The 72,089-nt window shown below is 46.8% G+C and overlaps 1 protein-coding gene across 1 annotated transcript; it reads right to left on the bottom strand.

Annotated features, from left to right (window-relative positions):
- Window positions 1–35,714: 35,714 nt before the first annotated feature.
- On the bottom strand, window positions 35,715–41,222 carry LOC109734830 (probable lysophospholipase BODYGUARD 1). The gene is made up of 3 exons (XM_020294011.4): window positions 39,958–41,222; window positions 39,390–39,595; window positions 35,715–36,567 (listed from the first exon to the last, which is right to left on the bottom strand). The coding sequence occupies exons 1-3, from the start codon at window positions 40,945–40,947 to the stop codon at window positions 36,240–36,242; spliced, it is 1,524 nt and encodes a 507-aa protein (XP_020149600.1). The 5' UTR covers window positions 40,948–41,222; the 3' UTR covers window positions 35,715–36,239.
- Window positions 41,223–72,089: the final 30,867 nt, after the last annotated feature.

Below are 72,089 nucleotides of genomic sequence, written 5' to 3'. Positions count from 1 at the left end.
CATGTCGTCCTGCGCCTCACTGCTGCGGCTCCACTGTCGCAACAGTCCACCGCACCGGAGCTGTTCCCGCTACACCGTCGTTCGCCGCCTCGGATCTGCTTCCCCGCCGCCGACAGACGGCCACCGCACCACACTCAACAACTTGGCCATGGGTTCGTCCAAGGCTGCACCGTCCTCCACAACTTCTGGTCTCCGGCGAACAACAAGAAGATCGTCGGAAAAACAGAAGGAGGACACAGCACTGCCTGCAGAAAGAGGTACTCCTCTTCCCTTATTCTTGCAAATCTTACGTCTCCGCTCACACCGTATTCATCCCACGAAAGAAACTAGTTGAGCGCTTCTTACTGCATCTTCTTCGTGATACTAAATGCACAAGGTTTCCTCCCTTTTACTATTTCACCATTGCTAGAGGTCAGTAGCCTGCCTGGATTTCAATTCAGGGTCAGTCGAACCGCAATTAAAAGAAGCAGCACCCGCTTAGGCGCGCGGAGCAACTAGTCTGCCTGTTCCCCGGGGAAGCGGCGCATCGGTGTCTATCATAGGGGTGTGGGGCGCAGGAGCTGCTTGCGCCCGATCTGGAGGTCGGCGGGGCTTGAATGGATGGCCGGGGGGACGGTACCAAGCACAGCGGTGCGGTGAGATTGAGGGGAGGGAACAGGCAGGGGAGGAATACTGGGCCGGTGGTCGCTGGCGTTTCAAGGAAGATCATCAACACTGACTGGTTGGAGGTAGATGAAGGCGATCTGCCCGTTCTTTGTACATCGGACGGTGCGGAAAAAATGGACTGACCTATTTTCTTTCAGTCGATTGTTATTTTCATAGAATCCTGTAGTAATTTAGTGTGCCATGCATGTTGTAGAGCTATCATATGTCTCCCGTCATTTATTTCTCACTGACCTGCTATCTGCTACCTTTACACTGTACTAATTGTGCACACACTTCACCCATACTCACACTATTGGTTTTTTTATGCATGGGTATTTCAGACTCTGACGCAGTGTTGATGAATGCAGAAAAGAAAAGACAGAAGTCGCTCCAGTGTAATTCGAAGATAAGCACTAAGCGTTTCAGCGCTCTAATGGGTGCAGTGTCAGCAGTTGGAGACAGTAAACGTAGCTCTGCAGTTGATGATCTCAATTCCCACACACAACCATCCCAGGTGCTTGCTTTAACTTCGCGCTGTCAAATGTGGTTGCATGTTGCATATGGTGTCTAGCTTGTATTGCTTCCAATTTGGTTAAATTGCATCTGCTTACTTTACACATTATACCTTTGATAATGACATGCCTTCCTGTTTTTTATACATACTACATATGTCTATTAACCATGTTCGTACATCAAACTAATGCTCTTTTGTATCCATCGTCAATCACTTATGATGAGACAGTCACCCGAGTGGGTTACTGTGAGACGCCCTACTCATTTAAAGAGTGCAGTGTCATCCTCCCCACATGATTCTCAAGAAACAGCAAGGCTAAATGAAGCTAGTCAACGTAGCTCTTTAGTTGATCGCCGCAATTCCCCCACACCACCATCGCAGGTGCTTGCTCTTACTTGGTAGTGCGATATGTGGTTGCATGTTGCATATGGTGTCTACCTTGTAATGCTTCTAATTAGGGTAAATTGCATTTGCTTAGTTAACACATTATACCTGTGAATATGACATGCCTTCCTGTTTTTGGTACATACTACGTCTTTCTATTAACCATATTCTTACATCAAACTACTCTTCTTGTGTATCCCTCATCAATGCTCCTAATTTGTTAAATTGCATCTCCTTAGCTTACACATTATACATGTGAATATGACACGCCTTCCTGTTTTTGGTACATACTACATCTGCCTATCACACCATGTTCTTACATCAAACTACTGTTCTTGTGTATCCTGCATCTATCGCTTATGATGAGACAGTCATGCGCATGGGTTAATATGAGACGCAATACTCTTATAAAGAATGCAATTTCATCCTCTCCACATGATTCTCAAGAAACAGCAAGCCTAAATGAAGATATTGAACGTAGATCTCTACCTGAAGACCGCACTTCCCCTACACCACCATCACAGGTGCTTGCTCTAACATCGCAGTGTGATATGTGGTTGCATGTTGCATACGGTGTCTAGCTTGTAATGCTTCTAATTAGGGTAAATTGCATCTGCTTAGTTTACACACTATACCTATGAATATGACATGCCTTCCTATTTTTGGTACACACAACATCTATGTGTTAACCTTGTTCTTACATGAAACTACCTCTCTTCTGTATCCTGCATCAATCACTTACGATGAGTCACCTTTATTCGTTGCATATTGCATATTATTTCTAGCTTGTTGCCATGTATTGCTTCTAATTTGGTCAAATACATTTGTTAGGGCACCCTTTTAATTTGGCAGAGTGATATTGGTTTCATCTTTCATATGGTTTCTAGCTTGCATCGATTCTAACAAGTTCAAGCACCTTGTGCTTAGTTTACACTTTATACATCATACATGTCAATATGTCACGCCGTCCTATTTTTCATACATATTCCATCCTCCTATCATGCGGCTGCCTTACATGAAAGTAGTGTTCGTCAGTATCATCCATCAATGAGTTCTGAAGAGCAAATTTTATTCCTTTTTCTTGTGGGTTTGACTTGACAAGGCAAAATCAAGAAAGAGGAAGGAAAAGAGTAAGGAAGGTGATGATGGTGGTCTCTGCAGCAACGTAAATGGAGCATCTGTACCGATTCTCCTTGTACTGATAGTGCATTACAAGGTCCAAGTCTCCGCTCCCCTACTCCAACATCCAAGGTGCTTGCTCTAACTTGGCAGTGTGATATCTGGTTGCATGTTGCATATGGTGTCTAGCTCGTATTGCTCCTAATTAGTGTAAACTGCATCTTCTTAGCTTACACATGATACATGTGAATATGACACGCTTTCCTGTTTTTGGTACATGCTATATCTGTCTATCACACAATGTTCTTACATGAAACTACTCTTCTTGTGTATCCTGCATCAGTCACTTATGATGGGACACCTTTAAGTTGGTAGTGTGATATTGGTTTGCGTCTTGAATATGATTTCTAGCATGTATTGCTTCTAGTTTGATGAACTCCACCTATGACGACACAGTTTTAACTTGGCAGAGTGATATTGATTGCACCTTCCATATGGTGTCTTGTAGTGTTTCTAATTTGTTGAAGTGCCTTCGGCTTAGTTACCACATCATAGGTGTGAATATGTCAAGCCGTCCATTTTTTCGTACATATTCCATCCTAGTATCATGACTTTGCCTTAGAGTAGTGTTCGTCAGTATCATGCATGAATGAGTTCTGAAGAGCGAATGATATTCCTTTTTTTGTCGGTATGACCTCACAATGCAAAATCAATAAAGCTAAAGGAAATTGGCAAGGCATTGGATGATGGTGGTCCTTCCGAGCAACTGAAACGGAGGTTCTCTACAGACTCTACTCCGCCATCCTCCCAACAAGATTCGCAAGACAACGCAAGGCTAGACAGTCAACGTAGCTGTGTAGATGATGAGCACATCTCCCCTACTCCACCATAACAGGTGCTTGCTCTAACTTGGCACTATTATATGTGGCTGCATGTTGCGTATGATGTCTAGCTTGTATTGCTTCTAATTTTGTTGAATTGCATCTGCTTACTTTACACATAATGCCTGTGAATATGACATGTGTTCCTGTTTCTACATCAGACTACTATTCTTGCATATCCCGCATCAGTCACTTATGATAAGGAACCTTTAAGTCGCCACTGTGATATTGGTTGTGTCTTGCATATGATTTCTAGCATGTACTGCTTCTAATTTGTTGAAATGCCATACAGTTTGAACTTGGCAGAGTGATATTGGTTGCATCTTTCATATGGTGTCTAGCTTGAAGTGCTTCTAATTTGTTGAAATGCCTTCTGCTTAGTTACCACATCATAGGTGTGAATATGTCACACCATCCTGTTTTTCATACATATTCCATCCTCGCATCATGTGTTTGTCTTTCATCCGAGTAGTGTTCGTTAGTATCATGCATGAATGAGTTCTGAAGAGAGAATTTTATTCCATTTTCTTATCGGTTTGACTTCACAATGCAAAATCATTACAGCTGAAGGAAATTAGTCCGGCAGTGGATGATGGTGGTCCTTCGGAGCAACTCAAACAGGGGGTCTCTACAGATTCTACTCCGCCATCCTCCCAACAAGATTTGCAAGACAACACAAGGCTGGATAGTCAACGTAGCTGTGTAGATGATGAGCACATCTCCCCTACTCCACCATCACAGGTGCTTGCTCTAACTTGACACTATTATATGTGGTTGCATGTTGCGTATGATGTCTAGCTTGTATTGCTTCTAACTTTAATTGCATCTGCTTACTTTACACATAATGCCTGTGAATATGACACATGTTCCTGTTTCTAGAACATACGTGTACATGATGAGCACATCTCCCCTACTCCACCATCACAGGTGCTTGCTCTTACTTGGAACTGTTATATGTGGTTGCGTTTTCCGTATGATGTCTAGTTTGTATTGCTTCTGATTATGTTGAATTGCATCTGCGTAGCTTACAACTTATACCTACAACGATCACTTACCCATAAGACACATTTAACTTGGGACTGTGATGTAGGTTGCATCTTGCATTGTCTTCTAGCTTGTACTGCTTCTAATTTCTTGAAATGGCACTTACGACGAGACACTTTTTACCTGATAGAGTGATATTGGTTGCATGTTCATATGGTGCCTAGCTTTCATTTCTTCTAATTTTTTTTAAATGCCTTCCGCTTACTGTTTTTTCATACATATTCCATCCTCCTATCGTACGTGTGAATATGAAACGCTGTCTTTTTGTATATATTCCATCCTCCTATCCTGCGCTTGCCTTACATCAAAGTAGTGTTCGTCTGTATCATGCATCAACCAGTTATGCAGAGCTAATTTTATTCATCTTCTTGTGGTTTTTACTTCATAAGGCAATATCAGAAAATAGGAAGGAAAAGAGTAAGTTAGGGGATGTTGGTGGTCCTCCGCACCGACGCAAACAGAGACTCTCTAGATTTGCCACTCCTACTGCTATGAAGTTGAAGTCCCAAGTCTACATGATGAGTTCATCTCCCGTACTCCACCATCGCAGGTGCTTGCTCTAAGTTGATAGTGTGATAATTGGTTTCATGGTTGCATATGTTGTCCAGCCTGTATTTCTTCTATTTTGATTAAATTGCACCTGCTGAGTTTATACGTTATACATGTGCATATGACATGGCTTTCTGTGTCTAGAATACAATACATCTATCTATCATACCATGTTCTTACATCAAAGTACTGCTGTTGTGTATCCCGCATCAGTCACTCATGATTGGACGCTTTTAACATGGCAGTTTGATAGTGGTTGCATCTTGCATTGATTTCTACGTTGTACTGCTTCTAATTTTTCGAATTGCCACTTATGACAAGACACTTTAAACTTGGCATAAGAATCTTTCATATGGTGTCTAGCTTGCATTACTTCTATTTTCTTGAAAATCCTTCTGCTTAGTTTGCACATCGTAGCTGTGAATATGTCATGCCGTCCTGTTTTTCTTACATATTCCATCCTCATACGGTTGTATTACATCAAAGTATTGCTTGTCTGTATCATACATCAATGAGTTCTGAAGAGTGATTTTATTCTTTTGTGTTGTGGGTAAAGCTTGACATGGCAAATTCAAAAAAGAGCAAGGAAAATAATATAGTAGGGAGTGCTGTTACTCGTTGGGTGAAACGGAAAAGGTTCTGCCGTTGAGATTCTGCTGGTACTTATAGTGCAGTAGAAGGTCCAAGTCCACCGGCTAAATCTACAAACACAGTATCACCTGCTCCACCAGCTGCAGCATCCGCTTCAATTGTACCAGCATCTCAACCAGTTACTCGTTCGTTTGCTCCGGAACTGGCCAGTTCCCAAGATGCCTTCACACCTAACACTACTTCCGAAGCACTGCTGACACAACAGGACTTGGCAAGATTAGATGAACCTCATGAGCATCAACACCAAGACGGTACCTGACCGAGTCAAGTTGCAGTTGCATGCTCCTTTATATGTACTCTCACAGTTTGATGTACACTGACACTTTCCATATTCGTTGTTGAACTAGCACCACGGCGCAAGCGGAAACAGACATCAGGGATAATGCTTGACAGATTAACAAAATCTAAAGGAGGAAGAATGGAGATCCATTTTGAGGCAGGTTTAAAAAGGCCACGTGATGCTACAGAGTCAGCCAAGTTAGTATCAGAGGCAGCCGTTGCCATTAGGTGTCATGCACGTATCCTCCCAACGTGGATCCAGTACAGGAATGAGAAAGACAATACCCAGTTTAACACCTTCCTTGACTATTTATCCGTAAGTAATGTTATTCATCGCAATTAGTAATATTGTCTTGCTCTGTCCCATAATTTCTAGCTTCCTCCTAATAAGACTCACATTCTTTTTTCAACAGATGAGGATCAAGTTGGATCCGAAAGATGATGCAACTAAACAAGCATGCACTCATGTTTTCAGTCTGCTCTGCGACAGTATCGGTACCACCTTAGAAAATCTCACTTTGAAGGCAAGGCTAACAATGAAATCGCCCAAACATCTCCAGTGGAATATATTACAGATGAAGACTGGACAGCCCTCGTTAAACACTGGTCTGATCCAAAGTATCAGGTAGGCTATATGTATTTGATCAGACCACATATTGAACTTGTATTTATGTATGTGCCTTACAAGTGTATCTTCTTCTAGGCTAACTGTTTGAAGAACAAAACCAACCGTTCTAAAGTGAAATTCCAACAGACAACAGGATCTCGTAGCTATATTCCACACTGCGAGGCTCTTGTAAATAGCTGCTACTTCCTTCTTCTTTTTTGTGCCATATTATCATATCTATATTGACTTGTTCCAAATACAGAGGAAAGCCCATGCGGACCAAAAAGAACCTGAACCGAATGCAGTGCAAATCTTCAAGGATTGCCACACCAGCAAGTTGAAGGGCATGAGCACACCAGTTCAAGCCGCTGTTGTAAGTCCTTACTCCTCCTGCCTTGAACTGATTGGTACTGTGACGTGTTCATTTAACTACTTGGTTTGCAGCCAATGTCAGTTACTCTGTTCACTTTTATACACAGTTGTCTTAACGTATCATTTCACCTTACATGGTTTAAAAGAGATGAAGGATATTATTTTGGTCTTGATCTGTAATCTAGTTGTTATGTTCACGTGCGCACACAATGATAAAATAGCCTGTTTGTTTTATATCTGTTTGCCCATGATATGAATGATGTCATACTATGTTCATCCTACTTTAAACCATGTCTCTTTATCCTTAGATGTCAACGAATGTGAGGAAATAGACAATACAGTAGGCATGCCACATGGACATATGTTCCGAAAGTGATTTTATTATGTAGTTGGCACTACAATACATGCTAATGTATTACAGTAGTTCACCAAAATAAGTTATGTATAAATGTTTAACCTACTTGTTTGTTTTTGTCTCATTGGTAACTTATCTGGTACACTAATCTACAAGTTCAAACTTTTAGGAAGCTATGGAACAAATGATTGAACAGCCACAACCACCTGAAGGTGACGAGGCTACTACAGGCACAATGTCACCTCTTGCTGCAGTGCGTCAGTATCTCTCCACTAATAGTGCAAAAAGCACCTTCCTGCGTAATTCTGGGTTGGTTGTCAAGGTAACCTCGTCCAAATCGCCTACTGAACAAAATCTTCCTGCTAGACAGAGTGATATATATGTGCTCCAGACACAAGTCCAATCCCTAATGGACGTTGTTTTGCAAACAAGAATAGTGGTTGAGAAATGTCGTCAAGATATGAATGGTTTTGAAACCAGACTATCAGACATTCGTTTCGTTGTTCAAGAGCAATGGTGGAAAAAAGGTGGAGATCGTGCTGCTCCATCAGATTCTACAGCCTGAAACATTAGCACTCAGGTCAAATGATCTGTGCTTCTATACATCTGATGGTGCTTTTATCTGGAAGGACTGTAAACTTTATGCCAACAGGCCTTTTGTTGTATGGTTGGAATTTATTTTGTTGTGATACAACATTTATGATGCTGCCACAGGCTACAGTAATTACGACGCTATTTTTCTATAGTGTAGGTTTATCTTAGTAATGTATTCGGCCGAAAGCTTCGTAGGAGCCCAACATGCCAACATTCGTCGGGCCCATTCCAATCGGGCTAAAAACGATTACGGGCCGAAATTGGCATGTAGCCCACTAAAAATATCTGGGCCTAAATCAGCATAAGCTTTCATATTTTTCTGGTCGGCCTGTGCCCATAGTGGGCCTTTAACAGGCCTAAACATAATTTGGGCCCTCAGTAAAAATAGGCCGTTTACAGGTGTAAATATCTCGAGCCCATAAAAAACATGGGCCTTTAATAGAGCGAAAGTGAGATTGGGCCCTGATTGTGCCAAACAACCCACTGGACTCAGCAGGCCGAAATGGTGGCCCATTTGCAATGCGGATCTTTGACGGCCTGAAATTCGGACGTGCCGTAAATGCGCCGACCTAATACACGGGCCTTTAACAGGCCGGAACTTCGGTCGGGCTAGATTATCGTCATATTTATATGGGCCATTAATGGGCCCGATATGACGTTGGGCCACATATGGCCCATGGTTTACGTCCGGCGTTAACAGGCCGAAAATGACAACAGGCCGAAAGTGGCCCAAATCTATAGTGGGCCTCTAACAGGCTGAATGTCAGACATGGCCGAATATGACCCAAATCCTTCACGGTCGTTTATGGGCCGAAAGTTTTGATGGCCTGTAAATGGGCCCAAATGAAGCCGGACCTTTAACAGGCCGGAAATACACCGGGTCGTAATTCGGCCCAATTACTTAGCGGACTGTTAACGGGCCAGAAGTGACCATGGGCCGCGTTGATGACAAGTTTAGGATAGGCCGTTGACGGGCCGATTTGACAGAGAATGTTGGGCCTTTAGCTGGGCCGGCCCATTATGGTCTGCAGAATCTTGTGGGCCTTTAGCTGGGCTGGCCCATTGTGGTCCGCAAAATCTTGTGGGTCTTTAGCTGGGCCGGCCCATTATGGTCTGCAAAATCGTGTGGGCCTTTAGCTGGGCCGGCCCATTATGGTCCGCTAAATTTTGTGGGCCTTTAGCTGGGCCAGCCCATTATGGTCCGCTAAATCTTATGGGCCTTCGGTTGGGCCGGCCCATTTAAACTTTGTGGGCCACTTTTGGGCCGGTCCACATGTCAACATATCATAGGCCCATCTCGACCGTTGGATGAGTGACACCTGTGCCAACGCGGAGCTGACGCGTGGATCCGTCAGCCAATGAGAATTTTACACATGGAAAATCGGCATTGGTCGTGGCTGTTAACGGGTTATCGGATCCAAAATCCGACCCGATAGCTTAACGGCGTTCCGTTACGGTGGATGCCACGTGTCGGTCACCCTTGACGAAAGCCCTTCTGTGACGCGCGATTTATTGTCATGGAAGGGGACACTTCCGTGATGATAATTTTGGTAATGTCATGCAACACTTCTACGACAGCACAGGTATGACTATCTTGATTCTGTCATAAAATCGTCATGGATGTACATGCATGACAGAAAACGCGACCTACTGTGACAAACACGTATCATCACGGAAGTGTATTTTTTTGTAGTGGCGCCTGTTGCCATTTGCTATGCGGACTGCAGTGGAGTAATCGATCAACCAGTCTTCCGGCTTCACCGAGCCGTTATATTTTGGCATGTCTCTTGGGAGTGAGAACCCTTTGGGGAAGGGCTCGTCGCGGATGCGGGGGCCGAAACAGGGCGGGCCGACATCATCTTCTTCTTCTAGCGCCAGGGATCGCGCCAGGCGGTTGATCCGGGGGGGTCATCATTCTCGCCGACACCTTCGCGGCGGCCCAGTCGGCCGCCGAGCGTCGGATGCGTGACAGGCGGCGGGGTGGGATATCTCTCCCCGCGAGGCGGAGGAGGAGGCGGATTGCCTCGTCGCTCCACGGCTCGGGGGCGGCCTTCTGCATTGTGCCCGATGGTGAGGTGAGTCCGGCTGCGGCTAACAGTCGGCTCCTTGTCTTTTCTCGCGTGGGCGCCGTCCGACGTCGGCGTCCGGGATGTCGCGCCGTGCTCTTGGCGTGGGGGTGGACTCTCAGCGTGGGCGCTAGCTTCATGCCACTCTGCGGCCACGTCGATCAGCTGCTGGATGCGTCTGGTCATGTAGTGGAGCTCGTCGCCCTCCAGCCCATTCAGCTCGTCTACGGCCGCCTGGGCGGCACGCAGGTTCTCGAGTGGCGTGGCGTAGACTCGGCGGTCAACACCCAGCATGCTGGCGATGGCCGCGCCGCGCTTCTTGACGACACCGATCCGGCTGGGTCCGCCAACTGGCGGCATGCCAAAGGCTGCGCGATCAACCTCGCGCTGGTGAGCCTCGGTCAGGCGTCTCATGGATGCTATCTTCTGGCCGTCCACGATGAGGGCGAGGCGGCGTGCCTCCAGCGTTTCGGCGTCGGCGTCGGCCGGGATGGGGGCGGACAGATCGTGCAGCGCCGTCTGTAGGGTGTCGTGGGCGTTTTCGCCAGAGGCGGCACCGTGGCTGATGACCAGCACCTCAGTGATGGTGCTGCTGCCGCTGTCGGCTCGAGGAAGAGGGTCATCGATGACCACCACGTTGGTGGGGAAGGCGTCAAGCGATGCCGTGTCGGAGTCGACAAGCATTGGGTCGGTGGAGCCGACCGACTCCAAATCCATAGCAGGCTCACTGGAGACGTGGAGTTGGTCGAGGAGGCTGACGAGGCGGTTCTCGGGGCAATCTGTGCCCGCGTCAGACGTAGGCTCGTCGGAGAGGTGTTCCTCGCCGAGAAGATTGGCGAGGCAGCTCGCTGCACAGGCGTCGTCGACGCCATGCAGCACGTCGGGGCAAGCGCCATCGGGCGTGCCGGGCTGGCTACGCGCGCTGGGGAGGAAAAGGGTTCCCGTCCAGAGTAGGTCTCCGGACGACGGTGCACCTGGCCCCACGGTGGGCGCCAAATGTCGGGTGGTAGGTGCGACATATGCCAACGGGTGGCTTATCATTGTGGGAGCCAGTAAGACATCGCCGGTGCCTGGAAACGAGATAAGGCGAAGACATGCACGCCGGCGAACTTACCCAGGTTTGGGGCTCTCCTTGGAGATAACACCCCTAGTCCTGCTCTGTGGGGTCTCCGCATGATCACTAGATCAACACAAGTGGCTACAAGAGGCTCCTTGAGCTGTTTGGCTAGGGGAGAAGAAGGGCAAGGCTAGCTGTCCCCTTCTCTCTATGTGGTGTCTAAAACTCTAAGAGATCAACCCTTTGCATGGGTGCCCTGGGGGGTTTCTATAGGCCTACCCCCCAGGGGTACAATGGTAATCCGACTGGACGCGGGTCCAGGCCGTCAGTGTCTGCAATCACCAGCTTCTCCGCCGGCCGCTGGGGCCCGCCGACTGGTGGGTCCCGCCGGCTGCCAGCCTCTTGGCCGACAGGCCGGCCCCACCACCTAGGTGTCTTGCGGTGGCTGGTTACTGTGGCCTCGCTCTTGATGACGATGGCTTTGTCGAGGTAAGCATGGCTACAGTGCCGCCGCCCGGCGGGCTTTCACTGTAGCCTTACCCCGTCCGTTCGGCTTAATGGTTCACGAACTTCGAGGGAGGGGGTAAGCCGACTGTTGGGGGCCGGCTACCGCCCAGGCCGACTTGGGGAGGCTCGGCCGCCTTCTGGTATCTCTCTGGCTGGAGGGGCCCGCCGCCTGCGGGCCGTACTGACAGCACGTCGTGGATGGCGTCGTGGTCAACGTGGCGACAGTGCCGCGCCGGACGGGGGATGGCCGCCCCGTACGGCGTACTGTGGCCATGCTTGCTTCGGGATTCGGGGGTGGCAGGCTTCACTATAGCCATGCCCCGTCTCATCACCGTTAGGTGGGTGCAGACTTTGAGGGTGCGATCTTGGCCGCCAGCTAGGAGCCGGCCTTCTGGTGGCCGGCTGCTAGGAGTCGGCCCTCTTCGCGAGAGCTTTCAAAGCCTTGCCGCCTTCCAGTAGCCGGCCGGTGGGACAGCAGGCCAGGAGAAGGCGGCCCTGTGCCTTGGATGTTAGAGGGCTCGACCGGCCCGATATTTTTTGAAGAGCCAGGGGAGCCAGTTAGGCTACCCGTGGTCATTTACTCTGACAGTTAGTCGTGTGCGGCGCCCCCTTCAACAGTTTACGCCTCCAGTCATATTCACATAGTGCTTAGGCGAAGCCCTGCACGGATCACTTCACCATCACCATCACCACGCCGTCGTGTTGACGGAACACTCCCTCGGCACTTTGCTGCATCAAGAGTTCGAGGGACGTCATCGAGCTGAACATGTGCAGAACTCGGAGGTGCCATACGTTTGGTGCTTGATCGGTCGGAACGAGAAGAAGTTCGACTACATCAACCACGTTGTCAAAACATTTCCGCTTTCAGTCTACGAGGGTACGTGGACACACTCTCCCCCTCTCGTTGCTATGCATCTCCTAGATAGATCTTGCGTGAGCGTAGGATATTTTTTGAAATCCCATGCTACGTACGTTTCCCAACACTTTCCACCTAAGTCAACCAAAAAGAAAGATGATGAAGAATTTGAATGCTTTGCTGAAATGCCGAGGCCAGTCTTTTTGCGTACTCGCTTGACTTATATCTTAAAAATTCCTCCTTATGCAAAGTACATGAAAGACATCATCACCAATAAGAGAAAAATACAGGAAGCTGAAATCTCCACCATGCTTGCTAATTATACTTTTAAGGGTGGAGTACCTAAAAAACTTGGAGCTCTGAGAATACCAACTATACCTTGCTCCATCAAAAGAAATTATGTGAAAACTGCTTTATGTTATTTAGGAGCTGGTGTTAGTGTTATGCCTTTCTCTTTATATAAAAGACTTGATTTGAATAAACTCACACCTACTGAAATATCTTTGCCAATGGCTGATAAATCAACTGCAATACCTATCGGAATTTGTGAGGATGTGCCCGTTGTTGTTGCTAATGTTACTATCTTAACTGACTTTGTTATTCTTGAGATGCCCGAGGATGACAACATGTCGATTATCCTTGCTAGACCCTTCTTGAATAATGCAGGAGCTGTTATTGATTGCAATAAAAGCAAGGTCACTTTTCCTATCAATGGCAATGAACATACGGTGCACTTTCAGAAGAAACAATCCCAAGTGAATGGTATTAATGTTATTGAAAAATTTCCGACAATCACTATTGGAAGTTTTCAACTACCTCTACCTACTGCCAAAAAGAAATATGAAATGCTTATTGTTGGGGACATTCATATCCCCATTGAGGTAACTTACTGTTTGACGAAAGTTCTTCGGTTTCATGCTAATTGGAAGTGGTCATTGATAAGACTTGATCAACCTTATTAATGAATCATTTTTAGAGGTATGAAGTTGATGAATTTAGTGAGCACTACCTTCTGTCCCTACCCTTTGTTTTCTGTCTTTATTAGTTGAATAAAATAAAATGCCATGCTTTGTCTGTTTTCTGAGTTTTCCGTACAATAAAAAATGACCCAAAAATAAAAGTTCTCAGAATGCTCTAAAAATTTAATACGATTGTTTCTGATTATTTAAGAATTTTTAGTGCAAATAACATCAAAGGGAGGTGCTCCAGGTGGGCACAACCCACCTGGGCGCGCCAGCACCCCCAGGCGCTCCCTGGTGCGTTGTGGTCCCCACATGGGCCCCCTCATTTATCTCTTCGTCCCACATCATCACCAACCTCCAGAAAAAATCACCATTGCTCTCTCTCTCTCTCGTGTTCTTGCTCTCAAACCCACGGATTTCGATCTCTTTGCTCGGAGCTCCATTTCCGAAACTGTTTCGGGGAATTGTTGCTTGGTATGTGACTCCTCCATTTGTCCAATTAGTTTTTTCTTCAGTGGTTTATATTTAGAATAATTAGTGACTCTTGGTGTTGCTGTAGATGAGCTTGCATGTTGAATTCTTAGAGTTCTGAGTAGTTTGAATGCTTGATATGGCCTCTATGCATCCCTACGAGTAGTTGCTATCAATCTTGTGAAGTTTTGTTGAGAAAAATTTTGTGAACTAAAAATTTCAGAATCTTGTTCATAGGGAAAAGATGAGTATCTTTAGGATGTTTGCTTCCAAGAAGAACTCCAAGGGAGTCATTGGGGAGTCATCTGACAGTGATCTCCGCACCCGGAGAATGGCGGAGGTATGGCCGTGTGAATGGCCGCATAACCCATTCATGGAATTGGCCGGAATCCTCCAAGAGTTTGCAGAATATGCTGCTAACACCGGCCTCACCGACTTCATCGCAGGTGAATGTGAACAGTATCATCTCCTCACAAATTCCTTTGTGCAAAGTTTTCATTTCTTGAGTAGGAATAATCCTCCTAAGGTGCAGTTTAACTTATATGTTGAACCCCATCAGATACCGCTTACTGAATTTTGCGATATATTCTTACTACCTTCTGATGGTAGTTTATTAGAGCCGAGGCCCGCGGAGTTTGATGGTTTTTACCGCACTCTGACAATGGGGGATGAGAGAAGGGTGTCGAGTGTCACCGCCACTAGCTTACATTTTCCTACTCTGCATTATTTTGCTCTATTCATTGCAAAGTGTTTGCTTGCTAGAGAGAAGGTACGTGCACTTAGTGCCCCAGACTTCGTTGTTTTACGTTGTGCACTTCACGGCGAAAACACTTATAGCTTGGGAGCTATTGTGGCACGTCGCCTCCACCTTAACAGATCCAAGGGTAAAATACATGGTGGTATTTATGCTACTCTTTGGGGAGTCACTATAAAGTTCAGATATGCCAGCATGATTATCCTTTACCCAAGGTTTATTTAGATCGCTCGGCTATGGCATACCACCACTTTATTGACAACGAGAACACCACTATGGATGTTCCATATAACTTGGTCTTTAGTGAGATTACCCGTGATGTTATTCCGTTGCCTGCACCTGCTTTGTTTGATCCTATTGCCAGGGGTGGATACAGGATTATGCCTGAGGACATTGTCGCCTATCGTAACAACCTGGCTGCGGCACAGGAGGAGCCTCAGCAGTGGGACCCTCAGGTGCCCGCTCCCCAGCACTTCCACATAGGACCCCATGGTTTCTTCGAGTGGTGATTACCAAGTTAGGCCAAAAGCCTAAGCTTTGGGGAGTATGTATTTCCACCGACATTACATTCATGTTCACACATTTTATTCCAGTTGTCGGCGTCAACACTTTTTCATTGTATTATCCATGCTAGATTTATTTTCTCGCCTTCTTCTTGCGTGTTTGAAAAACTTTGAGAAAATACAAAAATATTTCCTGCTTCTTTTTTATTTTTATTTTTAGTGTAGTTAGTTGTAGTATTTAAAAAGAAAACCCAAAAAGATTTCCTTGTTCTTCTTTTGCTTGTTGGGAGCTCTCCCGTGTAAATAGTTTTTCTCGTTTTTGTCTTTTTGTCTTTAATTTGTTTTCTTCCAGATAAAAACCAAAAACTCCAAAAATATTTCAGTGTGTTTCTTTGGATTTCTTTTTCCTTTTATTGAGTCGTACCGAGGAGAAAACCACAATGAAAAGGCTGAGTGGCTCTCATATGCATTATTGTTGATCTAACAGAGAGCCCATATTACCTTGTTTTCTTATTTTTGAATAAACTGTTTTCAGATTCCAGCTTAGTCCACGGCACTCTTGCACTATTATTATTTTCATATCGTTCGATCATGCAAGTGAAAGGCAATAATGACGATATTTGATGAATTGGCTGTGGCAGAGAGAAACGGGTATGAACTCAACTTGTTCTGTTTTTGTAAATATGTTTAACCTAGTATCCATGATTCAGCCTATTATGATCAAACATGTTTGCAATGACAATTACAGATTATAGTTTCTCATGCCATGCTTAAGTAGCTAGGAGTGGATAATGATTTATCTTGGATGTCCACATTGAGTTAAAATGATTGTGATGCAGTATGATGATATGGTATCATCCTCTGAATGTTCGAGTGGCTTGACTTGGCACATGTTCATGCATGTAGTTGAATCGAAACCAACATAGCCTCTATGATATTTATGTTCATGGTGCTCATATCCTACTCATGCTAGTATCCAATGTTACTTATGCATAATGCATGTTCATGACCGTTTTCGCTCTCTAGCTGGCCGCTTCTCAACCTAATTTCTAGCCTTCACCTGTACTAAGTGGGAATTCTGCTTGTGCATCAAAACCATGAAACCCAATTTATTCCAGATGAGTCCACCATACCTACGTATATGCGGTATTACCCTGCCGTCCAAGTAAATTTGCATGTGCCACCTCTAAAAACTTCAAATAAATATCCTTTTTTGTGTGCATGGATTGTTCATAGAGCGACAGGAGGTAGTCAGTATCTTCCATGCTAAGCGGGTTATTCTCATGATGTTGAGGATATAGACCTTAGAGTCACCCGCCAGAAGGGGCCGGGTTACTCATAATGGTCATCGCCAGAAGCCCGGCGCCAAGCTTAAAGACGGTGGGCCAAAGATGGGCTTAAGACCCGGATATGGCTTAAGGCCCATAGTTACAATTACTATTAAGGTAGAACTTGTAGTGTAAGGCAAGGATAGTTGAGAGTCCGAGCCGGACACTCTTATGAGCCAGCCGGGACTCTGAGAGCTGCTGGGCGTCAGCCTCCCTATATAAAGGGACGACCCGGCAGCGGTTGAGGGACAAGAAAGATCTGATCGAGAGCCAGGCATAGCAGTTAAGCTCCCTGGTCATCGAAACCCTAATCAATACCACCTCAACTGGACGTAGGCTTTTACCTTCACCGTAAGGGGCCGAACCAGTATAAACCCTCATGTTCCTTGTCCCGTTAACCCCTTCAAGCTTCCTAGCGGCGATGGCTCCACGACTAAGTCCTAGCTTGAGGACATCTGCCGTGACAATTCCACGACAGTTGGCGCCCACCGTGGGGCCAGCGCACGGTGGATTTGAGTTCTTGAAGGGCAGCTTCGAAGGGCTCAAGGGATACGCTGTGGGCCAGATGACCAAGAGTCGTCGCGGCAAGCTCTACATCGACGATGCAAACTGGGGCCCCGACGCCGGCTCAATTGAGTACGGGTACCGGGTCCCCTTCGGCGGAATTCATGTTTTCATTGGCAAGATTGGTGAGCCGGGCCCTGAGCCGGATCTCTGCGCCGATCTCATCAAGACAGCTCAGCGTGCATGACCCGCCCGGGCCCGGCCTGCCTTAAGGCATGCTTTTGTCGGATGTATCCATGGAGGGCTCTCTGATCGATCTGGATCCGGTGATGAGACGGCCGCCGGCTCTGACGGCGAGTCGTCCACCGATGAGTCAAACTCGTTGTATCAACTTCAAGATGGCAGGCTCATGGGTTGTTCCGATGGTGACAGTATTCCGGACCCGTTTGAGCCGCCAAGCCGGGTTGGAATCTTCATGGCCGGTGCGCAGCCTGTTCAGAACCCTGCTGCTGGAGCGGGAAACCCGGTGCCCTCGCCGGCTTGGGTGCTAATGGATCTCACGGACAAGATGACGGCCCTGTTAACCGCCACGGTTGACCCGGCGGATCAAGCTCAGCATGATGCGGAGGTGGCACAGTTAAAGTTGGATCTAGTGAAAGCTAAGGAGGATCTGGCAGCAAAAGGGATCAGGATAGCTGCGGAGAGGGCGGCTCTCGATGCCCAAACCCAGTTGATTCAAGCGCAGTCCTTCCGGCTCACGATGGATCAAAACGCGTCCAATGAGGTCCTGAGAAGGAGGCATCAAAAGGCCCAATCTCGACTCCCTCCGGTTTACGATCCACGAAACCTCTTCAACACGCCGGGTGCGGGGTCTAGTAACCCGCCTGGGGTCATAGTGCCCGGGTCCGGGACCCCTATTCAGCCACAAGTGATGGGGCCTCCCCAAGTGCACCCTGCCCCGCCTCAGTACGTGCCAATACCACCGGGTCATTATACTAACCGGCTGGAGAACATGGTCGCCGCGGCAGCACGACTGGCGGCTCTCCCAATTGACGGTGACTCTCCGACGGCTATTGAAACCCGCCGGGTCAGGGAACTCCTTCAGACAGCATTGGCGCAGCAAGAGGCGTACTCCTATAGCCGGGACAGGATCCACTCGACCCCTCGTCCAGGCCGGAGCCCGAGTTACAGCAGACACATGGTCTCAGCGACCGGCTCAAGTAACGTCCGACGCCATGACCCGCCCCCTGGCCATGGCCCGGCTCATAACGGAGCCTTTCACGCAGCAGACCAAGACAGAGCACGGCAAGAGGCGGAGCAGGTGCCTCAGTTGACGGCTTACCAGACTCCCCCGGCTTATCCGACGACTTCCGTCGACGTGGGTATCCCTACCAGGACTGGGGGTGTCCCATGTTTAGTGCCAGCTATCCGCAATGAACGTCTACCCAAGGACTTCAAAGGCCCTAGGAAGGTGCCTAATTACACGGCCGACTTACAACCCGTAGCCTGGATCGAGAGTTACGAGATGGCCATGGAACTGCTGGAGGTCAGTGAAGCAGCAATGGCCAAATACTTCACCATGATGTTGGATGGGCCTGCCCGCACTTGGTTGAAAGGGCTACCACCGAATTCCATCGGGTCTTGGGCTAAGCTGAAAGCCCGGTTCATCCAAAACTTCAAGGATACATGTAGGCAGTCTATGTCAATTGTGGATTTGACTAACTGTAAGCAGCAGGAGGGTGAATCCACGACGCATTGGGTTCGCCGGGTTAAAGAGATCATACATTCATCAAATAAGATGGATGCCGGCTCTGCAGTCTTAATGTTGGAGCAGAATTGTCGTTTTGTGCCCCTGAAGATGAAACTCGGGCGGCTTAAGCGCGACTGCAATGATATGGGTACACTAATGGCGGCTCTTGTCAAGTACGCCGATTCTGATGGTACCAAGGACCCCGCTTCAGATGATGAAAGGACAGGGAAGGGAAAGAAGAACGGCAATGGCAAGGGTCCTCAGCATAACCCGGGAAACCAAGGAGGAGGCAAGCGCAAGGCCGATGGCAGCCTAGAGTTTGTAGCCAACGCCAGCTCACAAGGTAATAACCAGCGACGCAAGGGGAGGCCCCCTCCCCGAGCCAGCGGGTCAGGCCCGACGCTGGAGCAGCTGTTGAATGAGCCTTGTCCGAGGCATGGCTCTAGAGAGAAGCCAGCTACCCATCTATGGAAGGATTGTGCAATCATGAAGGCCTTTAAGAATTACAATGGCCCGGGCGGCGGCTCAGGCGCCGGGGGCTTTCATGGCCCGGGCGGCGGCTCAAATTCTAATCCTCAGAATGGTCAAGGGGGCTTTAATCAGCAGTCTGGCCAGGGTCATCAACAGCAGCAGGGGGTTATCAGACCAATCCAAAGCAGCTTAGCGGTGGACAGTATCATGTGTTTACCACCAGCCTGTGTAAGCGAGATCAGAAGCTTCATAAGAGGGCTGTGAATGCTGTTGAGCCGGCGGTTCCACGCTACTTGCGGTGGTCTGAGCAGCCTATAGTGTGGAGTAGGGAGGATCACCCTCCCCGGGTGGATAACCAGGGCCACTTGGCCTTAGTGGTGGCTCCTCAGGTGGGAGGATATAAGTTCACTAAGGTGCTCATGGATGGAGGCAGCAGCATCAACATCCTCTATTATGAGACGTTCCGTCGTATGGGGTTGATTGATAAGAACCTCAGCCAGTCCAACACTATTTTCCATGGTGTGGTACCTGGTAAGTCGGCTTATCCAGTCGGCAAGATCGAGTTGGAAGTGGCCTTTGGAGATGAGCACAACTACAGGGTGGAAAATTTGACCTTTGAGGTGGTTAAGATAAGAAGTCTGTACCATGCCATATTTGGGCGGCCGGCTTACGCCAAGTTCATGGCACGGCCGTGTTATGTGTACTTACAGCTCAAGATGCCGGCCACAATGGGACCATTACGGTTCACGGCAGCCGAAAAGTGGCTCTGGAGTGTGAGGAAGGCGATGCAGCTTATGCAGAATCTGTTTGTGCAACAGAGGAGTTGAAGTTTTACAAAAACAATGTTGACCCAACAGATATGACCTCTCTGAAAAAGCCAACTACGGAAAATGAGCCGGCGATGAAATTTAAGTCGGCTGATGAGACTAAACTCGTTGATTTCGTTCCAGGTGACTCATCTCAGCAGTTTAGCATCAGTGCCAATCTGGATCCAAAATAGGAAAGCGCGCTCATCGAGTTCATCCGTGAGAATAGGGACATCTTCGCATGGAAACCTTCTGACATGCCAGGTGTACCTAGAGAACTCGCTGAGCACACTCTCAATGTTGATCTGAAATTTAAGCCGGTCAGGCAGTTCCTTCGGCGGTTTAATGAAGAGAGGCGGAAAGCTATTGGTGAAGAGGTGGCCCGGCTCTTGGCGGCCGGGTTTATTGTTGAAGTTTTTCACCCAGAATGGTTAGCTAACTCGGTGCTCGTACTCAAGAAGAACGGCACTTGGCGGATGTGTGTGGACTACACGGACTTAAACAAGGCGTGTCCGGCTGATCCTTTTGCCCTTCCCCGTATTGATCAAATTATTGATGCTTCGACAGGTTGTGCGCGCTTAAGTTTCTTGGATGCTTATTCCGGATATCATCAGATTAAAATGGCAGTGAAGGACCAGGAGAAGACGGCGTTCATCACTCCCTTTGGAGCCTTCTGCTATGTGTCCATGCCCTTTGGACTCAAGTGTGCACAGGCAACTTATCAGCGTTGCGTGCAGAACTGTCTTCATAACCAGATTGGGCACAATGTTCATGCTTATGTGGACGATATTGTGGTCAAGTCCATAAAGGAGGAAACCCTGATAGATGATTTGAGAGAAACCTTTGATAATCTCCGGGTTTACAAGATGATGCTTAACCCGGCCAAGTGTGTTTTTGGTGTTCCTGCAGGCAAACTCTTGGGTTTCTTGGTTTCTGACAGAGGCATTGAAGCTAACCCGGAGAAGATCAAGGCCATCACCTCCCTGGCTAAGCCGGCATGTATAAATGATGTTCAGCGCTTGGCGGGTCGCATCGCTGCTTTAAGCCAGTTTATAAGCCGTCTGGGTGAGAAGGCCATGCCATTATATCAGTTGATGAAGAAAACTGATAACTTTGTCTGGAATGATGCAGCTAATACTGCTTTTGAGGATTTGAAGAAGCAGCTGGCAGAGCCCCCAGTCCTTGCTGCTCCGGTTGATAAGGAGCCCTTATTACTGTATGTGGTGGCGAACACACGAGCCGTCAGTGTGGCTGTGGTGGTGGAGCGCAAGGAAGAGGGTAAGGAGCATCCGGTTCAGCGGCCGGTTTATTATGTCAGCGAAGTGCTCATCGAGTCCAAACAGCGGTATCCACATTGGCAGAAGCTTGTTTATGGTGTGTTCATGGCAAGCCGGAAGCTTAAGCATTATTTCCAGGGTCATCCCATCACTGTGGTCAGTTCTGCCCCTCTTGGTGATATCATTCAAAACAGAGAGGCCACGGGGAGAGTGGCTAAGTGGGCCATCGAGCTCGGACCTCATGGTCTCAAATATGTGCCACGCACTGCTGTTAAATCTCAGGCCTTGGTGGATTTCATCAATGATTGGACAGAGTCACAAGTGCCCGAGCAAAAGCCGGATAACACATATTGGACTATTCACTTTGATGGGTCCAGGCAGTTGGAGGGCTCGGGGGCTGGAGTCGTATTGGCTTCCCCTAAGGGTGATAAGTTCCATTATGTGCTACAATTGATGTTTCCTTGTACCAACAACGCAGCTGAGTACGAGGCCTTGCTCCATGGTCTTCGGATGGATAAGGAGATGAGCTTGAGCCGGGTAAGGTGTTTCGGCGACTCAGACTTGGTGGCTCAACAAGTATCAGGCAAGTGGGACTCTAAGGACCCTCTCATGGCTGTCGACTCAGACTTCCTGTTCAAACATGGGTCGTATTCGAACCAAAGAGAACATAGATGTCAGTACCCTTTTGATTGGCATCGCCACACCCGCTGGGGGCTATATGATCGTATTCGAATCCTAGCATAACCCCTTTGGGCCGGGTCTCTGGTCGTATTCGAACCGGAAGCCCCTAAGTTCTTCTGCTTTATAGCAAGTTTCTTCTGATTATTTTAAAGTGTGTACAGCCGGCTTAACGTTGATTTACAGTGTTAGTTATTAAGACAGGTAAACCGGAATTGAGGTACCAACCTTATTACCCGGGTTATCTAAACCGAAAGTATGCTTGCAGGCCGCTAAGTGTGTTATTACGGCTGTATTAAGGACATAATAGAGGACCAGTCTTTTTGATTCATATTCCGGGTTATATATCTAAAACATATGATTCTCAGTGCGGTAAGCCGCCTAGAGACTGGTGATTTGTCCTTTTATGCAGGATAGTTAAAGGCAACTATTTTGAGCTTAAGGAAAATGAATGATCAATCATGACCCGGAGAAATATAAAGGAGACAATTTCAATGGACTTCAGCATTCAACGCGTGCACGATGGCACGGCAGTGTTAAAGTGTTGGTCCTACTCTATTACAAGACTCATCGAGTCCAAAAGGGTGGAGCATTGTTTTATAAGCCGCCTGCAGAGTTAAGACGCTTGCTGGGTTGAAGTCTCCGGCTCGTCCCTCTCTTCTCCTCCGGCTGTTCCCAAGGCCTGGAAAGTCGACGACTTCCAGTCGATGCCGCTCAGAGCTTTGAATTGAGCCTCCTCGTCAATTAACCCCGCCGGGTCAATCTCCGGGGCGAAGGTGTGCTGATGAGCCGGCGGAATTAAGCTGAGGGCTTCATAGCGCGGGGTCGGGATCCTCTGATTTTCCGCATTGTAACCCGGCTGGTACTTGGTCAGATCTGTGTCGTTTCCAATGAGGGTGGCCACCGGGCGCACGATCTTCACGCAGGCAGCAAAGTCCCTTTGGTCGAAGGCTGTGCCGTCTTCCTTCAAACTTGGATAGCCGAGGGCGATGTCCGCCGGGTCTAACTCTGGAAGGAACGCCTTGGCCCGGCTCAGCGCGGCGATCGCTCCGGCTCTTGCAGAGGCCCGTCGCAGCTCTTGGATACGTTGAGGCAGGACGGCGAGCCGGCGAAGAACCTCTGCCAGGTGAGTCGGCACCTCGTTGGATAGGGCCACCACAGCCAAGGCACGTTGTGACCCGGTGTAGAGTTGCTCCACCAGGGTGTACACGGCCTTCAGCTTGGTTACCACACTCTGGTTAAGGTTCGCGCTTCTGGGACCTGTTTAACAGAGTAAGATAAGCCGCCGACAAGGATGAATTATGAGATATAAAGATTCTAAGCTTGATGAAAGCCGGTGGAATGACTTACCGAAGATTGCGGCAACCATCTGGGACACTTGGCGCTTTAAGCCGGAGAGTTCGGGGTCTTCTCTGAGAGAGCCTTCTCCGCCTGTTCGGCCCGGCTCACCAGAGTGGCCTTCTCTTAGGCCCAGGCTCTCCGTTCAGCATCAAAGTTTGTCTTCAGCTTTTCTTGCGCAGCAATGCTGGACACAAATTTAGCATTTGCTTTCCGGGTCTCTGTCTCTTGCGTCTTTAGACGGGTCTTGAGATCGGCAATGTCAGCTTCAAACTTTTTGCCAGCAGCCTGCATAAATTCCGGGTTATGGCATGAACAGTTACTATACAATCTTAAAAGTCCCAAGCACTTTCCAAGCAAAGGCACTTGGCACTTGGGGGCTAATGCATATTGAACGTTTCTATCTACAAATTGCCGGTTCAATTGAGTAAGCCGGAACTTAAGTCAACAGCATATTCTATCATAAGTCGTAGACTTGGGGGCTAGAGCATGGTAAGAATAACAAGATAGCTATACAGTAAACAAGGAGAAAGAAGAGTGGTACCTCTGACTTCTGCTGAATCTGGTTCACCATGCCGATCTCTGCATCCCGGCTCTTGTGCACTTGGCTGACGTAGCCGGAGACGAGCTCTCCGATGCTCAGGTTGGTGTAGTCGGTGAGGTCCAGATTAACCCGGCGGGGCTGAAGCAACTCCCCCTTGGCAGAACACTTGGCCAGTGCAGTAGGTCTCCCCGGCTCAACAAATTCCGTCCGGGTGATTACCACGTCTGGGTCATCTGCTGGTTGAGCCGAGCTGGAGGCCTCCGGGTTAACAGAAGCTTCTGCTATTGGCTTGTCGGTTGGGGCTGTAGCTTCCGGAGCAGAGGCAGCTGGCGGCTCTTGAGCGGCTACCTCTGGTTCAGGCAAGTCCGGCTCTTCGACCGGCTTGTTCTTCTTCGCCTTCTTGGTAAGTTTTGCCTGGGCACTGAAAAGACAAAAAAGATTAAGCACAAAAGTGTAAGTAAAAAGACAAAATACAACATAAGATGATTATTATTACCCGGGCATAGTCCTGAAAGCCGGCAGGTTCGACTGCATAGAGTCGCCCGAAGAGGGGGAAGTCTCCTGATAATTTGATTCAGAAGAATTGAGCGGCTGACGTATAACACCCGCCAAAGGATGAAAAGGGTACAAGTTGGAGATAACCTCAGTTCGGCGCTTCCTCGATGCGTCAGGTAAACCGGAGGAGAGATCGGCGTCCTTGTTGGTCCGGGTGTGACGCCGGCTCTCATGAACCTGTCGCTTCAAAATAAATTGAGGATCTTGATAAGCTAAAGGATGTGAAAAGCTTACTTTCCGGGTTACCCTTCGGACTTTCAGCCTTGGCAAGGGCTCCGAGTCGGAGGAAAGTGACATTACCTCTTCAACCACCGGGTTACTTGCGCCGGTGTCATCCTGTTGATGAATAGTATGGATAAGGTGGACAGAAATAAATGGCAGATATAGCAAGAGCTTACAGGTTCAGGGGTTACCTCTGACTCGGAGCTGTCGCTTAATTGCATCAGCTCTGAAGCAGTTGGCCTACTTCCCTTCTTACGGGGAGCGGCTTTCTTGGCGGCTTTCTTCGCCTTTCTGGCCTTCTTGGCCGCCTCATGGTCATATTTGACCCGCCAGAACTTTTCATCAGCCTGAAAGATGCAATGATGACTTCTTAAGACGATTCAGATGAAAATTATACAGAAGAAGATAAGATGTTCAGATCAGCGGCTTACCGCTGGGGCTGGGTTGGTCTTGCAGAAGGGGGATAACCCGATCCTCCCGCAGTCTGCCAGGCTCTCGTTCAAAAGAGCCTTGGTCATATCCTCAGCAACATCTTCAGGGAGATCGTTGCGGCTGTGTCTCTGGGGGTCATCCTTTCGGCCCGTGTATTCGCACATTAAGCCGGGGCGGCGGCTCAATGGGATCACCCGCCACGAGATCCAGACCCAGACCCGATCGATTCCGTTGAGACCATTGCCCAGGAGAGCCTTGGTCTTGTTGATAGTGGGGAGCAGAGGTTGGCGCTCCGCTTGAGTCAGCTTGTCCGACAGTGGGTGTGTTGGTTCCAGACGCGAGGGGCGAAAGCCGGGCAACGGACTCTCATCAGCCGGCGACGTGTCTTGGCAATAGAACCACGTCTGGTTCCAGTCTTTGGGGTGGCTTGGCGGCTCTGCGTAAGGGAAAAGGCAGTCCCTCCGCCGCTGAATGGAGATTCCACCAAGCTCCAAACTTGGCCCATTGGCGCACTCATTCTGACGGTTCAGGTAGAAGAGCTCTCTGAAGAGCAGCAGGCTGGGCTCCTCTCCAAAGGTAGACCTCGCAGAACACTTGGAAGTTGCAGATGTTGGACACCGAGTTGGGTCCTATATCTTGTGGCCGCAGGTCAAAGAAGTTCAGCACGTCTCTAAAAAACTTTGAGCCGGGCGGTGCGAAGCCCCGGCTCATGTGATCCGCAAAAATGACCACCTCCCCGTCCCTTGGCTGTGGTCTCTCCTCTGATGGGTCGGGGGCACGGTAGGACATGACGTCCTTCTTGGGCAGGTAGCCTGACTTGACAAAATCTGCTAACGTCTTGTTGGTGACATTGGACCTCATCCAATTGCAAGTGATGGAGGCTTTAGGAGATTTGGGAGGCATGGTGAAAGTCGGCAGCCTATGATAAAAGGAAATGGTCGGTTTAATTATAAGCCGGAGGAAATTTACAGTTCAATGTTAAAGTGGCGGCTTATGGAGGGGACTAATGACATATATCTAGGTGCATCAGGTTATTTAAGCCGCCCAAGGTGTTGAGAGTAATTCGATTGTCTACGGCCTTATCACAGATGAGCCGGAAAATTCTATGGCGCGTGGTCTCCTTTGAGTCGGAAGGTTCTACGGCGTGTGGTTGCTTTAAACCGGAAATGTAAGCCGCCATGGCTCAACGAGTGCAGTTTTTTACTAAGTGTGGTGAAAACAAGTTTCACACATTGCGGTAAATAATTTGGATCAAGTGGTCAGCTGAAAAAGAAAATTTCTAGACCTAGAAACAGACGCGAGGGAGTTCTTGAGCTCGAACGAGGCCTTTATGCAGTGAAAAGAGGTCTACTTGCGTGTGAAATGGGTGCTAAAACATCTACCGCAGTGGTTCTATACAGGGCTAAGATCAAAAAAGGGCAGTAAAAATGAAAACTACCGGAGCTTGTGGGCGACGGCGACGAACACGGACGAACCCTACTCCAGATCTGTTCTACGGGGTAGCGAGGACTTACCGGTGCTGAAGAAATGCGGAGGTTGCCGCCGTTTGTCTGGACCGAGTCAGGGTGATGCAGCGGCCAAGGTTGACGAAGACCGGGGGCGCGGCGGCGGCGGCGGAGTTCGAGCTCGAGCGGAGGAACAGTGGCGCGAGGAGGAAGAAGAGTGACTGAAGGCCCGTCGGACCGGGCTATTTATAAGGGCGAGCTCATAAGTGGGCGCGAGAAACGAGGAGACCGCGGCGTGATTATCTCCCCATGAAACGCCTCGATTTTCAGGATGGCAGTAAAGATAAGTTCCGTTGCGGATCTGGTGGAGTAAAAAACGGGCTTAATGGAAGATGACGTCACGGCGGATTACCCGGAGTCCAGAGGATGACGTCACGCCGGGTTATAGCCTCCACACAATGGTAAGCCGGAGATTTTTTCTGTCGAAAGGATTGAAGATTGACATGAGCCGGCTCAAATCAATCTGGGGCCTAATGTTGAGGATATAGACCTTAGAGTCACCCGCCAGAAGGGGCCGGGTTACTCATAATGGTCATCGCCAGAAGCCCGGCGCCAAGCTTAAAGACGGTGGGCCAAAGATGGGCTTAAGACCCGGATATGGCTTAAGGCCCGTAGTTACAATTACTATTAAGGTAGAACTTGTAGTGTAAGGCAAGGATAGTTGAGAGTCCGAGCCGGACACTCTTATGAGCCGGCCGGGACTCTGAGAGCTGCTGGGCGTCAGCCTCCCTATATAAAGGGACGACTCGGCAGCGGTTGAGGGACAAGAAAGATCTGATCGAGAGCCAGGCATAGCAGTTAAGCTCCCTGGTCATCGAAACCCTAATCAATACCACCTCAACTGGACGTAGGCTTTTACCTTCACCGTAAGGGGTCGAACCAGTATAAACCCTCGTGTTCCTTGTCCCGTTAACCCCTTCAAGCTTCCTAGCGGCGATGGCTCCACGACTAAGTCCTAGCTTGAGGACATCTGCCGTGACAATTCCACGACACATGATGAGTGTTTATTCACTCGTCCTTGCACGAGAGGGGCAGTAATAGGGATTCCCAGTGCTGAACTCAAATTGCAAATAATTAAACAAAACTCCCCCGGACTGTTGTTGGTATGGATGACACCCGTTGTTTCGGACAAGCCGTGGAGTGTGATTGTTGGTGGAGGGGGAGTAAACCTTTGCTTTTATCGCTTGGGAACCGCCACTAATGTGTTTAGCATGGAAGATACCGATAACTAAAGGTCGCGAAGTAAACAAGAAGGGTGCATTTCTCAAAATTTGATTTACCTATGTTTTAAAAACTTGAGCTCTGGCACCTCTGCAAATCACTGGTTCCCTCTGCGAAGGGACTATCTATTTACTTTTATGTTGTGTCATCACCTTCTCAAATAAGCGCCAGAACCTGAGAGCACTATTGTCATCCTCATGCATTGTGTATATATAGTTAATGTTGGTGCATCATGACTGGATCTTTTCTACCATGAATTACGATGTTTAGTCGCTGCTTGAACTTTGGAGGTGCCCTGCATTTATCTTTTCTACTGGAACTTTGGAGGTGCCCTGCATTTATCTTTTCTAAGTGTTTTTATTTGAGATATCTTATTATTGCTCGCTAGTTGATTATGTCATTGATATGAGTTAATATAGTTTCTAAGAGTTATTGTTGACATGGTTAGTTACAATCTTGGCTGAAAACCTGGGTGCTGCTTAAGCCTATTTATATAAACAAGAGCAAAAGAGTTTGTAAAAGTTTTTCTTTTTCACTTTCAGTTTATCAACTGAATTGCTTGAGGACAAGCCAAGTTTAAGCTTGGGGAGTCGATACGTCTCCAACGTATCTACTTTTCCTAACGCTTTTCCTCTTGTCTTGGACTCTAATTTGCATGATTTGAATGAAACTAACATGGACTGACGTTGTTTTCAGCAGAACTACCACGGTGTTGTTTTTGTGCAGAAATCAAAGTTCTCGGATTGGAACGAAACTTTGCGATGATTTTTTATACAATAAAAGAGAATTTCTGGAGCCAAGAACCACCGGAGGGGGGCACCTGGGTGGGCACAACCCACCAGGGCGCGCCTGGAGGGGGCGCGCCCAGGTGGGTTGTCACAGACCTCAACCCTGCAGGAGCCGCTGCCACGATTTTTGTTGCAATAGACCAGAATCCTTGTAGTGCTGATACTATAAATTCATATTTTCGGAGAAAAAAATCGAGGAGAAAGAATTATCGCGTTTCACGAGACGGAGCCGCCGCCACCTCCTGTTCTTCATCGGGTGGCCTGATCTGGAGTCCGTTTGGGGCTCCGGAGAGGGGGGTCTTCGATCTTCGTCATCACCAACCCTTCTCCATCGCCAATTCCATGATGCTCCCCACCGGGAGTGAGTAATTCCTTCGTAGGCTCGCTGGTCGGTGAGGAGTTGGATGAGATTCATCATGTAATCGAGTTAGTTTTGTTAGGGCTTGATCCCTAGTATCCATTATGTTCTGAGATTGATGTTGCTATGACTTTGCCATGCTTAATGCTTGTCACTTTGGGCCCGGGTGCCATGATTTCATATCTGCACCGTTTATGTTATCACCATTATATCTATGTCCTAGATCCGATCTTGCAAGTTATAGTCACCTACTACATGTTATGATCCGGCAAACCCGGAGTGACAGAAGTCGGGACACTTCCCGGTGATGACCGTAGTTTGAGGAGTTCATGTATTCACCCTGTGTTAATGCTTTGTTACTGTTCTCTATTAAAAGGAGGCCTTAATATCCCTTAGTTTCCAATAGGACCCCGCTGCCACGGGAGGGTAGGACAAAAGATGTCATGCAAGTTCTTTCTATAAGCACGTATGACTATTTACGGAATACATGCCTACATTATATTTATGAATTGGAGCTAGTGTCGTATCGCCCTAGGTTATGGCTGTTATATGATGAATATCATCCAACGAATTCACAGATCCAATGCCTACGAATTTCTCTCATATTGTTCTTGCTAAGTTACTATTTCTACTGTCACTATTGCACTTGCTACAAAATCATTGCTATTACTGTTACTGTTACTATTGTTGTTGCTACTACTATCAAAACTACCATACTACTTTGCTACTGATCACTTCGCTGCAGATAATTAATGTCCAGGTGTGGTTGAATTAACAACTCAGCTGCTAATACTTGCAAATATTTTTTGGCTCCCCTTGTGTCGAATAAATAAATTTGGGTTGAATACTCTACCCTCAAAAATTATTGCGATCCCCTATACTTGTGGGTTATCAATTGCATAAACCAAAAGGCATACGTTTATAAGCAAAAGTACCGAAAGGGCAAGTAAAAGTGGTCTTTTCTTGGTCCTCTTTTAACACGGGTATTTGAGAAAAACCAGAATAACCATCTAGGAAGCAAAAATGTGTGTGTTTGGACAGTCTTTCTAGCATTTGATCAACAAAAGGTAGAGGGTAATGATCTTTTCTAGTAGCTTTGTTTAATTTGCGAAAATCAATTACCATTCTATAACCTATAACAATTCTTTGTATCCTTATCATTAAGAACAACAGTAATACCTCCCTTCTTAGGGACACAATGAACGGGACTTACGCATCTACTATCAGCAATAGGATAAACTATACCTGCCTCCAGAAGCTTTAGTATTTCATGTCTTACTACTTCTTTCATCTTAGGATTTAACCGTCGTTGATGATCAACAACTGGTTTAGCATCAGGCTCCATATTAATTTTGTGCTGACATAGAGTGGGGCTAATTCCCTTACGATCATCAAGAGTATATCCAATAGCGGCACGGTGCTTCTTCAGAGTTTTCAATAATTTCTTTCCTTCATGCTCTGAAAGGTTAGCACTAATAATAACAAGATATATCTTCTTCTCATCAAGATAGGCATATTTCAAAGTATCAGGTAATTGTTTAAGCTCAAACACGGGGTCACCCTTGGGTGGAGGAGGATCCCCAAGGATTTCAATGGGCAAGTTGTGTTTCATAATAGGCATTTGGTTAAACAATATTTCATCTAATTCCTTTCTTTCATTCATAAACATATCATTCTCATGGTCTAGCAAATATTGTTCTAAAGGATCGTTGGGAGGCACAGAAATAGAAGCAAGACCAATAATTTCATCCTTACTAGGCAATTCTTTATCATGGGGTTGTCTACGGAATTTAGAGAAATTAAAATCATGAGACACATCCCCAAAACTTACAGTAACAATTTCTTTCTCACAGTCTATCTTAGCATTGATAGTGTTCAAGAAAGGTCTACCAAATATAATGGGACAAAAATCATCTTGTGGGGAACCAAGAACAAGAAAATCAGTAGGGTATTTTATTTTCCCACACAAGACCTCAAAATCTCTAGCAATCCCAATTGGTGATATAGTATCTCTATTGGCAAGCTTAATAGTAACATCAATATCTTCTATCTCAGCAGGTGCAATATCATTCATAATTTCTTGATATAAAGTAAAAGGAATTGCACTCACACTAGCACCCACATCACATAAGCCATGATAACAATGATCTCCTAGTTTAGCAGAAACAACAGGCATGCCAACAATAGGTCTATGTTTATCTTTAGTATCAGGTCCAGCAATTCTAGCAGCTTCATCACAGAAATAAATAACATGCCCCTCAATATTACCGACCAAGAGATCTTTAACCATAGTAATACTAGGTTCAACTTTACTTTTTTCAGGGGGTGTAGGTGTTCTAGTATAGCTCTTACGAACCATAGCTGAAACTTTAGCATGATCCTTTACCGTAACAGGAAAAGGTGGTTTCTCAATATAAGCAGTAGGAACAATAGGATCAACACTATAAGTAATAGTTTCTTCTTCAACTTTAATAGGTTCCACTACTTTTACTTCAATGGGCGGATGATATTTAAGCCACTTCTCCTTGGGGAGATCAACATGAGTAGCAAATGATTCACAGAAAGAAGCTACTATCTCAGAGTCAAGTCCATATTTAGCGCTAAATTCATGAAAAGCATCGGTATCCATAAAAGATTTAACACAATCAAACATGAGGTTTATACCTGACTCGCCTTACCTTCGTCGAGTTCCCAATCTTCAGAGTTGCGTTTAATTCTTTCCAATAAATCCCATTTGAATTCAATAGTCTTCTTCATAAAAGAACCAGTACAAGAAGTATCGCGCATGGATTGATCATTACGAGAAAGCCGAACATAAAATTTTTGAATAATAATTTCTCTTGAGAGCTCATGATTGGGGCATGAATATAACATTGACTTAAGCCTCCCCCAAGCTTGAGCGATACTTTCTCCTTCACAAGGCCAAAAATTATATGTATAATTCCGATCACGATGAACCAGATGCATAGGATAAATCTTCTGATGAAATTCCAATTTCAATCGGTTATAGTTCCAAGATCCAATATCATCACATAGCCTATACCATGTCAATGCCTTTCCATTCAAAGATAAAGGGAAGTCCTTCTTCTTGACTTCATCCTTAGGCAAACCTGCAAGCTTAAATAATCCACAAACTTCATCCACATAGATTAGATGGATATTAGGATGTAATGTACCGTCTCCTGCATAAGGATTAGCCAGCAATTTCTCTATCATACCCGAAGGAATTTCATAATAAATATTTTCAGTAGGTTCAGTAGGTTGAGGAGCAACTCTTTGCTCTACCGGTCGAGGTGAAGATACCCCGAACAAGCCGCTCAAAGGAGTATTTTCCAGAGTGACAAGTGACAGTAAATTTCAGCACGTAATATAAATGTTTCCTTACCAAATTGCACTCACCAAAGGCGCTTCACTCCCCGGCAACGGCGCTAGAAAAGAGTCTTGATGACCCACAAGTATAGGGGATCTATCATAGTCCTTTCGATAAGTAAGAGTGTCGAACCCAACGAGGAGTAGAAGGAAATGACAAGCGGTTTTCAGCAAGGTATTCTCTGCAAGCATTGAAATTATCGGTAACAGATAGTTGTGTGATAAGATAATTCGTAACGGGTAACAAGTAACAAGTGTAACTAAAGTGCAGCAAGGTGGCCCAATCCTTTTTGTATCAAAGGACAAGCCTGGACGAACTCTTATATAATGCAAAGCGCTCCCGAGGACACATGGGAATTACTGTCAAAATTAGTTTTCATCATGCTCATATGATTCGCGTTCGTTACTTTGATAATTTGATATGTGGGTGACCGGTGCTTGGGTGCTGTCCTTACTTGGACAAGCCCCCCACTTATGATTAACCCCTCTCGCAAGCATCCGCAACTACGAAAGAAGAATTAAGATAAATCTAACCATAGCATGAAACATGTGGATCCAAATCAGCCCCTTACGGAGCAACACATAAACTAGGGTCTAAGTTTCTGTCACTCTAGCAACCCATCATCTACTTATTACTTTCCAATGTCTTCCCCTAAGCCAAAATCATGTTAAGTGTCATGTAGTCGACGTTCACATAACACCACTAGAGGAGAGACAACATACATCTCATCAAAATATCGAACGAATACCAAATGCACATGATTACTTATAACAAGACTTCTCCCATGTCCTCAGGAACAAACGTAACTACTCACAAAGCATATTCATGTTCATAATCAGAGGAGTGATAATTATCATTAAGGATCTGAACATATGATCTTCCACCGAATAAACCAACTAGCATCAACTACAAGGAGTAATCAACACTACTAGCAGCCCACAGGTACCAACCTGAGGTTTTGAGACAAAGATCGGATACAAGAGATGAACTAAGGTTTGAGAGGAGATGGTGCTGGTGAAGATGTTGATTGAGATGGACCCCCTCTCGATGAGAGGATCGTTGGTGATGACGATGGCTTCGATTTCCCCTCCCGGAGGGAAGTTTCCCCGACAAAACAGCTCCGTCGGAGCCCTAGATTGCTTCTGCCCAGGTTCCGCCTTGAGACGGCGGCGCTTCGTCCCGAAAGCTTCCTCTTGATTTTTTCCAGGTCAAAACACATCATATAGCAGAAGATGGGCACCGAAGGCCTGCAGGGGACCCACAAGCCAGGGGTCGCGCCCAGGGGGGTAGGGCGCGCCCCCCACCCTTGTGGCTACCTGGTGGGTCCCCTCTGGTACTTTCTTCGCCCAATATTTTTTATATATTCTAAAATAATTCTCCGTAAAGTTTTAGGACTTTTGGAGTTGTGTAGAGTAGGTCTCTCACATTTGCTCCTTTCCGGTCCAGAATTCTAGTTGTCGGCATTCTCTCTCTTTGTCTAATCCTTGTAAAATAAGAGATAAAAGGCATAAGTATTGTGCTATAATGTGTAATAACATACCATAATGCAATAAATATCAATATAAAAGCATGATGCAAAATGGACGTATCAGCATGCAACGTAGATAAATAGAAGGTAGATCATCACACAAACATAGAATCGAACAGAGAAATGCATATTCCGATCACCAAAAGATCACCAATGGATGTCCAAAAGATCACAAAAGTTCACATAATTCACATAAATGACAGACAAATTTGAACTACATTACTAAAAACTTGAAATTGAAGACGAAGACGGCGGAGATTCACCACTTCCTCGCCAGCCCTTTGTCCTTCCGGTCGCCGGCGCGGCTGTAGGCATCGGCGGCTGGTGGCGGACCGTCCAAGTCGTCGGGTGAGGAGCCGTCGTCGGAGGTGTCAGAAAGGATAACGAGCCCTTTTAGCTGCCGAACCTCCCTGTACTGCTGCCGCTTGAGCTTCGTGAGCCGAGCCTCCTCCGCCACAGCCTCCACTGCCTCGCGCTCGGACTGCTCAATGGCAATCCGGAGCGCCTTGGATGCGTTCTTCCGGCGGAGCCGCCGCACGTCCGTCTCCACAGTCGTAAGCGACCGGTGGTAGACCCATTCAAGGAGCCGCGCGTCCTGGTCGGGCTCCGCCTGCATCCGCGGCGGCGGCGCACAAACTGCTCTGCCTCCCTCCTCTCCCTTTCCCACAGCAGCTCGCGGCGGGCGCGTCCGGGCCGGCGGGGCGGGCACAAGAACCCACCGCTGCCCACGTGGGGGAGCAGCTGCCGACGGGGGCAGGGGATGGCGTAGGGGAGGCAAGGATTGCGCAGGCCGCCTGTCGGAGTTGCGCACGGGCCGAGAGGGGCCAGTGCCTACGGGGAAGCTGCGTCTGCGGCGAGGCTGCAGATCCGGAGTTGCCCTCGGTCTCCACCTTAGACCGCTCCAAGGCGATGCGGAGGGCAAGCTCATAGTCCGGATCCAGCTCGGAGTCGGAGCGGCTGCCGGAACTCGGCATTGAGCCGAATTCGTTTGGAATCGGTGCGGGGAGAGGAGAGGACGGAGCAAGAGCGGAAGTGAGTGAGCTAGGATTTTGGAGCGATGTGCCGGATGGGGTTTTTTGTGGGACAGCCATGGAGTCGGTGGTGGGCCGGGCTTGTCAGGCGGACGCGGCCGGGCGTGCCCGTGACACCCCATATCCATCCCATGTTTGGGCTGGATATGTGGGTGCCGGTCAACCCGGGCATCTGAGGCCCGTTTGAGGCGTCGGTCTGGGACAAAAAATTGCGACCGGTCAATGATCGGGTGGACGAGCCAGACGTTTGAGGCCGATTTAAGGCGCCGGCTGTAGATACTCTAACAACGGGGTGGTCTTGTACCACTACCCGGCCTTGGCAAGAGGGCGATCCAGGGCAGGGATGTAGGGTTCTTGTCGTCTCGGAGATGCTCTAACAGAAACACTTTGCTGGAGGAGATTGATAGATGGTCCTTCTGTTCTCCAGAATGAACTTTATCTGAAGGAGATGTAGAGGCAAAGTATGATGAAGCGTGAAAGTTCAGAAGCATATATAGCAGCGGCGAATATTCAACAGTTTGCGTAAAATGAGGCTGTTTTGTTTCTGAAAGGACGATGTAGTTACTGATCATTAGGATAATATATATACTGTATATTAGAGGGAGCCTCACGCACGCACAGGATCGAAAAAGACAGCACATCGGGGGGAGGCAGACACTGACAGACAAAGCCGGTGGCGATCAATTGGACTGCGATGCTGGTCTCTCTCGCCCAATTCAGAAATAAATTCGAGCAGGCCCCGACGGAGCAATCCGTGCCTGTCACAACACAACGCAGGCCATGTTCATGTACGAAGCACCCGTCCCATCACAGGAATCATCAAACCAACTTCGGCAGCTTAATCAATCCGGCCTTGAAAGTGTCCATTCCATTCCATCTCATAGTATATATATACTACAGTATTATATTACAGTTGTGTGGCTGCTGACGACGACGACAACGACAATTGGCCAAGCTGGTCCAATCAAACAATTAATCATAAGTACACTTTATCATTAATTAATTAATTACCAGGGAGAAAAGAGAGAAAAAAAACGAAGAAGAAGAAGAAGAAAATGGAAATGATACAGCTGTATGTATTTATAGTTCTTGGAGAGGATATGCCAGAGTTGCTCTACCATGTCCCATCCTCCTCCTACTAGGCCTGGCTGGCCGCTGCTGCTGCATCTGCTCTCGCATGCAGGGTAATCGTTATTGCAATCTTTCTCACGGGCCATTAGTCTCCTCCTCTCTTCCTCCTCCTCCTGTGCACTGTTGCTGGCTGATGATCACTGTAGCTGAAGTAGTAGTAGCAGTACTAGGGTTGTACATGCATGTGGTGGTTGGCGAACGAGGTCGAGAGAGAGGCAGAGAGGCAGAGGCGCTAGTCCTGGGCGGCGCTCCGCCAGATGGCCTCGAGCTCGGCGGCGAAGAGCTTCTCCTGGCCGACGACGATGGTGATGTGGTCCTTGTTGTCGTAGACGGTGACGCGGGCCCGGGGCACCCGGGCGCCGACGGCGAGGGTGCACTCCACGGGGAGCAGCTCGTCGTCGCGGCCGTGGAAGAGGGCCACCTTGCAGCTCAGCTGCCCGGCGACCACGTCCAGGTAGGCGCCCATCTTGCTGGCGCTGAGGCACATGATGTTGTGCAGGGTGTGCCACGCCGCGTTGTGGGTGTGGCACATGAACGCCTCGATCAGGAACGTCCTCATCCTGCAATCCATCCATCAACACACACACGCACAGTACTGTCAGTTAGAGCCCGGCATTCACTCACCCACTCACATACTCACTCCATATACGCAAATGCGTCGTGCATGTGCCGGCGAGCAGGAGTACAGCGCTGCCACTAATGGAAAACGAGAAGAAAAATCTTTGCTTTGCCCCGTGCTCGCATCGCCTGCCATGGTGCCGTCTGGTTGCAGCATGTGATACAACCATAACTGGAACCCGTTACTGGTGCACTCGCTCCGTCCACTTGCATTGCCTTCTGCTGGACCATGCACGTATGGCCCTATCATGCGTGTGTACTTGCGCAATCCAGTAATAAAAATTGCGACTTGGAGCCAAACTTAACTCCCTAGATCTCAGTCAGTCATGCATGCATGCATGCATGCATATGGGTGAGACGCTCATTCATTGCCCCTACACTGTCCTCCATGACCTAGCTTTCAGGTTACCTTCAGTACAGTGCAGTGGTATAGCACGCACCAGCAGGAGGGAGTATGCATTATTTGCCCTGGCTCAGCAGTTATTGGTGAATTGCAAAGCTAGGCAAGTGAGTCACGACTCATGAGGCCGGCCATGTGACTAGTTCGTCCTAGCTAGCTAGTCGCCGGCCAATTATACGTACAGTATGATCATACATACAAGACTTTGCGACTCACGCACCGTCTTTTATAACGTACAGTATGCACAAGTAGACGATGAGACAACGAGAGGTACATGAAGATAGCATGCAACTTTGTGGTTGTGAGCTGGGCCAAGCCATGAATAGTTGAATACGTTGTATTGTACACCCACTTGATTAATTTGGGCGTACGTAGCAGCAAGCATGCATGCATGCATGCAGTGTCCACCATGTAGCCACTAGCTAGGCTAAACAAGGTAAAGGAGGAGGAGGCCTTTCGTGCGCCAAGACATGCGGTTTGGTCGTGTTAGGTCCGCCCATGGACCGATCGATCGACCGCACGACTCCACAACCGAAGCAATTCAAGGCACTAGCAGCTAGCTAGCTAGCTAGCTGGGCACTCACCGTCGTCGAGACGACACGTCCCCCGCCCCGCGCACATGCACGGCTGCACAACATGCACCCCAGCGACGTACGCGTGGCCACGCACCGAATCGGGCTGTTTGGTTTGTGACTAACTTTGCCAAAGGTTGCCACATCTAAGGTTAGAAATTTTTTACCAACTTAGGCGAGTGTGTGGTTCAAGCCACACTAAGGCCTCACATGGCATACACACAAAAAAGTGTGGCAAGATTCCCTTACGCTTGCCAACTTGTGGCTAACCTTAGGCAAGCTTAGAAAAAATATGTGGCAAAGTGTGGCAATGCAAGGCCTAAAACCAAACGCCCCCTACTTCACTTCACTTTAGCACCCGCACTCCACTACATACAGTACTCTTTGCTTTTACTTTTGACGGCGGGAGACTTGCCCCCCGCATCAGCTTCTCTCAGAGAGAACGACGCTCTTTCCTCGTTAATCACATTAGGTTAGAATAGATTAGAGTGACCAAGCATATATTCCTCTTCTTTTTTTGGCGTGCGGGAAAACGAGGCATATATTCTTGGACGCGAAGCAGCTGTTTTCCCCAACCAGAAAACACGAGGAGGGCATAGGGTGTGACTGCGAGGGCAGAGCAGTGGCGCATACCACTACACGTGGCATCTCATCGATCGATCGAGCTAGAAAAAGAGGATCAAGCGATGGTGGGTGAGTGTACCGGCCGAAGACTTTTTCCGCGGCCCGTCTTGTTTCGTGGCGCGTAAGTGCGGGTCATGGCGGGCGGGGCCCCGGCGGGCTGCCGTTTATGGCCGGGTGGTGAGCCACCGCCAATCTAGGCGCCGGCTGCGCGCGCGCGAGCGCTCACCTACGTGCACGACTGCCGCGCCCGAGCCAAAAATGCACGCACGCATCCATCCTCCACACGACCACACGTACTACGCTCCCACCCACCCACCAGGCACCACGTACCACTCCTGCTGCCGCTACTGTACCCAGCGTCGCGCACGGAGAAAACCCATGGTGATCATCAGGGTGCACGACGACTTGACACACGGATTGGTTGGAGTGGCGGGTGCTAATGAATTCCGGCGGGACGAACGCTACAGCATGCACCCACTGTTGCTACCGAACAACATTTGGGGGCGATCATTGAAGGGAAGATACCGCGCGGCGGCGACAGCGATCGCCCTCGATGTGAGCCCAAAGGCGTCGCCGTCGCAGTCGTCTCCTCGCATAGCCTGTCTGCTTCATCAATTTTAAAGACAAATTCTGGACGTTCCTGCAGCAGTAGCAGCGGGTACGTACGCAGAGAAAAGGCCGTGGGATCGGAGGGAGACTCGTGGCGCCATGAATGGGGTCGACAGCTGTGGCTCATCCGCCAGTCTCGCGCCCATTGAATGCCGCAGCAATGTGTTTTCGTTTCAAAGCTTTGTGTTTTTTCATTTCAAAACTTACTACTAAGAGATTCATAACTGCAAGATCGAGCTCAACTTAAGTAGTTTACTGTGCTGCCCGTGTGTGTGTGTGGGTGTTCCCTGTGCGCACGGCGACCGTTTGTGCGTGGGGTACGTCTATCTAGTTCTAGTGCAGTTACTTATCGTGACTGGGTTGTCACGGGACCGGCCGAGGAACATGCAGGCCAGGACAGGCAGGTCAGGTGGTTGGGAAATATATATAGAGTATATGTGGTGCCACCGGGAAAAGAAGGACAAGAAAATATGCTACACGAGGCATGTATCTATCTTCTATATAGTAAAGTAAAGTTAAAATAATATAATATATGCAGGAGGTGAGGCGGTTGGCTTACTTGTTTCTGGTGAAGATCCTGAAGAGCCTGTTCCAGACCCGGTGGTGCCTGCAGATGGTGAGGCAGATGGTCCGGCTCACGTGCTCGTACCAGCACGCCATCGACGCCCCGAACGCGATCGGCGGCCACACCCGCCGCGGCGCCACCCGCCGCATCACGTACTGCGTCGCCGCCCCCGCCTCCTCCTCCGGCACCGGGAAGTACGGCTGCACCACCACCATCCATCACACAAACTTAAACTATTACACATTTGTTCGTGTAAAAACGGACACGATTGATGGAATATTACTACAAAGTGCGCAGAGTTTGTTAGCGCAGGCCAGGTGATTCGCATGCCGAGCGAGTGAGTGGCTTTAATTGTTACGTGATCACAGGCCACTCAAGTATTATGGCAGTCCATTAATGGAAGTTGGTCGGCAGGGCCGGGGAGACGGAGTTCGGCGATTAAATGCATGGCAAGTTCATGCACTCCGTATGCGCAGCTGCAGCAACAGCTAGCCTAGCTGGTGGTGGACACGGCACAGGCACTGCCACCGGCACGCATCGTGGCTGGGAAACGTATACGTACCGGGGCGAGGAGCGTGAGGGACTTGACGGCGCCGGGGTACTTGACGGCGAGCGCGAGGGCGAGGACGGAGCCGAGGGAGTGCGCCACGACGTGGAAGGACTTGAGGCGGTAGCGCTGGAGCACGGAGCGCTCGATCATCTCCAGGTGCTCCCGCAGCGTGTACAGCGAGTCGGCCGGCTTGGGGCTCCGCCCGAACCCCAGCAGGTCCACGGCGAACATCCGGTACCGCCCGCGCGCCGCCGGGCTGAACGCCGGGAACACCGTCTCCGTCCAGAACACGGAGGAGGAGATGAAGCCGTGGATGAAGATGACTGCCTCCTGCTCGCCGGCCCCCGGCGGCGGCGGCGGCGGGGCCTGCACGTGCACGTAGAGGTGGGAGGCGCGGGAGCCGGTGCTCCACGAGTGGCACATCTTGCAGTCGCAGTCGGACCAGCAGGGCGCCTGCCGCGGCGGGCGTGGCGCGCGGTCGATCTTGCCCCGGATGAGCTCGGCGATGGCCGGGCTCACGGTCAGCGCCGGCGCGATGGGGCCCGGCTTCCGTGTGGCGTCCGAGAGCAGCGAGGCGCGCACGTAGAGCGTGTCCGACACGTCCTCCAGCTGCATCTTGTTGGCCGACGACGACGACAGCCGCACCACCTTCGGCCCCGCCGCCGCCGCAGCCCGCGGGGCCACGAACGACAGCGCCCCCTGCGCCCCCGTTGCGCCGCCTGCTACGCCGCCGCCGCCGCCGCCCTCGCGCGCCGCGGCGGAGCAGTAGCAGGGCTTCCACTCGGCCTCCACGGCGTAGTCAACCACCTTGTACACCAGGCAGAGCACCATGTCCAGCACGTCGAGGAAGGAGAACACCACAAAGCTCACCACGCAGTTGAGCGCGCGCCCCGCCGCCGCGAGCAGCGCCACGAGCGACACCCTGCACTCGCCGGCCCTGCCCCCGGCCGCCGCGCCCATGGCCGCCGCCTTCTCCTGCCACACGCACGTGGCAATGTGCATTGCCGCCTCGACGGACCGCCCTCACGTCCCGGTGCGTGCGCGCCGGCCGCTGGCGCTGGGCGCTGTCACTGGCAGGCGGGGTGGGTGCGCTACCGGGAGTAGCTGGCTGTGGCTGGAGCAGAGGAGTGAGGCGGGCGAGGCTTTTGTAAGAGTAAACGGGCAGCGCGCCTACGGAAAAACCACCAAAACAAACCGCATTTAAGCGCGGTGGGAGCGGAGGGGAGGCGGCCGGTTCTCCTCTCCTCACCTTCTTCTTCCCTTCCACTACACTTTGTATTTTTGTGTGGGCGTCTGGGCAAAGGGTGTGGTGGGGTTAAATAGAGTGTGGGGTTGCATTGGGCAAGCTCGCGAACAACACCAACGCGTGTCGCCGGTGATCACTGATTACACCGACGAAAGCTACGGGTCATTTCCATCCCGGCCGGCATTCAATCGAGTTTCATGGGGAGGGCTCTCTTACAGTTACGGGTCATGTATGTATATGCTCCATGCTTTGGGTTAACTCGCATTTATTGGCTCATGGCTTGGCCGTTCCGGGAGCGACGAACGGTTCAAACCTGGCTCGTGCGGTGGAAAGAATGGAGCAGAATGTCACTGTTTCGGCGGAAGCATCTAGCACAACTACATTGCCATATCGTTGGAGGAAATTAGTTCATGTGGATGTACAATTGCTCCGTTTCAAAAAAAATAAAAACCTACCGAAAGTTAAGAGATTGGTGTAACTAATCAATTACTTTTGGGGTACCGTAAATTTTGTGTCACATATTGTATTTTTTGTTGGGAAAGTTTCAGGTGATACCGGTGCTCATGTGCTTAGAAGTTGTTGTACATGCAAGGAGCCGAAGGTGGTGGGTGTGCACTCTCTCCGTTTCATAAAAATGGAAAGAACTACGTGATGGCCTGCAAGTGCACGGTGTTTAGTTGTAACCTTTTCGGAGTAAGAGTATCGACCCTATGAAGCACAAGAATTAAGCGTTTGCCTCTTAAAGTGAATTATGGATATGTGTCTGCAAGTAATTGTAGACTCCAGACAAAGTGAGGGCGGAAATAAATAGTGATTTTTGTCTAGAGCGAACTGAAAGTAAAGAACATAAAAGTAAACAGCAACACAAGTAACGAATACGAATGACAGAGGAGTAAGGCGTTGTCAGGGACAGGAAGTCCGGAATTTTCATTGCTATGTTTCTAGCACAACTTATGCATGTGCATAATATGGTATGGATACTTAAGCCACTCTTGATGATTATGCTGGGTGGAGTCGAGTACAGAACACGTTCTGCTCTAGGTAGACTTCGTTTCACGCACGCCACCACCGTAGTCTCTCCCTACGCGCTACGGCTAAGGTGATTAGAACGTGGCCTCACTATGGGTCATCCGTAAATCCCCTATCAGTTGTAAAGGTTAGAGGCAAGAGCTTTTACTGTCACCACGAATTACCCTCGTGTCATAATCTTTACAATGACGGTGACACACAGCGCGGCCTTTCGGCGGTAATCCTGAGTGGGGCCGCTTACAACATTCATGAAGTTTATTAAACTAAGTATTCAACAGAGGATCTCATATCCAATATAACGTTTCAGATTCTATACATACCAAGATTCTTCCACTGTTGGAAATATGCTCTAGGGATAATAATATTATATTATTATATTTCCATGTTCATAATTAAGAGTTTATATTCTATGTTGTAACTGCTATGATCCTGAAATATGCGATTTAGTGCAAAACTCATATGCACAGTTAATGATAAATGGTAAACCAGATTCCTTGTCTCGCCTCTAAGACTAGCTCAAGTATTGTTTGTGATCATGTTTTCCGGATCTTAGGATATTGTTAAAGTGTAACGATAGTCCTAAAACAACTTTGAGAATATGACGTTGGAAAAGCGATTATATTGAATCGACCAAACCTGTTTGTTATACTTTCAGATGCAATTTCAGTAAAGAAATTTTTATAACACCTGATCCTGGAACTCATTTCACTAGTATTGCAATAAATGCTATTCCATCATTATGTGATTTTAATTACAAGGCCTAAAGCAATGTTTCCTCGGTGAAATGAGTTGAATCTTCTGTAACACTAGATTTTTGGAATTCATTTCACTAGCATTGCGATGAACTTTATCTCATGACTATTTGATTTGATTTTAAGGGCTGAAGCACCATTTTTTTGGTAAAATAATTTGATTTTCTTAAATGCAAGGTGGCATGTCTAATGACATAATTATGTTTTTGACTGCAAAAAATTTAAAAACCGAGGAATAAAAGCTATTGAATGTTTATATCACACACAATGTATGAATCGATATATATTCATTATACTAAACTTTTTTACATATCACTAATGTATTTTTTTTATATTTTCACACTTTAGATAATATTTTTAATTATAGCATGTCGAATGGACATGCATATGCATATATGTTAAGTTACATATTTATTGTTCAATTCTAGTGCTAATCATTGAAAATACATTTTTCTTGACCAAAACAATAACTATGTTTTGTTGTTTATTATATTTTTAAATATTGTATGAGATACTATTTGTTAAGATAAATTAACTAAAAAAATTATGGCATTACTTTTACTCTTATAGAGTCGTGGTAAAGTATTTTAAATCAATAATAATTTGGCAGGCGGTCCATCTTATTAATGATTCAGACGAGTGATCATGGAATTTATAATTAGAAAAACCTATATTATGCTAAAGGAAAGTAGATATGAAAAATCTTCTCTCCAAAAATAATCAAGAATTTCCCTATCTTTTGTACCATAAGCATTCATTTGATAAACATACATCCATTAGTAAGTTGGTATTTATATGTAGTTTCTTAAATATCCACAAAACTAGATAAAGTGCTTTAGAGTATATGAATAAAAGAAATAATATGCTAGATGATTCTAAAGTGTAAGGGCATCTCCAACGCCGACCCTCAAGCCTTCCACAATCGTCCTGACCACGCTATCCAGACCGCAGATGCCATCAAACGTAGGCATGTATCGGTCCGTCGAGTGGTTCGGACACGTTTTCTCCCACAAACGAGAGGAAAACATGGGGGGGGGGTTGCAGGAGTCCGGACCAATCCCACGCCCGCTTGTGACTGCCCTGGCCTACCAAAAACCCCGCTCCGGCATCCCGCATTAACGCGTGGCCTTACCGGAATCGGCTATTTAAAGGCAGCCACACCCGGCTATCTCTACTGCACAACACATCCGCTCCACATCCTCCTCCTTTCCTCCATATCCGCCATGACCGCTAGCGGGAAAGCACCGTGAGATAGTCTGTGGCCGGAGATGAAACATGTGATGGATGCCCCTTGCCGCCTGATGTCTACTACACAACTTCTTCTTGTAGACTCGTGTTGGGCATCCAAGCGCAGAGTTTTGTACGACAGTAGCAAATTTCCCTCAAGTGGATGACCTAAGGTTTATCAATCCGTGGGAGGCGTACAATGAAGATGGTCTCTCTTAAACAACCCTGCAACCAAATAATAAAAAGTCTCTTGTGTCCCCCAACACACCAAATACAATGGTAAATTGTATAAGTGCACTAGTTCGGCGAAGTGATGGTGATACAAGTGTAGTAATGATAGTAGATATTAATTTTTGTAATAGGAACAATAAAAAACAGCAAGGTAGCAATTGATAAAAACGGAGCACAAACGGTACCGCAATGCTTGAAAATGAGGACTAGGGTACGTACTTTCGCTAGTGCAATCTCTCAACAATGCTAATCTAATTGGATCATATAACCATCCCTCAACGCGCGATGAAGAATCACTCCAAAGTTCTTATCCAGTGGAGAACATAAGAAGAAATTGTTTGTAGGGTACGAAACCACCTTAAAGTTATTCTTTCCGTTCGATCTATTCAAGAGTTTGTACTAAAATAACACAAGGTTATTCTTTCTGTCGATCTATCCAAGAGTTCGTACTAAAATAACACCATATGATACGCATCGACCAACTCTAATGTCACCTAGATACTCCAATGTCACCACAAGTATCCATGAGTTAATTATACGATATGCATCAAACAGTTTCAGATTCATAATACTCGTTCCAACACAAAGAACCTCAAAGAGTGCCCCAAGATTTCTACCGGATAAACAAGGAAGAAAACGTGCATCAACCCCTATGCATAGATTATCCCAATGTCACATCGGGAATCCGCGAGTTGAGTGCCAAAACATATATTAAGCGAATCAATATAATACCCCATTGTCACCACGGATATTCATATGCAAGACATATATCAAGTGCTCTCACATCCATAAAAGTATTCAATCCGATAAAACAAAATCTCAAAGGAAAAACTCAATTCATCACAAGATAGAGAGGGAAAAACACCATATGATCCGACTATATTAACAAAGCCTGATACATCAAGATCGTGACATCTCAAGAACACGAGAGAGAGAGAAAGAGAGAGAGAGAGAGAGAGAGAGAGAGAGAGAGAGATTAACACATAGCTACTGGTACAAACCCTCAGCCCCGAGGGTGGACTACTCCCTCCTCGTCATGGTGGCCGCCGGGATGATGAAGATGGCCACCGGTGATGATTTCCCCCTCCGGCGGAGTGCCGGAATGGGGTCTAGATTGGTTTTTGACGGCTATAGAGGCTTGCGGCGGCGGAACTTCTCATCTAGGGTTACCGCGAGGGTTTTTTGGAATATTTGGGGATTTATAGGGTGAAGAGGCGGTACGGGGCGCGCCCTGGTGGGTTGTGCCCCCTCGGGGCACCCCTCAGGTGCTTCTCTGGCCCACTGGATGTCTTCTGGTCCACAAAAAATCCACAAAAAGTTTCGCGGTGTTTGGACTCCGTTTGATATTGATTTCCTGCGATGTAAAAAACAAGCAAAAAATAGCAACTGGCACTGGGCACTGAGTCAATAGGTTAGTCCCAAAAAATGATATAAAGTTGCTATAAAATGATTGTAAAATATCCAAGAATGATAATATAACAACATGGAACAAGCAAAAATTATAGATATGTTGGAGACATATCACCGCCGCCTGGCAGAGCCTCCATGCCAGCCGGATCGAGGCCAGCTTGCCGGCTAGCTCGCGCGAGGTCTCGGACGACACCACGAGGACGACACCACGGTGAAGACGGTCTCCGATGACTCCACCTCGGCTCCCGCGCTTCCTGTGCATGCCGGCCTCACCATGGAGCAGGCACAGGCACACTTCAACGCCGCCGTGGTGGAGGTGCAGCTTGCGCCAGCGCCTTTGTCGGTGTTCCAACAAGCACAGGAGGAACAACGGTACAACCTGTTCCTCCTGGAGCAGCACCGGCTGGCGGAGGGTCAGATCTAAGGCGAGCGTGCGAGCAAGGAGGCCGTGGCGTTCAGCGCGGAGCAGCGTCCATCTACGATGCCGTCCGCGCTCAAGCCGCCGCCCGCCAGGAAGCGGCATCTGTGGAGGCGCAGCTGCATACGATCACGGAGGAGAACATCGCCAGCTGCGCCTCCTACGCGCCGCCGGCGAACCATCAGCCTGCCCAGTGGGACGACGACAACGCCGATGCCACCATTTCCCTCGTGGACCTCACGTCCACCGGTCACGGGCAAGGGGTGGACTCCTCCGAGGATGAATAGACCACGGGAGGCGGTGGATCCTCGTGTCCCATGTGGGTCCGTCCGTCTCCCATGTTCTACTCTTCCTCGCTGGAGACCGCGCCTTTACTTCATCGACCTTATCGCCCGTGCTCATGGAGATGTGATACGTCTCCACCGTATCTATAATTTTTTATTATTCCATGCTATTATATTATCCATCTAGGATGTTTTATATGCATTTATATGCTATTTTATATGATCTTTGGGACTAACCTATTAACCTAGAGCCCAGTGCCAGTTTCTGTTTTTTCCTTGTTTTTGAATTTTACAGAAAAGGAATACCAAACGGAGTCCAATTGGCGTGCCAATTTTTGATGATTTTTATGGACCAAAAGAAGCCCCCGGAGTAAAAGAGTTGGGCCAGAAGAGTTCCGAGCCGTCCACGAGGGTGGAGGGCGCGCCCTACCCCGCTGGGCGCGCCCCCTATCTCGTGGACGACTCGGAGACCCCCCTGACGTGAGATCGACACCAAAAATTCCTATAAATACAGAAACCTCCAGAAAATAACCTAGATCGGGAGTTCCGCTGCCACAAGCCTCTGTAGCCACCAAAAACCAATCGGGACCCTGTTCCGGCACCCTGCCGGAGGGGAGGATCCATCACCGGTGGCCATCTTCATCACCCCGGCGCTCTCCATGACGAGGAGGGAGTAGTTCACCCTCGGGGCTGAGGGTATGTACCAGTAGCTATGTGTTTGATCTTTCTCTCTCGTGTTCTTGATTCGGCACGATCTCGATGTATCGCGAGCATTGCTATTATAGTTAGATCTTATGATGTTTCTCCCCCTCTACTCTCTTGTAATGGATTGGGTTTTCCCTTTGAAGTTATCTTATCGGATTGAGTCTTTAAGGATTTGAGAACACTTGATCTATGTCTTGCATGTGCTTATCTGTGGTGACAATGGGATATTCATGTGATTTACTTGATGTATGTTTTGGTGATCAACTTGCGGGTTCAGTGACCTTGTGAACTTATTTATGTCTACTACACAACCTTCTTCTTGTAGACGTTGTTGGGCCTGCAAGTGCAGAGGTTTGTAGGATAGTAGCAAATTTCCCTCAAGTGCATGACCTAAGGTTTATCAATCCGTGGGAGGCGTAGGTTGAAGATGGTCTCTCTCAAACAACCCTGCAACCAAATAACAAAGAGTCTCTTGTGTCCCCAACACACCCAATACAATGGTAAATTGTATAGGTGCACTAGTTCGGTGAAGAGATGGTGATACAAGTGCAATATGGATAGTAGATATAGGTTTTTGTAATCTAAAATTATAAAAACAGCAAGGTAACTAATGATAAAAGTGAGCACAAACGGTATTGCAATGCTAGGAAACAAGGCCTAGGGTTCGTACTTTCACTAGTGCAAGTTCTCTCAACAATAATAACATAATTGGATCATATAACTATCCCTCAACATGCAACAAAGAGTCACACCAAAGTCACTAATAGCGGAGAACACACGAAGAGATTATGGTAGGGTACGAAACCACCTCAAAGTTATTCTTTCCGATCAATCCATTGGGCTATTCCTATAAGTGTCACAAATAGCCCTAGAGTTCGTAGTAATATAACACCTTAAGACACACATCAACCAAAACCCTAATGTCACCTAGATACTCCAATGTCACCTCAAGTATCCGTGGGTATGATTATACGATATGCATCACACAATCTCAGATTCATCTATTCAACCAACACATAGAACCTTAAAGAGTGCCCCAAAGTTTCTACCGGAGAGTCAAGACAAAAACGTGTGCCAACCCCTATGCATAGGTTCATGGGCGGAACCCGCAATTTGATCAACAAAACATACATCAAGTGAATCAATAGAATAACCCATTGTCACCACGGTTATCCCACGCAAGACATACATCAAGTGTTCTCAAATCATTAAAGACTCACTCCGATAAGATAACTTCAAAGGGAAAACTCAATCCATTACAAGAGAGTAGAGGGGGAGAAACATCATAAGATCCTACTATAATAGCAAAGCTCGCGATACATCAAGATCGTATCACCTCAAGAACACGAGAGAGAGAGAGAGATCAAACACATAGCTACTTGTACATACCCTCAGCCCCGAGGGTGAACTACTCCCTCCTCGTCATGGAGAGCGCCGGGATGATGAAGATGGCCACCGGTGAGGGTTCCCCCCTCCGGTAGGGTGCCGGAACAGGTTCCCGATTGGTTTTTGGTGGCTACAGAGGCTTGCGGCGGCGGAACTCCCGATCTATTGTGTTCCCCGAAGGTTTTAGGGTATATGGGTATATATAGGAGGAAGAAATACGTCAGAGGAGCCACGAGGGGCCCACGATGGTGGAGGGCACGCCCAGGGGGGTGGGTGCGCCCCCTGCCTCGTGCCTTCCTCGTTGATTCCCTGACGTGCACTCCAAGTCCCCTGGATTGCTTCCGTTCCAAAAATAACTTTCCCGAAGGTTTCATTCCGTTTGGACTCCGTTTGATATTCCTTTTTTGCGAAACACTGAAACAAGGGAAAAACAAAAACTGGCACTGGGCTCTGGGTTAATAGGTTAGTCCCAAAAATAATATAAAAGTGCATAATAAAGCCCATAAAACATCCAAGATGGATAATATAATAGCATGGAACAATCAAAAATTATAGATACGTTGGAGACGTATCAGCATCCCCAAGCTTAATTCCTTATCGTCCTCGAGTAGGTAAATGATAAAAACAGAATTTTTGATGTGGAATGCTACTTGGCATAATTTCAATGTAATTCTTCTTAATTGTGATATGAATATTCAGATCCGAAAGATTCAAGATAAAAGTTCATATTGACATAAAAATAATAATATTTCAAGCATACTAACTAAGAAATTATGTCCTCTCAAAATAACATGGCCAAAGAAAGTTCATCCCTACAAAATCATATAGTTTGGTCATGCTCCATTTTCGTCACACAAGAATGCTCTCATCATGCACAACCCCGATGACAAGCCAAGCAATTCTTTCATACTTTAGTAATCTCAAACTTTTTCAACCTTCAGGCAATACATGAGCGTGAGCCATGGATATAGCACTATGGGTGGAACAGAATATAATGATGGGGGCTATGTGGAGAAGACAAAAAGGGAGAAAGTCTCACATCAACGAGGCTAATCAATGAGCTATGGAGATGCTCATCGATTGATGTTAATGCAAGGAGTAGGGATTGCCATGCAACGGATGCACTAGAGCTATAAATATATGAAAGCTCAACAAAAGAAACTAAGTGGGTGTGCATCCAACTTGCTTGCTCATGAAGACCTAGGGCACTTGAGGAGGCCCATTGTTGGAATATACAAGCCAAGTTCTATAATGAAAAATTCCCACTAGTATATGAAAGTGACAAAACAAGAGACTCTCTATCATGAAGATTATGGTGCTACTTTGAAGCACAAGTGTGGTAAAAGGATAGTAACATTGTCCCTTCTCTCTTTTTCTCTCATTTTTTGGGCCTTCTCTTTTTTTATGGCCTTTCTCTCTTTTTTTATTCCTCACTTGGGACAATCTCTAGAAAATGATGATCATCACACTTCTATTTATTTACAACTCAATGATTACAACTTGATACTAGAACAAAGTATGACTCTATATGAATGCCTCCGGCGGTGTACCGGGATATGCAATGAACCAAGGGTGACATGTATGAAAGAATTATGAATGGTGGCTTTGCCACAAATACTATGTCAACTACATGATCATGCAAAGCAATATGACAATGATGAACGTGTCATGATAAACGGAACGGTGGAAAGTTGCATGGCAATATATCTCGGAATGGCTATGGAAATGCCATAATAGGTAGGTATGGTGGCTATTTTGAGGAAGATATAAGGAGGTTTATGTGTGAAAGAGCGTATCATATCACGGGGTTTGGATGCACCGGCGAAGTTTGCACCAACTCTCAATGTGAGAAAGGGCAATGCACGGTACCGAAGAGGCTAGCAATGATGGAAAGGTGAAAGTGCGTATAATCCATGGACTCAACATTAGTCATAAAGAACTCACATACTTATTGCAAAAATCTACAAGTCATCAAAAACCAAGCACTACGCGCATGCTCCTAGGGGGATAGATTGGTAGGAAAAGACCATCGCTCGTCCCCGACCGCCACTCATAAGGAGGACAATCAAAGAACACCTCATGTTTCAAATTTGTTACATAACGTTTACCATACGTCCATGCTACGGGACTTGCAGACTTCAACACAAGTATTTCTCAAATTCACAACTACTCAACTAGCACAACTTTAATATCACTACCTCCATATCTCAATACAATCATCAAGCATCAAACTTCTCTTAGTATTCAATACACTCATAAGAAAGTTTTTACTAGTCTTGAATACCTAGCATATTAGGATTAAGCAAATTACCATGCTGTTTAAGACTCTCAAAATAATATAAGTGAAGCATGAGAGTTCATCTATTTCTTCAAAATAAAACCACCATTGTGCTCTAAAAGATATAAGTGAAGCACTAGAGCAAACGACAGACTACCCCGAAAGATATAAGTTAAGATCAATGAGTAGTTGAATAATTATGCAATTATGTGAAGACTCTCTAACATTTTAGGATTTAAGATCTTGGTATTTTATTCAAACAGCAAGCAAAGCTAAAGAAAATAAAATGACGCTCCAACAAAACACATATCATGTGGTGAATAAAAATATAGCCCCAAGTAAAGTTACCGATGAACGAAGACTAAAGAGGGGATGCCTTCCGGGGCATCCCCAAGCTTAGGCTCTTGGTTGTCCTTGAATATTACCTTGGGGTGCCTTGGGCATCCCCAAGATTAGGCTCTTGCCACTCCTTATTCCATAGTCCATCGAATCTTTACCCAAAACTTGAAAACTTCACAACACAAAACTCAACAGAAAACTCGTGAGCTCCGTTAGCGAAAGAAAACAGAACACCACTTCAAGGTACTGTAATGAACTCATTCTTTATTTATATTGGTGTTAAACCTACTGTATTCCAACTTCTCTATGGTTTATAAACTATTTTACTAGCCATAGATTCATCAAAATAAGCAAACAACACACGAAAAACAGAATCTGTCAAAAACAGAACAGTCTGTAGTAATATGTAACTAACGCAAACTTCTGGAACTCAACAAATCTGAAATAAATTGCTGGACGTGAGGAATTTGTCTAGTGATCAGGTGCAAAAAGAATCAACTAAATAGCACTCTCCAGTAAAAAGTTGTAGCTAATATCGTGAGTGCTAAAGTTTCTGTTTTTTACAGCAAGATCATATAAACTTCACCCAAGTCTTCCCAAAGGTTCTACTTGGCACAAACACTAATTAAAACATAAAACCACATCTAACCAGAGGCTAGATGACTTATTTATTACTAAAAATAACCAAAAAGCAAGAAACTAAAATAAAATTGGGTTGCCTCCCAACAAGCGCTAACGTTTAACGCCCCGAGCTAAGCATGATGATTTCAATGATGCTCACATAAAAGATAAGAATTGAAACATAAATAGAGCATCATGAAGAATATGACTAGCACATTTAAGTCTAACCCACTTCCTATGCATAGGGATTTTGTGAGCAAACAACTTATGGGAACAATAATCAACTAGCATAGGAAGGCAAAACAAGCATAACTTAACACATAGAGAGGAAACTTGATATTATTGCAATATGTAGAAGTATATGATCCTCTCTCATAATAATTTTCAGTAGCATCATGAATGAATTCAACCATATAACCAGCACATAAAGCATTATTTTCATGATCTACAAGCATAGAAATTTTATTACTCTCCACATAAGCAAATTTCTTCTCATGAATAGTGGTGGGAGCAAACTCATCAAAATAACTATCATGTGAAGCATAATCCAATTGAAAATTAAAATCATGATGATAATTTTCATGGTTATCTTTATTCTTTATAGCATACGTGTCATCACAATAATCATCATAAATAGGAGGCATGCTTTCATCATAATAAATTTGCTCATCAAAACTTGGGGGACTAAACATATCATCTTCATCAAACATAGCATCCCCAAGCTTGTGGCTTTGCATATCATTAGCATCATGGATATTCAAGGAATTCATACTAACAACATTGCAATCATGCTCATCATACAAAGATTTAGTGCCAAACATTCTAATGCATTCTTCTTCTAGCATTTGAGCACAATTTTCCTTCCCAGCATTTTCACGAAAGATATTAAAAAGATGAAGCACAAGAGGCACCCTTAATTCCATTTTTTTGTAGTTTTCTTTTATAAACTAAACTAGTGATAAAACAAGAAACTAAAAGATTCGATTGCAAGATCTAAAGATATACCTTCAAGCACTCACCTCCCCGTCAACGGCGCCAGAAAAGAGCTTGATGTCTACTACAGAACCTTCTTCTTGTAGACGTTGTTGGGCCTCCAAGTGCAGAGGTTTGTAGGACAGTAGAAAATTTCCCTCAAGTGGATGATCTAAGCTTTATCAATCCGTGGGAGGCGTAGGTTGAAGATGGTCTCTCTCAAACAACCCTGCAACCAAATAACAAAGAGTCTCTTGTGTCCCCAACACACCCAATACAATGGTAAATTGTATAGGTGCACTAGTTCGGCGAAGAGATGGTGATACAAGTGCAATATGGATAGTAGATATAGGTTTTTGTAATCTAAAATTATAAAAACAGCAAGGTAACTAATGATAAAAGTGAGCACAAACGGTATTGCAATGCTAGGAAACAAGGCCTAGGGTTCATACTTTCACTAGTGCAAATTCTCTCAACAATAATAACAAAATTGGATCATATAACTATCCCTCAACATGCAACAAAGAGTCACTCCAAAGTCACTAATAGCGGAGAACAAACGAAGAGATTATGGTAGGGTACGAAACCACCTCAAAGTTATTCTTTCCGATCAATCCATTGGGCTATTCCTATAAGTGTCACAAATAGCCCTAGAGTTCGTAGTAAAATAACACCTTAAGACACACATCAACCAAAACCCTAATGTCACCTAGATACTCCAATGTCACCTCAAGTATTCGTGGGTATGATTATACGATATGCATCACACAATCTCAGATTCATCTATTCAACCAACACATAGAACCTCAAAGAGTGCCCCAAAGTTTCTACCGGAGAGTCAAGACGAAAACGTGTGCCAACCCCTATGCATAGGTTCATGGGCGGAACCCGCAAGTTGATCACCAAAACATACATCAAGTGAATCAATAGAATAACCCATTGTCACCACGATTATCCCACGCAAGACATACATCAAGTGTTCTCAAATCATTAAAGACTCAATCCAATAAGATAACTTCAAAGGGAAAACTCAATCCATTACAAGAGAGTAGAGGGGGAGAAACATCATAAGATCCTACTATAATAGCAAATCTCGCGATACGTCAAGATCGTATCACCTCAAGAACACGAGAGAGAGATCAAACACATAGCTACTGGTACATACCCTCAGCCCCGAGGGTGAACTACTCCCTCCTCGTCATGGAGAGCACCGGGATGATGAAGATGGCCACCGGTGAGGGTTCCCCCCTCCGGCAGGGTGCCGAAACAGGGTCCCGATTGGTTTTTGGTGGCTACAGAGGCTTGCGGCGGCGGAACTCCCGATCTATTGTGTTCCCCGAAGGTTTTAGGGTATATGGGTATATATAGGAGGAAGAAATACGTCAGGGGAGCCACGAGGGACCCACGAGGGTGGAGGGCGCGCCCACGGGGTGGGCGCGCCCCCCTTCCTCGTGCCTTCCTCGTTGATTCCCTGACGTGCACTCCAAGTCCCCTGGATTGCTTCCGTTCCAAAAATAACTTTCCCGAAGGTTTCATTCCGTTTGGACTCTGTTTGATATTCCTTTTCTGCGAAACACTGAAACAAGGGAAAAACAGAAACTGGCAATGGGCTCTGGGTTAATAAGTTAGTCCCAAAAGTAATATAAAAGTGCATAATAAATCCCATTAAACATCCAAGATGGATAATATAATAGCATGGAACAATAAAAAATTATAGATACGTTGGAGACGTATCACTTATGCATAGGGGTTGGCACAAGTTTTCGTCTTGACTCTCCGGTAGAAACTTTGGGGCACTCTTTGAAGTTCTTTGTGTTAGTTGAATAGATGAATCTGAGATTGTGTGATGCATATTGTATAATCATACCCAAGGATACTTGAGGTGACATTGGAGTATTTAGGTGACATTAGGGTTTTGACTGATTTGTGTCTTAAGGTGTTAAATATTCTAGTACGAACTCTAGGATAGATCGAACGGAAAGAATAGCTTCGTGTTATTTTACTACACACTCTTGAATAGGTCGATCAGAAAGGATAATTTTGAGGTGGTTTCGTACCCTACAATAATCTCTTCGTTTGTTCTCCGCTTTTAGTGACTTTGGAGTGACTCTTTGTTGCATGTTGAGGGATTGTTATATGATCCAATTATGTTATTATTGTTGAGAGAACTTGCACTAGTGAAAGTATGAACCCCAGGCCTTGTTTCGAAGCATTGCAATACCGTTTGTGCTCACTTTTATCATTAGTTACCTTGCTGTTTTTATATTTTCAGATTACAAAAACCTATATCTACCATCCATATTGCACTTGTATCACCATCTCTTCGCCGAACTAGTGCACCTATACAGTTTACCATTGTATTGGGTGTGTTGGGGACACAAGAGATTCTTTGTTATTTGGTTGTAGGGTTTGTTTGAGAGAGACCATCTTCATCCTACGCCTCCCACGGATTGATAAACCTTAGGTCATCCACTTGAGGGAAATTTGCTACTGTCCTACAAACCTCTGCACTTGGAGGCCCAACAACGTCTACAAGAAGAAGGTTGCGTAGTAGACATCAAGCTCTTTTCTGGCGCTGTTGCTGGGGAGGCTAGGTAAGCGGCACTAACACCCCGTCAACTAAGCTCTTTGCTGGCGCCGTTGCCGGGGAGGTTAGTGCTTGAAGGTATATCTTTAGATCTTGCAATTGAATCTTTTGGTTTCTTGTTTTATCACTAGTTTAGCTTATAAAATAAAACTACAAAAAAATGGAATTGAGGGTGCCTCATATGCTTCATCTTTTTAATATCTTTCATGAAAGTAAGGATTCTGATAATTGTGCCAAAGTGTTAGAAGAAGAATGCATTAAAATGTTTGGCACTAAATCTTTGAATGATGAGCATGATTGCAATGTTGTTACTATGAATTCCTTGAATATCCATGATGCTAATGATATGCAAAGCCACAAGCTTGGGGATGCTATGTTTGATGAAGATGATATTTTTTGTCCCCCAAGTTTTGATGAGCAAATTTATTTTGATGAAAGCATGCCTTCTATTTATGATGATTATTGTGATGAAATGTATGCTACAAAGATTAATGATAACCATGAAACTTGTCATCATGATTTTAATTTTCAATTGGATTGTGCCTCACATGATAGTTATTTTGTTGAGTTTGCTCCCACTACTATTGATGAGAATAAATTTTCTTATGTGGAGAGTCGTAAAATTTCTATGCTTGTAGATCATGAAAAGAATGCTTTATGTGATAGTTATATTGTTGAATTCATTCATGATGCTACTGAAATTTATTATGAAGGAGGAACATATACTTGTAGGAATTGCAATAATATCAAGTTTTCTCTCTATGTGTTGAAAATCTTGAAGCTCTGCTTGTTTTGCTTTCCTATGCTAGTTGATTCTTGTTTCCATAAATTGTTTGCTCACAAAATCCCTATGCATAGGAAATGGGTTAGACTTAAATGTGCTAGTCATATCCTTCATGATGCTCTCTTTATGTTTCAATCTTATCTTTTATGTGAGCATCATTGAAATCATCATGCCTAGCTAGGGGCGTTAAACGATAGCGCTTGTTGGGAGGCAACCCAATTTTATTTTTGTTCTTTGCTTTTTGCTCCTGTTTAGTAATAAATAATTCATCTAGCCTCTGGTTAGATGTGGTTTTGTGTTATTAGTGTTTGTGCCAAGTAATACCTTTAGGATAGCCTACAGTGATAGTTAATTTGATCTTGCTGAAAAATAGAAACTTTTGCGCGCACGAAAATAATTTTCATAAATCACAGGCACGTGCTTTTCAGTTGATTCTTTTTGCAGAAGATTAACAAACAAATTTCTTAGGACTTCCTAATTTCTCAGGATTTTTGGAGTTACAGAAGTATTCGGGAGTTACAGATTACTACAGACTGTTTTGTTTTTTGACAGATTCTGTTTTCTATGTGTTGTTTGGTTATTTTGATGAATCTATGAGTAGTATCGGAGGGTATGAACCATAGAGAAGTTGGAATACAGTAGATATTACACCAATATGTATTTAGAATGAGTTCACAACAGTACCAAAAGTGGTGATTTATTTTCTTATACTAACGGAGCTTACGAGTTTTCTGTTGAGTTTTGTGTTGTGAAGTTTTCAAGTTTTGGGTAAAGATTCGATGGACTATGGAATAAGGAGTGGCAAGAGCCTAAGCTTGGGGATTCCCAAGGCAACCCAAGGTAATATTCAAGGACAGCCAAGAGCCTAAGCTTGGGGATGCCCCGGATGGCATCCCCTCTTTCGTCTTCGTTCATCAGTAACTTTACTTGGAGCTATATTTTTATTCACCACATGATATGTGTTTTGCTTGGAGCGTCATTTTATTTTCTTTTGTTTTGCTTGATGTTTGAATAATATCCCAAGATCTTAAATTCTTAAATGTTAGAGAGTCTTCACATAGTTACATAATTATTCAACTACTCATTGATCTTCACTTATATCTTTCGGAGTAGTTTGTCGTTTGCTCTAGTGCTTCACTTATATCTTTTAGAGAACGACGGTGGTTTTATTTTGAAGAAAATAATGAACTCTCATGCTTCACTTATATTATTTTGAGAGTCTCTTAGAACAACATGGTAATTTGCTCTGGTTATAAAATTAGTCCTAATATGATGGGCATCCAAGACGGGTATAATAAAAACTTTCACATAGAGTGCATTGAATACTTGATGATTGTTTTGAGATATGAAGATGGTGATATTAGAGTCGTGCTAGTTGAGTAATTGTGAAATTGAGAAATACTTGTGTTGAGATTTGCAAGTCTCGTAGCATGCACGTATGGTAACCGTTGTGTGACAAATTTGAAGCATGAGGTGTTTCTTTGATTGCCTTCCTTATGTGTGGAGGTCGGGATCGCGCGATGGTTAACTCCTACCAACCCTTCCCCTAGGAGCATGCGCGTAGTGCTTGGTTTTGATGACTTGTAGATTTTTGCAATAAGTATGTGAGTTCTTTATGACTAATGTTGTGTCCATGGATTATACGCACTCTCACCCTTCCACCATTGCTAGCCTCTCTTGTGCCGCGCAACTTTCGCCGGTACCATAAACCCATCATTTACCTTCCTCAAAACAGCCACCATACCTACCTATTATGGCATTTCCATAGTCATTCCGAGATATATTGCCATGCAACTTTCCACCGTTCCGTTTCTTATGACACGCTTCATTATTGTCATATTGCTTTGCATGATCATGTAGTTGCATCGTATTTGTGGCAAAGCCACCGTTCATAATTCTTTCATACATGTCACTCTTGATTCATTGCACATCCCGGTACACCGCCGGAGGCATTCACATAGAGTCATATTTTGTTCTAAGTATCGAGTTGTCATTCTTGAGTTGTAAGTAAATAAAAGTGTGATGATTTTCATTATTAGAGCATTGTCCCATGTGAGTAAAGGATGATGGAAACTATGATTCCCCCACAAGTCGGGATGAGACTCCAGACGAAAAAAAGAGAGGCCAAAGAAGCCCAAATAAAAAAAGAGGCCAAAGAAGCCCACCAAAAAATGAGAGAAAAAGAGAGAAGGGACAATGTTACTATCCTTTTTCCACACTTGTGCTTCAAAGTAGCACCATGATCTTCATGATAGAGAGTCTCTTATGTTGTCACTTTCATATACTAGTGGGAATTTTTCATTATAGAACTTGGCTTGTATATTCCAATGATGGGCTTCCTCAAATTGCCCTAGGTCTTCGTGAGCAAGCAAGTTGGATGCACACCCACTTAGTTTCTTTTGTTGAGCTTTCATACACTTATAACTCTAGTGCATCCGTTGCATGGCAATCCCTACTCACTCACATTGATATCTATTGATGGGCATCCCCATAGCCCATTGATACGCCTAGTTGATATGAGACTATCTTCTCCTTTTTGTCTTCTCCACAACCATCATTCTATTCCACCTATATTGCTATGTCCATGGCTCGCGCCCATATATTGCGTGAAAGTTGAAAAAGTTAGAGAATACTAAAGTATGAAACAATTGCTTGGCTGAAACCGGGGTTGTACATTATTGGAGCATTTTATGTGATGAAGATGGAGCATAGCCAAACTATATGATTTTGTAGAGATGAGTTTCTTTGGCTATGTTATTTTGAGAAGACATAATTGCTTGGTTAGTATGTTTGAAGTATTATTATTTTTGTGTCTTGAATCTTTCGAATCTGAAAATTCATGCCACAATAAAGGAAATTACATTGAAAAATATTAGGTAGCATTCCACATCAAAAATTCTGTTTTTATCATTTACCTACTCGAGGACGAGCAGGAATTAAGCTTGGGGATGCTTGATACGTCTCCAACGTATCTATAATTTTTTATTGTTCCATGCTATTATATTATCCATCTAGGATGTTTTATATGCATTTATATGCTATTTTATATGATTTTGGGGACTAACCTATTAACCTAGAGCCCAGTGCCAATTTCTGTTTTTTCCTTGTTTTTGAGTTTTACAGAAAAGGAATACCAAACGGAGTCCAATTGACGTGCCAATTTTTGATAATTTTTTATGGACCAAAAGAAGCCCCCAGAGTAAAAGAGTTGGGCCAGAAGAGTCCCGAGCCGTCCACGAGGGTGGAGGGCACGCCCTACCCCCCTTGGCGCGCCCCCCTATCTCGTTGACGACTCAGAGACCCCCCTGACGTGAGACCGACGCCAAAAATTCCTATAAATACAGAAACCCCCAGAAAATAACCTAGATCGGGAGTTCCCCGCCGCAAGTCTCTGTAGCCACCAAAAAACAATCAGGACCCTGTTCCGGCACTCTGCCGGAGGGGGGGATCCATCACCGGTGGCCATCTTCATCATCCCGGCGCTCTCCATGACGAGGAGGGAGTAGTTCACCCTCGGGGCTGAGGGTATGTACCAGTAGCTATGTGTTTGATCTTTCTCTCTCGTGTTCTTGATTCGGCACGATCTTGATGTATCGCGAGCTTTGCTATTATAGTTGGATCTTATGATGTTTCTCCCCCTCTACTCTCTTGTAATGAATTGAGTTTTCCCTTTGAAGTTATCTTATCGGATTGAGTCTTTAAGGATTTGAGAACACTTGATGTATGTCTTGCATGTGCTTATCTGCGGTGACAATGGGATATTCACGTGATCTACTTGATGTATGTTTTGGTGATCAACTTGCGGGTTCAGTGACCTTGTGAACTTATTCATAGAGGTTGGCACACGTTTTTGTCTTGACTCTCCGGTAGAAACTTTGGGGCACTCTTTGAAGTTCTTTGTGTTAGTTGAATAGATGAATCTGAGATTGTGTGATGCATATCGTATAATCATACCCACGGATACTTGAGGTGACATTGGAGTATCTAGGTGACATTAGGGTTTTGGTTGATTTGTGTCTTAAGGTGTTATTCTAGTACGAACTCTAGGATAGATCGAGCGGAAAGAATAACTTCGTGTTATTTTACTACGGACTCTTTAATAGATCGATCAGAAAGAATAACTTTGAGGTGGTTTCGTACCCTACAATAATCTCTTCGTTTGTTCTCTGCTATTAGTGACTTTGGAGTGACTCTTTGTTGCACGTTGAGGGATTGTTATATGATTCAATTATGTTATTATTGTTGAGAGAACTTGCACTAGTGAAAGTATGAACCCTAGGCCTTGTTTCGAAGCATTGCAATACCGTTTGTGCTCACTTTTATCTTTAGTTACCTTGATGTTTTTATATTTTCATTTTACAAAAACCTATATCTACCATCCATATTGCAGTTGTATCACCATCTCTTCGCCGAACTAGTGCACTTATACAATTTACCATTGTATTGGGTGTGTTGGGGACACAAGAGGCTCTTTGTTATTTGGTTGCAGGGTTGTTTGAGAGAGACCATCTTCATCCTACGCCTCTCACGGATTGATAAACCTTAGGTCATTCACTTGAGGGAAATTTGCTACTGTCCTACAAACCTCTGCACTTGGAGGCCCAACAACGTCTACAAGAAGAAAGTTGCGTTGTAGACATCAAGATGGCAGCCAGAAGACGACACGGCTTGCACGTTGGGCGCCGCCGCAGTAGGATAGGTTTAGGGGCGGGTCTAATTTTTTGTTCTAGATGTTTAAATTGTAATGAAATCCGCCGTGTTTGTATAAAATCGGTCATGTTTGAATGAACTTCGGCCGTGTTTGCATGAATTTCATCCGGTTTGTTTAAAAATAGTTTGAAATGTATTTGGCTAGCGTTGGATGTCTTCCTCTCGCATCCGTGTCCATGGACCCCTGTGCGCAAACGGATGCGGAAGGAAATTTGCGGATCGCCCTTGGAGATGCCCTAATAGTATGAAGTTTAGGTAACTAAATAGTGAATTCAAAAAGTGTGTGTGGTGCCACCAAATATAAGTTTGAACCACAGTTCTGACTTCTGAGCATCAAGCAGGTATGCAAGATGGCAAAATGCTCAATGTACCACCTAAGATTGCAGCAATTTCAGCATTAATCCAACTTCTGCGTCTGTGTTGTGTTAAAAAAAGCATTAATTCAACTTTAACTTTCAGTATAAATGGAATCTTCAGTATAGATTGCACCAAGGTTTTTCAGCAAAACGAGCTTGCAAATTGTCCGTTGTCGTCTCTGCGCTCCTTGTGTGTTGCAAGTTGACGGGGGGCGCGTGTGCATCGACGCCGCTGCTGAGCACACCGAAGACGTTAGTGGCAAAGGCTGTGGGGCGTACGTGCATGGCGACGTGTGCGTGTGCCGCCCTTTCGGCGAGCGTACGCGCGCCGGCTCGCTCGGCGCCAAACGAGAGTGCCCGGCCCGGTGCGTCTTCCTCCCGCACACGCTCGACGGCCGGGCGTGTGGCACGCACGCAAGCGCCTCCCGGTGTGTCATTGGCCGAACCACCACAGCTACGAGCCTAGAAAAGGCTCGGCTCCGTACGCGCGCGCCCGCAAGATGCCAACGGCGCTGTCCTCCTTGTGTACGGTGGTTGGTCATTTTGATCTGTCTGTATAACCAACGAACGTACGACTACGTAGCGGCCGACCGAGTGCGTCCACGGGCTAGCCTGCGCTTTCGGTCGATGGTCGCAACGATGCCCGTCCGCGAGACACATGCTAGCCAGCAGGCAGCTGCAGCTGGGCGATGCTCACAAGAATAGTGCCCATGTTCTTTTTTTCTTAGAAGGATGCCCATATTTCTTCAAGATGGGGGAATGTGCGTATTCTTTTTTATTCGAGAAAAAAGGTTTTATTCCAGAATTATAGTGTTACAGTCAAGAGCAATGACGGAGACAAGGGTACCAGCAGGGCCCTGGCCGCCTCTAAGATCAGTGATTTGCTGCTAGTTTTTTTTTCATGGTAATACGTGTCTCATTTATATCATAACGAAAAAAGTACAAGTTACGTAAGGACCGACATGACAAAGTTGAAAAGATAGCGGAACATCTCTGAGGAATCACCTTCCTCACCCGAGCTCGACGCGGCTCCATCGCTGATATGCAGCTTTGCGGACCTCCAAGGTGGCTCACCAAAAGTGAAGCCCTTGCCGTTGAACGAATCAGACCGGGCAACACCTCGGACACGCCATCAAACTCCAGGCCTGGCACCCCACTATGACTAAAACGCCGAAGGAGGAAACCATACATGTAATCCACGAACCACGAGTCCAGCACATGCTCCGTCTTCCAGATGTCATCGATGCATACCACAATCTGCATCCGCTCCTGGACTACCTCCCAAGCTCCGGGTCGACGCTGGAGCAAACGTCGTTGCAACGGCGGAGCCCGAGGACACAGGTCCACCACGAGGATGCTGCCGCCGCCACACCATCCTTGCTTGAACAGACTGGTTTCCAAATCCATCCCCAACCATAGGACCGATAGCCTCGTCAGGGAAGGATCCAAAGAATCTTTATTCAGCGATGTCATCGTTGCCGCCAAAGCAAAGATGATGAACAACCTAAAAACCTAGACTACGAGGGAGTAAAAAACAATCCACACGCATGGATCCGGCGACCCCCCTCACCACCGACGACCGCGGTCGCCGGCGAAGGGGAGCCGCCGAAGAACGGCGTTGGAAGATCGGCCTCCCCTGGCGGCGGCTAGGGTTCCAGCCGCAGGGACGAGAGGAAAACAGCGAGTCGGGCCGTCCACACAATGAGTGCTAGTTAGTAGATGAACAATATATAATTTAAACAAAAATATATGTATTAGTATTGTTTGGCCCCTGTTATCAAAAGTTTTGAGTCATTTGGCCCCTTGATACTTAATTTCTGGCTCCGCCACTGGTCAAAAGGCAAGAGTTCCTCCATACATGGGACCCGCTATGTAACCAGACAACTGTGGTACGTTCAGAGCGTCTATACCTTGCCAAACAATCAGCCACACTATTTTAATCACGATGTAATTTTTGTGGAACAATCTCCCTATCAACCATAAGAGCTTTAATCTCCGAAGCTAAATGACCGTAAGCAGAACAGTCTAGGTAATCATAAACAAGTGTTGCAAGTGTTGATAGAGCCATCGGCGAGTCAGGCTGATATCAAACGGAACAATAACTGACAGTTCCGTATGTTGAATTGCAAGCTTTGCGTATTCGTGAAAAAAAAAACATAACTTGTATTAGCGCATGCATTTTTCGCCTCGAGTGCATCATTGCAATGGAATAAGAATCTGTATGCCGCAAGATAACACTCCTATCAAACCTCCGTAAGATCATACCCGCCACCGCCGTACCATCGGGAGCCGAGAAGGAACCATCAACCGATAATGCCCTTTTTTCCTGAGGTGGTGGCATCCAACACAAGGCTGGTTTTGGGATCGACGCGATGGGTACACTAGTAATACTGATCAATGTCATCTTTCCCTTTAGTATCTCCTCAGCCGAGTACTTGTGAGTGTTATCAAGAGACCGTGAATAACTTTGTAAAGCGTATTCTGTAGTAGTTGTTTTTTTACTGCTATTTACTAGTGAACCTGGTAATACACGGTACCCATATACTACTCACTTTTCTTTTCTTTCTTTTTTGCGATAAATATACTACTCACTTTTCACTCCCAAAGAAAGAGTTTGTCACACTTTACCCCATTGAGCAGATAGTGGGGCCCACCTGATGGGATGGGGCATAACATTTAAAAGGTAAAACGGGAACAAACTTGTTAATATATTGTATTTCCGAGAATTTTCAACCAAATGAGTTAAACACATCGCAGACACAACCTTAGGGCATTTCTAACCGATCCCTACAAATAGCGGAGTATCCGACGGAGTAAACTCTTAGAGCATCTATAGCCAGGCGTCTCAAACCATCTCTCATACACCCGCAGACGCATCTGGTCAATGACCAGATAGGAGAGGAAGGAAAAACGTGACCCAAGTAGACCCCTCATATCATCCTATACGTCCCGGCTGTCCGCGAACCCTCAAATCCATCTCAAATGTAGGGAGAATATGAGGGCTCGCGAACGCGCTCGGACACGCCCGGGCAGTCCGCCACGTAGGATGCGGCCCCAACCGGACCACATTTTCTCTTTCTTTATTCATTCTTTTCTTTCTGTCTTTTCGTCTCCACCAATCACATGCAAGTGACCGGATATATATGAGGAAAACAAATGAGGAGTGTGGCTGCACAGACGGACAAATAGGGGCTCAAAATGGACACGCCCGGTCACTGACGGGGGGCGTCCGCGGGCGTTTAAGGGGTTATGCTCTTAGTGGAATATTTTTACTACAATAAGTTTTCGTCGGACCGAACCGATCCCTTTTATCCAACAGAGTAATAATTTTCATTTGCATTTCATTTTTGTCCACCGAAACACATTTTTTGCTTATTTATTTCATTCAATGACATTTTTATATGAGTACATAATTCACCAATTCTTTGCTACAAGAGTACGACAAAAAAAACAAGAACCACAATTAAACACTTTAAAAGATATCCAACTTCCATAACCGCTCACACTAGTTGGATTCATATCTTCTCTATGTCTTCATTGTTGACTCTCTCTATTGGCTTCTCAAGCTTGCACACTTCTTTCTTTTTCGATTCCGAAGAATTCAACGTTGCTTCACATCTAGTCTGATCTCTAGCCTCTATTGTAGCAACGAGTGCATGGGCATCTATCAAATTTTATGCTATCAATAGATCGATGTAATCCTCTTCCGAATACCAAAACTTGCATCCATCCCACAAATAAATTTGAGCAAACAATGAGCTATCAAAATTGCACCGAACCCGATGAACAGCCGAATCAAAAGAAGCACATACTCCATCTTTTTTGCACTTGAAGAACACCCATCCGGGATGTTCCGGCGTGGTAGAAACTCGGGCACCACCTGCCGCGGGCAGTCGTCACACTTTATAACCGGCAACGGCGAGCCGACGAGACGCTAGGACAGCGCCGTGCCCGGGCGACGGCCGGGCGTGTCTTTGCCGGTGAACCGCCGTTGGGAGAGATCTGAGCGGCTAGAGGTGTATCCAATGCCTGCATGCGGGGCGGAAGCGCTGTCGGGGCTGTGCGGTCCGGTACCCGGCCAATCCATGGCAAGGCGCAGTCGCCAATGGTCGGAAGCGCCAAATCCAGCAGCGATGACAGCCGCAGATCCACTGGTTGTGCGCCGGCAACAGGACGAGGAGGCACAAATCCGACTAGTCAAGGTCCGCGGCGAGCCTACAGAGCCTACCAACCGGGACAAAAGGCCCTCCTGCCTGGGCAAGCCGCAACGGCCACGTGGAGCCCCACATGTCCCGGTTCGTAGGCGAACCGGGACTAAATGTATTGGGCTTTAGTCCCGGTTCCGGAACCGGGACAAATGGGCCTCTGGAACCGGGACAAATGGGTCTTTTTATACTAGTGGTTGTGGCGAAATCACTAATTAAGGAGTACTCGTTGCAAAGAACACTCCATCTTCCCAGGTCACGACAAGTGGTGCACATGCAGTGTGCCACTTGTCGCAACCTGGGAGTTTTCCCTTTTTTCGTAGATTCGTTTATTCAAAACGTTTTATCTCTTAAACCATGCGTCCAAATCTCAAACCGTTTTCACCATTGGATTCTTCGCGCCGAGATCTTCAAAACTAGATCCCATGTTGATAGGTTTTGACGAACTTTTTTTTCACGAAAAAAACCGGACGAAAAAACCAAACCAGGAGCACGGTTTTTTCCCTTTCCGAAAGAGGCACGCCCATGCCTCTCGCGAAATCACAACCGTTCCTCTCGTGGAAGCAAAACCGTGACTCTCGTGGAAAGAAAAAAAACAGAAAACACGTTTTTTTCCCTTTCCGAAAGAGGCACGCCCGTGACTCTCGCGAAAGCACAACCGTGCCTCTGGCAAAAGCAAAACTGTGACTCTCGCGAAAGAAAAAACGGAAAACACGTATTTTTTTCCCTTTCCGAGAGGCACGGCCGTGACTCTCGCAAAAGCACAACCGTGCCTCTCGCGGAAGCAAAACCGTGACTCTCGCGAAAGAAAAAAAAACAGAAAACGCGTTTTGTTTTTCCCTTTCCGAGAGGCACAGCCGTGACTCTCACGAAAACACAACCGTGCCTCTCGCAGAAGTAAAACCGTGACTCTCGCGAAAGAAAAAAACAGAAAACGCGTTTTTTTCGTTTCCGAAAGGCACGGCCGTGACTCTCGCTAAAGCACAACCGTGCCTCTCGTGAAAAAAAATGACTTTTCACGAAAGAAAAAAAAATAAACGCGTTTTTTCGCGCAAAATTATTTTTTCAACATTTTTTTGGTCGAAACGCAAAGGAAGACCGGGGAAAAACCAAAACATCGAAAAAAAAGGAAAAAAACCGTTTAAAAAGCCGAAAACGCGTGCAGAAAAATAAAAAAAAAACAAAATCTAGAGGGAGCCTCCAGAGCGCGACACGTGGCGAATGGCTGAAAGCGCGCCAAGTGGCGCTGATCGTTGCGAGGCTCCCGAAGGAGCGCTCGTTAACTAGTTGCTCCCTGGTTGTGGCGGAAAAGCCCCCTTGAGTAATGAAAATTTCTTTTTCCATGCAAAAAATAGTACATTTGCCTTATTCTACCTCGAATTCCAGTTTCCGCGATGTAATAACAGAAAAAGGGACAGGATCGAGGGACGGGGTGGGTGGCGGTTGCCAAAGTGCCCATGCAGGCAGGTCATGTAGCGTAGGACTCGTAAACTGAAACAGAGGTAATAGTAAAAGCCCAGCTGACCCCCTTTCCCGCGCGTTGACCTGGCTACACTAACACGCGTCGCGCCAGATAATCACGCCGAACCAACACCGCGTCGATCGCCACGGCAGTTAATGAGCGTTGTATATATCCGGGCAGCCATGGATGTCTCGACATCATCGCGTCTGCAGCTCGCCCATGCCGGCGCCGAACCACCGCTTGCACCGATCAGTCGCTGCTACAGCTGCCGCGCATGTATGCCGAACCGGAACCGGCCGCCGAGGAATCTCGCTGACATGGTAGAGTAGAGGCCCTACGTGCTGCCCCCGGCCACCGTAACAGCTCACAATAACTACACTGCTCGTTGTTGGAGCGGTTCAATTTAGTTCAGTTTGTTCGTTGGCGAGCCTCCGAACTACCCGGTCTGGTCCAACCACTAGGCGTCTCTCCTCGGGTCGTCCCGGAAAGATGCAACTGTGCACGTGAGGTTAAAAACCGGTGCCGCTGCCAAAGGAAGGAGACGGGCTCGGCTTTGGGTCGCCGGGACATGCATAAATGTGCCGTCCTCCGTGCCCGTCTCTGAATGGAACGAATCTATGGAGACGACGACCGACGACCGGAGTTAATCGCCTATCTACCGCCAGTCGACTGTAGGCTGTACCGCGCGCAGAGCGTAGTGCGAGTGCTTCCCACTGGATCACAACATACCCATGTTGAATTGCCAGTGCACGCATCGTGTGGCGAGTCGAGCCGTCATACGCTGCGGGCTCGGCGGAGATCCGGGAGCACGGCACCCGGCCGGCCAGGTGCGCGTGTTGCTGCTCATGCTTCACGCCTTCATCCACCGTGCGCGCGTGCGTACCCGCGGCTTTTAACGTCCGATAAAAGACACTGTTCCCCTATGTGTGTATGATAGGATTCTCTGTCTTGTCACGATGATTTCTTCTTTTATAAGTACTCCCTCCGTCACGAAATAAATTTAGCACGACGAGAGAGTGTGTTTTTATCGGTGAAGGTTTGCACTGATAAAAGTTGGCATTGCATTTGCATCAATATGTGCTGCCCAAGGACACGTGGTTGGTTCAACCGAGAATGCAGCTAGCTTATTAACAGCTTGGCCGGACTGATTTGACAGATAGCATGTGCCAACACACCGAGCTAATTAAGCCGGATTGATTATCGGGGAAGCCCGGATTGATTTTGACCTATATATAGCATGTGCCATCACAGCGTACATAGTACGTGCCTCCTTTTTTGAGTGGACGAATTAGTTGGGTTAATTTGGATACAGACAACATAGCACGATGGGATGTGCGTTATTCGTCCCCAACATTGTTGGAGCTGTCCAAACTTTCAGAAAGAATCCATCAGCAACCCCGAAAATATAGTATCAATCTTCATAGTTACTGTTATTCAGCAAGAGTAAAAAAAAAACCTGATGTAGTTTACCATGTTTCTCGAGTCCGACTATACGTAGACGGAGAATTTTTTTTATGCCTAGCTCGATAATACTATTAACATAGTTTTTTTCTCTCTCTCAATTTTAGCATGTTGTTGTGGTTGCGATCCACGACCGGGCATCCAAACCGTCCTTAAACGTCAGGGCGGATGCCTCAGTCACTGACCGGTCGTAAAAAATCGATCGAGCCGGACGCCTTAAACCGGCTCCAAACGCACAGGCTGTCCTGTGCCCCGCGTATCCAATCCAAATGTAGGTCGGATATGGGGCGGCACGGGTGCGTCCACCACGTCAGCCCGACCCACCACTGAATCTGTCCCCTATCCGAACCCTGGCTCACTCCACTCTTCTCTCTCGCTCAGTCCCTTCCTCTCCCCATCTGAATTCGATCGAATCCAACGACTCCGGCGAGATGTCGAGCTCCGACCTCGACGTCGATGAGGAGTTGGCCCTCTGCATTGCGCTGGAGTGGTCCAAGGGGGACACAGGGGCATCTCCGGATTTGTCGTGTCGCGGCTCCTGCGATGGCGCATCGAAGACGCCAGAGCTGGCCCCTCCTAGTTCGCGCGTAGCTCCGCGAGGACTGCGCAGTCCGCTCCCCCCCCCCTTCCCCCACCCGCTGCTGCTCCGCAAGGGCAGCGGTGGGTGCTAGTCCCCGAACCGCTAGCCTGGACGCATACACCGGAATCGGAAGCGCACGTCGCCCGCTCGATAGGCAGCCAGCAAGGGAGAGGGACGTGGACGAGCAATCCGTGAGCCGCCGCCGCGGGTTGCCGGCGGTGCACGACAAGGAAGAGCGGCTCCTCGCTTGGGTCTGCCGTCGGTCACTGACGATGACGGAGACAGACACTCGTCGGCCACGTAGGAAGAACGCGAAGGCGCTCCGGCTTGCCACTGAGCAGTCGGAGCGTGAGGCGACAGAGGCGGCTCGGGTTGCTAAGCTCAAGCGGCAGCAGGATAGGGCCGTCCGTCTGATGAAGGGGCTCATCGTCCTCTCCGACGAGGACGGTGACAACCACAACTCCACCTTCGACAATGACAGCGACAACCACGGCTCCACCTTCGATGACTCAAACGATCCATCACCTGCTGCGGACACCTATAGCTGCACCGACGACCGGAACGGCAAAGACCCGGTGAGGAAGTGGTGATCCCGCTCCTCCTCCGTTTATGTTATCTTTTTTATGTTGTTTAAGTTTAGAACTTGTCCGGCGATGAACTGTGGTGATCTTTTGGATGATGTAAAGTGGGTTTATGTGTATTTCGTTATCCGTTTGATACTGATTTCGTTGTCCGTTGTTTGATCACGTAGGGTAGTTCATTACATTGCATGTGTAATATGGATATAGGATGCCGGATACGACGTACATGCTACACGGCTGTGCGGGCCAGAATTTGAGAATTGATAGGACGCGTCCGCCGATGTATAAAGGGCCTGATTTGATAATCGCGGCTGCAGATGCTCTGAGCTTGTTCATGCGGTGGTGCGGGTGCTACGGTGCCATCCTTGTAATCGCAAGTAAATGAACCAGTAAACTTCAAGAAAACAAAAGAAGCCGCTAACATAGACGCGGTGATCCGAAAGCCACAGTCGATCAACGTCGTACGAAGAGCATGGCGCCGCCGGCCTCCAACAAATTTTTTGATGTCTACGTCTTCCTAGTAGCTCTCATGCGTGCCCATCAACAAGGAACACACGTCCGTGTACAGGCCGAGCCGGGATAATCAGGAATCTAATCTACATCGACCGATAGTAGGAGAGAAATGGAAGAGCCACGTACCACGGAGACGAGGTCAGATGAAAGCTACGGCGCGTGCGTGTGCTCCTACGCCGCACCGGCCGGGTGTACTGTAGGGGCGGCGCCGGAGGCGGACAGTTGATGGACGCCGGCATGGGCGGAGGTCGATGGACGCCGCCGTCTAGCTTTCTCGATCAATCGATCGATCGCGCATCAATAACCCGTCCATGGTTACACCACGTACGTAAGCAAGCAACTTCGAGATTTTTCGACGGAATGGTACGTTGACAGGGAAAGATGTGCGTATTTCAGTTCAACGGCGCTGTACATAATTATGGGCTTGATTTGGATGACGCTAGCTTTGCCACTGTTCGAGAGTTTGCTAACTTTGCTTAGCTGTGTTGAGCTAAGCGATGATGTTAATCAGCAGCTGGTGATGAATTAGCGTATCGATGGCAACGTCCACCGTCCACGTCGTCATAGTACTTAGAAACAGACTAACGTTCGTCTACATTGGACGAGTGGCACTACTGAGCAAATATATACAAATAGTGCTTTGTACTGTATGCACAGCACGAGAGAAAATACGAAGAATTGGTTCACTGCACTGTGTTGCTAATCATTTTGTCTAGGGATGTAATGGCACCGCTAATCCAATACTGTTGTTAATCTGGATGTTTGATCAAGATTATTCAAGAAGCCCCCGCAAAAGAAAAGATTGTTCAAGAAGATTCATTGCCGGAACTGTTGCTAGCTTGCGGCCGGGTCCTCCATCGATCGCTCTGGTGCGTGCTGACGCTTAAGGCTACATGATATATCGATCGGATACTGGATATGTGTATGCATTTGGTGAGATGCGTTCAGACCAATCTGGAAAAAAGGATGGACAAAACGCGAGCAGATTGAAGCGGGAAACAGGCATGTCTTAACCGATTCTTGTTTGTTGGTGCGACATTTAATTCCGGTGACGTCGACTGCTCCCAGCTGATCGTGAGAGATCACCTTTAATTATTTTTTTATCCGAATAAATGAACTTATATATTGTCCACTAATATATACGCACACTGTCACACCTGCATGGAACAGGTAACAAAAATCAAATGAAGAAGCATTAGGTGCATCCCCAGTCCCTCGAGACAAGAAAAACATTAAGGCATCTTCAACATGGACTCTCAAAACAGCCACAGACTTTCGGATTAAGCTGTTCGGACGCTGCAAGCCATGCAACACGGACCCGTATTTGTTCACAGACACGTTCGCGTGTCCGTTTTCCCGCAAACCGGATGCAACCTAGGCAGACTTTGTGGGAGTCCGGACCCTCCGCCATGTTGGACTCCAACACCCCTGTCCCACCCAAAACTAAGACAGGGCCCGCACATTTGGAGCGGTCCGCAATGTTTCTGCTCCAAAAACCCCTTTTCCCTACCCTTCACCCCAATTCCCGCGTTTTTTTATTCCACCGCTGTCGTGTAGTGATACAACCGACCTAACAAAAATGCCGCCCAATAAGGTTAGAAGGGCGTTCTGGCAAAAGAGGAAAAGGAGAAGCGAGAAGGGATGGCGGCCAAGATGACAGAGAGGCTTAAGGGCATCTTGGCCAAGGAGGAGACATGTGTCAAGCACTCCGACGTGAAGGAGAAAAAAAGGCAGAGACGCTTAACATCTTGATGGCAATGACCGAGAAGAAGATCAACCTCAAAGAGAAGAAGACCAAGCTCGAAGAGAAAAAAGTTGGCTTCACGGTTGCTTCCAAGGATACCAAAATATTGACCATGAGGATTGATGAACTGGATGACGATGTGGCGCTGATCATGTGTGCGATCTGTGTCAAGATGTTGTAGCGCTTGGCAGCCGAGATGGAGGCAGCCAAAGAGGCGGATGGTGAGGATGAACCGGCGGCAGACTTAGCGAGAAGGCTCGGCA

The sequence above is a fragment of the Aegilops tauschii genome, chromosome 7 (assembly GCF_002575655.3).
Source record: "Aegilops tauschii subsp. strangulata cultivar AL8/78 chromosome 7, Aet v6.0, whole genome shotgun sequence".
Lineage (NCBI taxonomy): Eukaryota > Viridiplantae > Streptophyta > Magnoliopsida > Poales > Poaceae > Aegilops > Aegilops tauschii.
This window is presented reverse-complemented; position numbering and strand designations above follow the sequence as displayed.

Coding starts and splice junctions, on each gene's coding strand:
- LOC109734830 (XM_020294011.4), bottom strand. CDS start 40,947: ATGCACATTGCCACGTGCGTGTGGCAGGAGAAGGCGGCGGCCATGGGC. Junction 39,596..39,957: donor CCCTCACGCTCCTCGCCCCG/GTACGTATACGT, acceptor GTGGTGGTGCAG/CCGTACTTCCCGGTGCCGGA. Junction 36,568..39,389: donor AGGATCTTCACCAGAAACAA/GTAAGCCAACCG, acceptor GATGGATTGCAG/GATGAGGACGTTCCTGATCG.